This window comes from Budorcas taxicolor, chromosome 9 (assembly GCF_023091745.1).
Source record: "Budorcas taxicolor isolate Tak-1 chromosome 9, Takin1.1, whole genome shotgun sequence".
Classification (NCBI taxonomy): Eukaryota; Metazoa; Chordata; class Mammalia; order Artiodactyla; family Bovidae; genus Budorcas; species Budorcas taxicolor.
Genome location: NC_068918.1, coordinates 28,095,249 through 28,167,337, shown reverse-complemented (window position 1 = coordinate 28,167,337; position 72,089 = coordinate 28,095,249). Strand labels below are relative to the sequence as shown.

Sequence of the window (72,089 nt, the reverse complement as noted above, 5' to 3'; positions counted from 1 at the left end):
GAACTGTGGTGTTGGAGAAGACTCTTGAGAGTCCCTTGGACTGCAAGGAGGTCCAACCAGTCCATTCTGAAGGAGATCAGCCCTGGGATTTCTTTGGAAGGAACGATGCTAAAGCTGAAACTCCAGTACTTTCGCCACCTCACGCGAAAAGTTTACTCATTGGAAAAGACTCTGATGCTGGGAGGGATTGGGGGCAGGAGGAGAAGGGGATGACCGAGGATGAGATGGCAGGATGGCATCACTGACTCGATGGACGTGAGTTTGAGTGAACTCCGGGAGTTGGTAATGGACAGGGAGGCCCGGCATGCTGTGATTCAAGGGATCGCAAAGAGTCGGACACAACTGAGCGACTGAACTGAACTGATTCCTATTTCAACCTAATTGTCAACTCCATAATCCTATTTCATCTATACATTCATGTACTTTCTCTTCTCCAGATTATTTTGAAGAAAATTCCAAGCATCACATTATTTCATATGTAAATACTTTAAAAGACAAGACCTCTTAATAAGATAATTATAAACCTTTAAACAAATTTAATTCCTGAAGACCAAAGGGAAATTCTTGATGATTAAATTTAAACATTGGGAAAATCACAGTTTTACTGGATTTTTTTTTTGGTTAATTATCTACGTAAAGTTTTTTAAAAATTGTACAAGCATCATTTTGGACAAACCATGTAATGTCTGACTGGAAGTGTCTAAACAGGGGTAATAATCATAACTTCCTTCTATGAAAATAAAAACATAGAAGCATCAGAGAAATATTTAAGCATCAGATTAAAATTTCTTTAATCTTCTGATTTTATCTTAAGATGAAAATATATCTTGCATTCCATGTATGTATTCCTACTGCATTATGCAGAGGCTTGAGAAAAGACACGGTAAACAAAACAGCCACAACAAGTCTTCCTTGGCTCACTGCTGTTTCCCTAGTTCTTACATATGCCATACGTCTGGCATATAGTAGAGGCTCAGTAGATACCTACTGAAAGAATAAATTACTTTAGCAATGTAAGTTAAGGATTGCACGTCATAGTTGAAAATCTTTAATAAAAAGTCCAAACTACTAGAGCGTGGCAGTACTGCTAGGTCTAACTGGGTGTCTACTCCAGCAAACACCAGCCTAGACGCCTTCCTCTCCTATTTCCTCCTTTTTCTTTGTTCTCTCCTTTTTCCTTCCAGCAATTTCATATGATGTAGCTCCTTATTTACATTGTCTTAGTCTTTGAAATCTTTAATGTGTTGCCTGACTTGGTATTTCACATTCATTTTCTTTTCAAAAATTTTTTTGTTTATTTAATTTTGGCTGTGCCAGGTCTTCGTCGCTGATGAGAACTTTCCCTCATTGTGGAGAGTGAGGGCCACCCTCTAGCTGCAGTGTGCAGGCTTCTCACTTCGGTGGCTTCTCTTGTTGCAGAGCGCAGGCTCAATAGTCGCAGTGCATGGGCTTAGCTGCTCTGCGGCATGTGGGATCCTTCTGGACCAGGGATAGAATCTGTGCCTCCTGCATTAGCAGGCCGACTTCTCACCACTGAGCCACCAGGGAAGACCTTACATTCATTTTCTTACTTAAAAACAGTTGGCAATAAAAAAAGTTGAAAATAATAAGAAATTGTCACCAGTTTCTTCCTATCGAAAGTGGAGGCAACAGTTTGATATAATTTTCTCACAGAATAATGAATTGGGAATCCATGAACCTGAGCTGGCTGGTTACTTTCCCTTCCTAACTGCTTATCCTGTGGACCCTGGGCTTGTTTAGTTAGCCCCCACAACTGAGCAAACCAATTCTCTTTCTATATACATACATATCCTAAGAATATTCCATATGCCTTCTCCTTTTTTCTTTTTTAGTATTTGTTTCTTTGGCTGCCTCAGGTCTTAGCTGCTGCACTTGGGATGCTCGTCACGTGATTTCTTTCTTTGTGTTGCACAGACTCTCTAGTTGTGGCTCACAGGGCTTCAGTAGTTGCTCTGTGGCATGTGGCAGCTTAGTTTCCCAACCAGGGATCAAACCCACATCCCCTGCATTGCAAGGCAGATTCTTAACCACTGGACCACCAGGGAAGTCTCCTCTTCTTCTTTTCAACCTCTAGCTATCTGACGACCCTCTGTAGTATAGCTCAATATATCCTGTTAATACTGTTAAGTCTAAAAATAATGGAAATTTAGCCCAAGTCATTTAGTTGTCCCAATATCAGCATCTTCATAACTAATATTTTCTAGCAAATGGGATTTCTATTCATTCTTTAAATAATTCCCTTGCAGGCAGTGGTCTCACTTGTAAGATCTCCTCTTCTTTAATCTCTAGTCCTAACTGCTGCCAGTTGAGTTTTTCTAACATGTACTTGACCATGTCACCCTCTGGCTTAAAAAACCATCAGTGATTTTCCAGAACCCATTAAGCACAAGCAAGACCTCCCGACAGGGTACATACATTCACTCTGTTTTTGATTAAACTCCCCATGCCACTGTTCATCTACTCTGCTTCTTGTGCCCTCATATCCCAGCTCTTGCATTTCTTAAAGTGTGCCTTTCCAGAGCCAAGGAAGTGATTCTTCGGAAGAAATCACCAGCTGCTAAAAGACATGTTTGTGAGCCAAACTGCTGTCAGTAAGGTAAAGATCAAAATAAACATCTTTCTGAGAAGTCTTTTACATTATTTATGTAATCTTAATGAATCGAATAACTACGATAGTGTGGTCAGTCATCCAGAGCTAGATATTCTGGAGTGTGAAGTCAAGTGGGCCTTAAGAAGCATTGCTGTTAATAAAACTAGTGGATGTCATGGAATTCCAGTAGAGCTATTCAAAACCCTAAAGGATGATGATCTCAAAGTGTTGCACTCAATACGTCCACAAATCTGGAAGACCTAGCAGTGGCCACAGGACTAGTAAAGGTCAATCCTCATCCCAATCCCCAAGAAAGGTAGTACCAAAGAATGTGCTAACCATCAGACAACTGCACTCATCTCCCATGCTAGTAAGGTCACACTTATCATCTTGAATGCTAGGCTTCAGCATTATGTGAAGCAAGAACTTGCAGACATCAACTGGCTTTAGAAAAGGCAAAGGAACCAGAGATCAAATTGCCAACATTTGCTGGATCATAGAGAAAGCAAGGGAATTCCAAAATAAACACCTACCTCTGTTTCATTGACTAAGCTAAGGCCTTTGACTGTGTGGATCATGACAAACTTTGGAAAGCTCTTAAGGAGATGGGAATACCAGACCATCTTACCTGTCTCTTGAGAAACCTATATGTGGGTTAAGAAGCAACAGTTAAAACCCGGCATGGAACAATGATGGGTTCAGGACTGAGAAAGGAGTACAGCAGGGCTGTCTGCTGTCACTCTGTTTGTTTAACCTAGATGCTGAGCACATCATGAGAAATGCACAGCTGGACAAGTTACAGGCTGGAATCAAGACAGGCGGGAGAAACATCAATAATCTCACATATGAAGATGACACCACTCTAATGGCAGAAAGCGGAGAATGGCGAACTAAACAGCCTCTTGATGAGGGTGAAGGAGCAGAGTGAAAGAGCCAGCTTAAAACTAAATATTAAAAAACACTAAGATCATGACATCCGGCCCCATTACTGCATGCCAAATAGAAGGAGGAAAGGTGGAAGCAGTGACAGATTTCCTCTTCTTGGGCTCCAAAATCACTGTGGACAGTGACTGCAGCCACAAAATCAGAAGATGATTGCTTCTTGGCAGGAAAGTGATGACAAACCTAGAGAGTGTGTGTTGAAAAGCAGAGACATTACTTTGCTGACAAAGGTCTGTATAGTCAAGGCTATGGTCTTCCCAATGGTCACATACAGCTGTGAGAGCCGGACTATAAAGAAGGCAGAACACCAAAGAATTGATACCTTCAAGCTGTGGTGCTGGAGAAGACTCCTGAAAGTCCCTTGAATAGCAAGGAAATCAAACCAGTCAATCTTAAGAACTGATGCTGAAACTGAAACTACAGTATTTTGGTCACCTGAGGTGAACAGCCAACTCATTGGAGAAGTCCCTGATGCTGGGAAAGACTGAGGGCAGAAGGAGAAGAAGGCTGAGGATGAGATGGCTGGATGGCATCACCAATGCAATGAACATGCACTTGGGCGAAGTTAGGGAGATGGGTAGGGGTCAGGGAGGCCTGGTGTGCTGCAGTCAATTGGGTCTCAAAGATTCGGACACAACTGGGTAACTGAACAACAATAATAACAACAAAAAATTTAAACATGGCCATTTAGACATCAACAAAATGTTTTACGTACCACAACTTTCTGCTAACTTTACCTCTGAAGAAGTTACGTGCCATACTCTACACCCTGTGATCATTAATTTTACTGCAGCAATTCCTCTTTCTTTCCACCTCCTCCATTGTCATTGGTGGCATTACTTTACCTTGGGTTTCCCTTCAACCACAATGTTTCTTAGCCTCATCTCTAATCCTGGAGTCACTCTCTCACAGTAATTCTTTCCTTCACATACAATACTTTGATCTGCCCTCTTGCTACACACCTGACTCAAGTCATGGCCCTTTAGGCCCCACTGTAGATTATTCAACCTTTTCTACATTTCATTCTTCCAGATTCTCCCATAGGGATTAAGAATAATCTTTCTCATGTCTCTTTTTCATGACATTATCCCTCACTCAGAATTTATTTTTTATTTTTTTATTTTGTATTGGGGTATAGCCAATTAACAAAAAATGTTGTGATAGTTTTAGATGGACAGTGAAGGAACTAAAACATACATATACATGTATCTATTCTCCTCCAAACTCCCCTCCCATCCAGGCTGCCACATAACATCGAGCAGAGTTCCACGTGCTATACAGTAGGTCCTTGGTTATCCATTTTAAATATAGCACCTCACTGAGAAATATACCAACAGCTAACATTCAATCATTTCATGAATCCAAGTTGCTAACCTACTTCTTTAAATTGGAGCTTATAACCATTAGTTTAAGGTTCACGCCAAATGCCACTTCCATTGCAACCCTTTGCTTAACTCGACAGAGGTCTCAGTTCTAGCCAGTTGGTTCCACTCATCCCACCCCATCACTTGACACCCACTCCTGCAATACCAAGCTCTTTGCTCCCTTCCAAACTCCCCCTGGCCTCTCTTCTCCACCTGTCTGTCCTTTTCCTTCATCAAACATTTCTCATACACCATCTTTCTTACAAAGTTTCCCCAAGATACAACCATTTCAGCAATGTCCTCAGCACCTTGTGTCAATATGAACCATTTGTAGACATCAGAAATTGGCTCTGCTCAGTTTCAGAAAATCATGTATAACCACTGTGAGTTTAGTGGGGAAATAAGACAGAATTTCAGTTCCCAAACACCTTTGACAGAATCAAACATGCAGACCAGAATGGCATTCCAGAAGCTTGTTCTTGAGACTTAGGTTCCAGCATAATAATAATGCACAGCACTAAACAGAGGTCAAATTGTGTATATTAGATAATAAAAATGTTTATTTTTCTGTACTTTATCTCTCCCTGTAGAGGATAAGGAATCTATACACTTTCCTTAAGTCCGTGTTCAGCTCCCTTCTGCTTTTGTCTAGGATGAGGTCTGCTGTTGAAGAGTTTATTTTCATTAGGGAGTTGAGTAGGTATATATACTTGGAGAGAGGAAAAGAGGGATTGATGGTGGGGTTCAGATTTACCAATAAATGAGACCAGGTAGCAAAAAGGAAATTCTACCATAATGCTTCTCCCAGCTCCCAAGTCTCCAGGATTAAAACCGTGTGATTCACTGCTTTCTCCCAAGTATGTAACATCAAGAATACCACAAGGGTTAGGATGAAGCTGACCAGAACGCTGGCTCCCAAAAAGATCTTCACTTTTTGCATTTCAAGCCTTTGTTGTTAACTAAAGTTGGCTAGAAGTTTTGGAGTCATGGTTACCCCTCTGCACAGCTGTTCCTTATTTTTTTTTATTACCACCATAGATTCAATCACAAGAGAAAAAGGAAGTTTATTATTTCAAATAGTTTCTTTAAATCTGAAAAACCAGGAAATAAGCCTGCAGTCATAAAAACATATAAATTCAATCATAGCACCTCAGTCAGGAAAAACATCAGGCCTCATGAGCCAAGCAACCTTAGCCTCAATCCCTGCTCAAACACCCCCAACAAACACTCCATCCTAACTACAATTTAAAACCAAACCAAGCTCAGTCACTTATTTGTCTCTGAGCACAAGAGTGGTGTTGGGCTGTAGAGGGTTTCAACTGATAGCAAAAATCCCTTCTCATATCTGAATCCCAGCAAGATGGCTACAGAAAATCTCAGTCTTCAGACAAATATTCTACTTGAAATAAGAAAGCAGGACAATATTTTTGTTTCTAATAAAGTTGCCTGATTTTAATAATAAAGCTCTATACTTAGATTTTTCTCCAATAATATGAGAATGTCAGGGTAACTGACTTCCATTTCCCTGATATTAATGCTCCTAATTCTAATTTCCAGGTCAAAGCATCAAGAGTGAGAGGACATGGAGGAGAATGTCTTGTGGCTTCCTGTCTCCATTAGTCCTCACTGGGACACCATCATGTATCCAGGTGGAAACACATCATACTTATATATGATAGAAACAGTGAAGAGTGAAAATGGATCTCAAAATCTCCTTCCACCATACAAGTTCTAAGTATGTCACATGAAGTGACCTTTTCATACAACATTAGAACACAACACTGTTGGCTGAGCCCAGATGAAGAGTCAGTCTCCTGTTGGAAGCTCAGTCCTAATAATCTGCTACCAGAGACAACCAGAAGGCAGTTATCAGCCCTTATTACTAATGGTTGAATTTGGGTAACTTAAATGGACATTTTATGAGATTCCAATGCAGTCAAATACAGGCATTTTTATTGTTGCAGCTGTTATACTTAAATAATCACAACAGTGAACTCTTCATTTCTCAGCTTCTTGTAAGCCAATCACAGGGCAATAGCTACAACTTCTTTAGACTATCTGCTTTAAGCACGAGATCAAAAATAGAAAAAGTTGCAGGAGAAAAAGAGGAAAGTTTTACTATTATGTTGGGGAGGGAAAAGTAGTCACATTTGCTACATTAAAACTGCATCTTTCTTATGCAGCTGTCTTAGATATGAATATATATGTATATATATATATTTCCATTTTATAAATAGATCTTAAATTGTCTTAAATTTCAGTTGTAACTTCTACCGTTTTGAAAAAGCACTGCCTGGACCAACATCTATGCAACAAAGGCCTGCACCACAAATAGTTCACTGGATTCCCCATGAATCATTTCAGGGCATTCCATTTAAGACACATTCCTGGGACTTCCCTGGTGGTTCAGTCCTTAGGGCTCCACGCGTGCACTGCAGAGAAGGCAGGTTCAATCCCTGGTGGGGGAATTAAGATCCTTCGAGGTGGATGGTGCTGTAAAATAAAATAAAATACACATTTCTACCGGTGTGAGAATCCAGTTATGTCTAGTGACTCCTCACCGACATTTAGGATGAATCTTCACCAGGTGATTGTTTCCAGAGAAAAAGTTCAAGTGGGAAAAAAAAAAAAAGTAAAGGAAAACATTAAGACCAGAGGGCCCAGGTCAGGGCCCTCTCTGTGGCATGTGCAAGGAGCTTGCAGAGAAATGTCTTGTTGCATCTTAGACCCAGAAGCAGCCTGTAAATTTCCCTGGGATACAAAATCATCTGATTCGTGTGGCCAGCTGCCCTTTCCCTTTGCTTTCCCATTCTGGGTCCACTGTTGCACCAAGGTGTCCCCACCTTTCCCTCTACGTGGCTTGTGAGCTCACAAGGCTGGTGTGACTTGTCATAACCCAGAGTAGAAAGTGTCAGAAAAGATAGGAGTTATCAGGTGAGAGCAGCTGGATCCACTTAAAAAGTCCTTATGAGAGATTTTGTTTTTTTTTTAATCTGAGCATTTGCTTTCCCTACCCCCATTTTTAAGTTAATGAATTCTGCCTGTTTGGAGTTCTGGAAAATATGAACAGAATGAGTTAAGTCAAAAGAAAGGTACAACCTTTTGTAAAAGAGTGGGAAATACCACCCGAGAGTGAAGGAATCTCTATTTGTTGAAAGACTGTGAGCTACTGACCTTTCTGGATTCTTAATCTATGCCCTCTTTCCTTTATAATACCTAAACTCATTCATTTTTTTGGTACAGAATACTGTGAGATCGGAGAAGGCAATGGCAACCCACCCCAGTACTCTTGCCTGGAAAATCCCATGGACGGGGGAGCCTGGGTAGGCTGCGGTCCATGGGGTCGCACAGAGTCGGACACGACTGAAGCGACTTAGCAGCAGCAGCAACTATGTGATAGGCCATGCTGATATTCTTTCACACCCCAAAGTTCCTCAAGCTGTCTCTAGAAACACATGTTGAGCAAAACAGTACATGAGAAAGTTCTTCTTATCTATTGTTCACCCCAAAGTAACATCACGCAGGGAGTTAACAATCAGAGGCCGTAAAGGAAAAGCGCATCACTGAAGAAGTCACTCTGAAGAAGTGACTCCAAAGCGTCAGTACGATCTATTGAGGGAAAGGCATTTTCACGAAAAGGTAACTCATTGAATACATCTAGGAATTTGCAAACATATTCTGCTGCTGCTAAGTCACTTCAGTCGTGTGCGACTCTGTGTGACCCCATAGACGGCAGCCCACCAGGCTCCCCCATCCCGGGGATTCTCCAGGCAAGAACACTGGACTGGGTTGGTTGCCATTTCCTTCTCCAATGCATGAAAGTGAAAAGTGAAAGTGAAGTCGCTCAGTCGTGTCCGACTGTTCGCGACCCCATGGACTGCAGCCTACCAGGCTCCCCCCCGTCCATGGGATTTTCCAGGCAAGAGTACTGGAGTGGGGTGCCGGATCACAAAAGCTCTCCTAGGAACTCTCATTACCTTCCAGGGCCCCCACCCCTCCTCCCTGGGGCAACTTCCCAGGAAAGTAACTCTTGGTGTTGATCTCGTGTTCGTTTCTTAATGACCCTAAGGGACTTGGCGACTACTCTGCCAGCAGGCTGGTTGCTCTACAATGCGCGCGAGCAGGTCGCTCCCCCTGCCGCCAAATCTGGAGCTCTGACTTCATTGCGCAGGTATACACTATTGCTCTTCCCCCCGCAAACAAATAACCTCGCTCGGATCTTCTTATTTCCTTCACTGAAGCGGGTTGCCCGTGAGCTTAGTCGCTGATTCTTTTGGAGTTGGCTAGCTGGCTTTTCATCCTTTTCTCTTGTACGTTTGTTTTCTCAGAGCGAACACTTGTGGGGGCCCGCGACTCCACTGATTGAATGACAGGAAACTGGCCACGGCATTCTCTCTCCTGTTCCTGGAGAGTTAGGAAGTCTGGGAATGGGTTTGGCAAGACGGTCCCTCCTACCCTCAACCCTGTTGCTTCTAGTGCTGCCCACTTCTTTCCAGTCACAAGCACAAAAACCCGTATTTATTGCTCTCTGGGCAGCTTCAGAGTCTCCCCCGTCCCCCACGCCAGAGAGTGTCCCCAGGAGCCTTGTTTCTGAAAAAGGGAGCCAAAAGTTGTTGAAGAAGAGACCCAGGGATTCCCAGCCTAGGCTTCTCTTCCAGTTGCCCCTGCTAGCTGAGGGGCCCTGCCAGCCCTCCTCTGAGCTTCAGCTTCCTTCCTGCCAATGCCTTTGTTCATCTGAAGCACCGTTTCCACTGGGAAGCCTGAAATAATTTTTTTTTTTTTCCTAACTATCTCATCTTCTTGACCAGAAGTCTTCCCGTCTTCTTTTCTCTAACGATGTCATCTTCTTTCCGTAACTGGATGCTTGTTTGTTACTGCTTTTCTGGGAGTGTTGGGCTGTGCTGCAGAGACAAGCAGCAAAGCAGAAGGACTGACTAGAGTCGGTGTGGGACCCCCGCGCTAGCGCGCCTCCAGTCACACTTCCCCAAACATGCCCAAATGGTTTCCTTCCAGGCTTTTCACACTTATAGTGCCCATGGCAAGTCTTTAACTTTTAAGTGGATGATCTTTAAAGAAATAAAGAGTTTCACAAAATGGATTAAAGACCTAAATGTGAGACTGGACACTATAAATCTCCTAGAGGAAAACATAAGCAGAAACACTCTGACATAAATCATGGCAACATCTTTTTTGATCCATCTCCCAGGAAATTGGAAATAAAAACAAAAATAAACAAATAGGACCTACTCAAACTCAAAAGTGTTTGCTCAGCAACGGAAACAGTAAACAGAACGAAAGCACAACCCACAGATTGGGAGGAAATATTTGCAAATGATGTGACCGATAAGGGATTAGCTTCCAAAATATACAAACAGCTCATGATGCTTAACAGCATCTAAACAAATAACCCACTCAAAATATGGGCAGCAGACTTAAATAGACATTTCTCCAAAGAAGACACACAGATGGCCAATGGGCACGTAAAAAGATCTTCAACTTCACTAATTAATCAAGAAATGCAAATAAAAACTACAAAGAGATATCACCTCACACCAGCCAGAATAGCTATCATCAAAAAAATCCACAAATTCTGGAGAGGGTGTGGAGAGAAGGGAACCTTCCTACACTATTGGTGGGAATGTAAATTCTTACAGCCACTATGGATTACAGTATGGAGGTTCCTTAAAAAGCTAAAAGTAGAGATACCATATGACCCTGCAATCCCACTCCTGGATATATATCCAGAGAATACCTGAAAGGATAGATGCACCCCAATGTTTGAGCAGCACCGTTTACAATAGCCAAGACATGGAAGCAACTTAATGTCCATTGACAGAGGAATGGATAAAAAAGATGTGGTTCATAGGAATATTACTATATATGTAGTGATATTCAAAGGAATATTACTCAGCCCTTAAAAAGAATGAAATAATGCCATTAGAAGGAACATAGATGGACCTAAAGAATGCCATACTGAGAGAAGTAAGTCAGACAGAGAAGAATAAATAACCCATGACATCACTTATATGTAGAATATAAAAAGAAATGATACAAATAAACTTACAAAATGGAAAGAGACTCACAGACTTAGGAAATGAACTTATGGTTGCCAGAGGGAAGGGATAATGAGGGCATTTGGGATGATCATGTACACACTGCTATATTTAAAATGAATAATCAACAAGGACATTTTTTATGGCACATGGAACTGTGCTTAATGTTATGTAGCAGCCTGGATAGGAACAGAGTTTAGGGGGAGAATGGATACATGTATATATATGGCTGAGTCCCTTCACTGAAACTATCACAACATTGTTAATCAGCTATATCTCAATACGAAAGTTCAAAAACAAAACAAAAAAAAAGAAAAAACAGTTTCAAAGGGTGAACTAAGGGAAAGAACAGTACACTAAATACTTATCCTAAAATAGAAGGGAAAAAGCAGCTGGTCCAAAGTTATTTGATGGATATTCTGTATCCTACCTGCCTGTAACTTTATTCTTGCCCATACCAAGTCCTAATTCAGCCTTCAATTTTGTCTTAAGAAGGTCTTTAGGGTTACAAAATCATTTCTCTGTCCAACTCCTGTGACCCTCTCTTAAGCATCTGAGAATTTAAACATCCCTCCAGAGAGAGGATACCAGGAATTCCCAGCCTGCACTTTATATGACATCTAAGTAAAGACAGTAAAATGAATGGCAGTATGTACAATATCCCATGTGAACTATACTGGGCTTCCTCACAACATGGCAGCCTCAGGAAGGTAGGTTGCTTATATAGAAGTTGAAGGTAATAAGAGCATGTATTCCAATAGGCGAGTTAGAAATATCGTGACTGCCTTTTTTGAACTTGCCTTGGAAGTTACATAGCATCACAGTCAGAAAAGCCAGTCCAGGTTTGGAGGGAGGAAACATAACCCCCATCTCTTGTTGGGAAGACTGTAAAAGGATTTATGGACGTACTAAACAATATTGACTGACCCTCCCTTTTGTCTTGCAATTAAGTTTTCATCACCCTGATCTTCTCAGTTCTTCTGACTGGCCTATCTTCAGGTGATTTCCATATTGAAAATGTTGGCAGGTGAGGGAGCTGGTCTCCAAAGATGGCCCCTCAACAACCACTCCTCCCAGTACAGTGCTCCTGTGCAGTCCCCTCCCACACTGAGTCTGGACTGGCACTGTGGAGGAAGTGATCCCATGTGATGTCCAAGAAGCCTTGCTGCTTATACTAGGGTCTTTTGAAATGCCTATTCAGGGGAAAGTCAGCCACCATGTAAGAAGTCTAATCTGAGACCACCATGCTGTGAGGAATCCTACCTGGTTCACACGGAGGAACTGCATGAAGAGAACAAAATGCTTGGTGAGCCCCTAGAGATTTCCGCCCTCTCAGCCTGGATGGCAGACACATAAGTGAGGAAGCCATCTTAGATGTCCAGCCTGGGTGAGCATTCAAAGGACTCTAGCCCAGCCACTATCTGACTGCAAACACACTTGAGACATCAAGCAAGAATGATCCAGGTGGGTCTAGACAATCCCCAGAATCTTGAGGGATAATAACAAATTGTTACTTTAAACCAATAATTGTGTGATGGCTTGATAGCAATAGAACACCAGGTTCTATCCATGCCGCCTGTGAATGTCTCCCCAGTCTGGTCCTCTTAGGCAGAACTTTGGCTTCAAATATTTGCTAAGGCAAATCTTGCTGTCTGGTCAGAGCAAGGACTCATACCCCTAGAGAAGTTGTTCTTTGATGTTACATTAGACATGCTCATAAGGAACCATAAAATAAAGGTCAATACTTCCCTGGTGGCACAGACGGTAAAGAATCCGCCTATAATGCAGGAGACCTGGGCTTGATCCCAGGGTTGGGAAGATCCCCTGGAGAAGAGAATGGATACCCACTCCAGTATTTTTGCCTGGAGAATTCTATAGACAGAGTAGCTTGGCAGCCTACAGTCCATGGGATTGCAAAGAGTTGGACACGACTAATCGACTAACACTTCCACTTTCACAGAGAAAAAGTACCATGAGAACCTGGAGAAAAGAGAGGATTAATCCAGCCTGAAACTGGTGGGCCTGAAGAGGAGGTGATATTGAACTGGATCTTGAATGCCAAGAAGGAATGTGTGGCTTTGTTTTATGGAAATAGGGAATTACTCTGGGTTTCTGAGCAGAAAGGTGTGTGATAAAAAAACTTTTTTCAGGAAAACTAGTCTGAGAGCAGTGTGTATATACAGTCAATTGCATTTGGAAGACACTGGGCAGGAGTGGTCTGCGACAGTGAGGAGGCCCGTAAAAAGTCTGACGACCATCTGGGGAGAACGAGCTCTTGCACTTGGTGTGGCAGTAAGAAGAGGGAAAAACTAGTTTTAGGAGACATTCCAGAGGTTCATATGACCCTGAAACACTGTATACTTCACACACTATATACTTCGTATTGTATGTGAAATAGTAAAATTATGATGCCAATTCTCCCATCCGTGAAAAAAATGAAAACAAATAATTCTAAAACTTTTACTTTTGAATAAATGTTGTATTTAAAAGAAATTACCTTTAAAAAAACAGTTTATGTTCTGGAAAAAAAAGAGAAAGTAATTTATATCTGTAACTTTATGTGCCATCAGAGATTATTACCCTTTTGAACATTGCTAGAAAACATTTCTAATATATTCATATTGATTTACAATTTTTGTCACTTATCCATCCCTTTGGAACGTTAATAATGAAAGAAGCTGCAAAAAAAAAAAAAAACCGGCAGCGCCATTACTAATTTTAAAACCCACATTGGCAGCTGCTGGCACAATGTGGTTGCTCCAAATATTTTTTAAAGTATGAGCTCCCTCTAGTGGCCAAAACAGTCCTTATCACCTGATCAAATCTGTGCCGCCCAGTAACTTCTAGAACTGAATTTGTACTTTAAAATATTTCTTTGCCATGTTCTGAATAGGCTCAATAATATTCACAGTAAACTTTAAAATCTTATTATTTTTATGATTTAAACATATTATTGTTATGATATGTTTAAATATGATATGATATGTTATGTTTAAACATATTATTGTTATGATTTGTAATTATCAGTTTTCAATAACGTGTTTATTGAGTTTCCGATCTCACCAAAATGCAATTATCTCATTTTAATTTTTATTTTTACTTTATTTTGCTTTACAATACTGTATTGGTTTTGCCATACATTGCAATTATCTCTTAATTAATGTACAAGCTAATTTCCTATATATATTCCCAGGAAGTGAGGTCATCATTTGTTACTCTATAAAATGTCCTCATTGATGAACCTATATCCTCTTAAAACTGGTTCAGTTTGAAACTATTCCAGAAATATATATTTCCCAACCAAATCCCATCATTCCTTGCAGTGAGGGACCACTCTGAGTGGATTCCATTGAAGCACTTCTCCCACTGAGGGACAGAGTCAGACAAAAGCAGGATTTGGAGGAGTTGGGGGAGTGAGACAAAAGACTAATGCTGTCTACTGCGCCTACTGTGTGTCAGGTGTTAGGTTTTATGCTTTCCATCCACTGTCTCACTTGAAGCCCTAGAGGGATGATATTCGGTTCCTGTACTATTTAATACAAATTTTCCAGACTCTTACAAGTCATAATAAGGCTTAGAAGAAAAGTAGCCATCATCTCTGCATCTCTGGGTTAGGGTACACAGAGCTAAGTGGGGAGACCAATAAGGAGACAGATGAGTGTCCTCACTGGGCAGGTGGAAACCCAGGCACTGGGAAACCCCCAGGAGGGGCTCTTCAGCCCACCTGCAGAGGAGGAGGGTGGCAAGCAGCAGGGAGAGTTGCCTTGTAGAGCAGGGGATATAAGTGGAGTCTTTAAGGACGCTGAGAACTTGGCCTGGCAGAGGGACAGTTCGTGCAAAGGCCTGGATGGAGTCAGAAGAGAGCGTTAATGCGTGTTGGCTGACACTTAGGAAAGGGGTGGATGGTTAACATTCCATTGTCAAGAGACCAAGTCAACACTCAGAGAAGTTAACAAAGAATCCTGCCAAGATAAAAGTGAGGCCTGGGTGATTGCATAGCTGCCAGCTGTTCACCTCCACCTTATGTGATGGGGGAATGTGACAGCCCCGATCAAGGTGATGCCAGGAGAAGCTGATGCCAACATAAGTAATTATGAGGCCAGCTCTGCAAACACCTCCCTCTTGGAAGCTAACAACTGTTGGAGTTGTGTGTCTGAAGTAACAGTGTGAACACCCGAAGTGATGTGGTAGCCAGTTATGATGAACGCAATATGGCTCGCTTTGGGAGTGAGCCTTGGGAATGGGTGGAAAGGGCGGCTTTCTCTTTCGAAGGCTGTCTGTCCAGTCTTAGATCCTGACCTTAAAATGCAACCCAGCTGCCCCATCGCAGCACTATGACCGTGGACCTGCATTTTCTAGCCCGCTGGGACCTGAAGCAAACAGGAAACACAAATGTTGTGTGTAGTCAACGATACTCTTGAAAATACCTTAAATTATCCAAAAAGTGATCTGCAGAAACATGGTTTTGTATATACAACCCAGTACAGTGAATTTCACAAACCCTGCAGTGGGAGACCCTTGGAACTAAACTAGGAGAAGCCTCTATCACATGTCTGGGTGTTCAAACCAATCTTCCTTTAAAGACATCTGAACAGACCCCTTCCTCTTGATTTTCATAATGCTTATTCCTCTCACATTGTCTTTAAAGCTACTTTGTTTTCTTCCACTTGTATTGAGGTATAACTTACACATAATAAAATTCACCCATTTTATATGTATAGCTGATGAATGTTGAAATTGTACAGTCATAAGTCACCACCATAAGATATTAATATAAAAACATGTCTGCTATCCTGGAAATTTTCTTTGTGTCCTTCCTTTGAAGTCAACCCCCTCCTCCAAACTCTGGCCAAAGGCAACCTCTGGTCTTTTTATTGCTATAGTTTTGCCATTTCTAGAATTTCATATAAGTAGAATCATAGAATATGTAGTTGTTTCATATACCGTCTTTCAATTAGAATAAAGGTGTCAAGGTTTATCCATGTTGTCTGTGTGTATCAGCAGTTTGTTCCTTTTTGTACTTTGTGTTGATTGCTGCCCAGATTCACAGGACAAATTACAATAAAATTTCAAAGACTTCTCTGCAGTCAGTGAAAACACAAGGTATCATTGATCTCAATGGCCTTAACGAGGAGGCCTGAGATGAATTTAATTACTGGGCCGTGCAACGCCTACCCCAAATGCTGTTAGATTCACAGCTTGTAGGAGTCAATGTGGATATAGATAACTGTTGGACATGACATCAGTAAGACATGTCGAAGCTATTCATCACTCTGAAGTTTTGTTAAATCTGTAAAGAAGCGACACCTCTCTCACGACTGGTCAGGAATCTTGCTGTGCTCCCAAGAAGGCAGCTTCTGCTGACCTGAAAGAGCACGTGAGAGAGGGGCAGTGCATCTTTTTTTCCTCTTCCCCTTAGCAACCTGGCTGCCAGGATCCCCGCCTGGGTCCTCTGTGGCTGACAGTGGCACTGTTCTCCAGGAGGCTGCAGCTCAGGCAGATGAGGCCACAGCCAAGACCGGGGCTTCCTTGGAATGAAGTGGATGGAGGTGAGCTAAGGAGGAAACAGAGCTTGAGGAGTGGGCCTAGGAGGAAGGGGGGGTTTATTTGCGTGGAAAGTATGGATGGTAAATCATTATTAATGATTCTGAGAAACAGCCAGGGAGAAACTGCTGCAAGCAGAGCACCCAGGACAACTCAGGACCTGCGCTGTGGAGGGTGCCCTCTGCGTGAACAGTGCATTCGTCAGTAGGAAACTTTGTGCAAAGGTCCCAAAGCAATTCCTGAAAAGCACTATTTTATCTTGTGTTTAGAAAGATCTAGACAAGGATATTTGGCAATGACTATAGTAGGTATAATGCAGCCCATTGCGAGGCCTGGGTCTTAGCTCCCTGCAATAGTGTTTCCCAAGAAGACTTGAGCAATTTTCCCTCTGCTTCAGTGTTTATAGTTATTATAAAAGTATGGATAATAATAACTTGCACAGTATAGAACCGTGAAAGATGATCATAAGTTGTATACTGCTGTAATTAAAAGCCCAAGGTTGGTAAAAATCTCAGTTCTGTAGCTTCTTACCTTTAAGGTGATGATTAAGTCACTTAATCACTTTGTGCCTCAATCTCCTGATCTGAAAAATGGAAATAATAATGATAATAATAATATTTATCTCTATAATGCTGTGGAGAAGAAACAATGTAAGTATATGATATGCTTAGGTTGATGCTTGGCAATAGGAACCTTTCAATAAACTATAGTTGTAATTATCATTAATGTTGCTATTATTGTTGTTGTTATAATGACTCTAGCTTTATCTTCCACTTCTCATATTTCCTCTGTTAACAAATCCTTTAGTATAAAATCTAATCTCCTCCTTGACCCAGACCTTTTCATCTTGATTGAATATATGTATACCTGTTGGTCCCCAGTCTCATCATTATGCAATCCCAGAGCTTTGACCAAGTGTACCCAAAGCAAGTAAGTTTACAGTAAATACATTTGTCATTTACATTATCAGATGGCATATTTTTTCCCTAGAATCCTAATATTAAAAACATACAGCTTTGCTAAAAGCATTAAATGAAATAGAGCTCAATATAGCTACACTAATCTGTGCTTTCTAAATTTACTGACAGAAGTGAAGAAAGTAGGCTGGCACGGCTTTTGCACAATTTCTGTATCACAGTAACCTAAATTCAAACAGTGTGTTTAGATAAAAATATTGTTCCCTCCAAGGAAGCTCCTGACTTTGCAGAGAAAAACACTTCTGTGTGGAACATACCTTACACAATGAGCAACTTCTTCCTGGAGGAGAAACGCTGCAAGCACATCACCACCACATTCTCCAGAAGTAAAGATTCTCTGGTGCCCAGCCACCACCAAGGAGGGGGGCCCCAAACCGGGAAACAAATGGCACCAACAGTTTAGCACCACCAGGCACCTTCGAGGGGTCAGAAGTGGAAGGGTTCTTGTCAGATCAGTGCTGACCTCCTGTTGTGGCCAGGCTGACAGATGAACTGGGAGGAGGCAGGAAAGAAACCAGAACCACAACTAACAGGTGGCCAGCCAAACCTCCAGGGACAAAGTAACTACCCTAGAACTTGGAAGAAAATAATCACCTGGGAGGTTCTCCCTTAGAGAGATAGAGGGTTGTTAAATTTGCCCAGATGTTAGGGAAACTATAATTTTATTTTTCTCTTATTCAGAAAGAACAACCAAGAGGAAAAGCTGGGACTTCCCTGGTGGTCAAGTGGCTAAGCCTGCACTCCCAGTGCAGGGGGCCCAGGTTGGATTCCCGGTCAGGGAACTAGATCCCACATGCCGCAGCTGAGAGTTCGAATGCCGCAATAAAGATCAAAGTTCTTGAGTGCAGCAACTAAGACCTGGAACAGCCAAATAACTCAAAAAACACTTTTTTAAAGAAAGAAAAGCAGTGTTCTTAAGAAGAAGTATATTTTATCAATTAAAACATTAGAAAACATACTTCTTTCCCAAATTTACTTTGAACTTACTTCCTAGCTTACTTCCTCATTCCATATGCAACCTTGCGGACTTAAGGTGGCTATTCCTCAGGGTCAACTGTATGTCTCCCTGTCTGTTCCCCCTGCTAGGTAGGAAGATATTTGAAGCCACATTTGTGTCTTTCATTTCTGGAGTACATAGACCAGCATCACACACTGTAGATAACTGAGCAGATTCTGACTGGATTCATGCTTCATAAAATGAAACAATCAGTTCTGCTTAAAAGAAACCATCATTTTTTTTTAAGTTAATTTTTATTGGAGTATAGTTGGAGAGGAAATGGCAACCCACTTTAGTATTCTTGCCTGGGAAATCCTATGGACAGAGAAGGCTGGCAGGCTACAGTCCATTGGATCACAAAGAGTTGAACATGACTGAGTGAGTGAATAGCAGCAGCAGGGTATGGCTGCTTTACAAAGTTGTGTTACTTTCTGCTGCACAGCAAAGTGAACCAGTTATGCGTCTGCGTATATCTATTCTTTTTTTGTTACCGTAATTCTCATTTCAATCCACTTACCTTTCAGTTCAGTTCAGTTCAGTCGCTCAGTCGAGTCCGACTTTTTGCGACCCCATGAACCGCAGCACGCCAGGCCTCCCTGTCCATCACCAACTCCCGGAGTTCACTCAGACTCACGTCCATCGAGTCAGTGATGCCATCCAGCCATCTCATCCTCGGTCGTCCCCTATTCCTCCTGCCCCCAATCCCTCCCAGCATCAGAGTCTTTTCCAATGAGTCAACTCTCCGCATGAGGTCGCCGAAGTACTGGAGCTTCAGCTTTAGCATCATTCCTTCCAAAGAAATCCCAGGGCTGATCTCCTTCAGAATGGACTGGTTGGATCTCCTTACAGTCCAAGGGACCCTAAAGAGTCTTCTCCAACACCACAGTTCAAAAGCATCAATTCTTCGGCGCTCAGCCTTCTTCACAGTCCAACTCTCACATCCATACATGACTACAGGAAAAACCAGAGCCTTTACACCAAGGTAAAACTGGCAGAAATTAAATCTTACAATAATCTAGAGTTAGCAATAATAGTCTCTACATGTATCTTGTGTTTTCAATCCCAGATCCCAGAGGATTTTAGAAAGAAATGTTACATTTTTTTCTGTTTAGTGGAAAAATAAAAATCATGAAAAATGAGTACAGTTTATGTGGTGGTTTAGTCACTAAGTTGTGCCCGACTCTTGCGACCCCATAGACTGTAGCCTGCCAGGCTCCTCTGTCCATGGGATTCTCCAGGCAGGAATACTGGAGAGGGCTGTTGTTTCTTTCTCCAAGTACAATTTATATAATAGTCAACAAGAAGTTAGTAAATAAATTATGGAAATTGATAAAATGGCATACTACATAGTCATTAAAATTATGAGAGAGCTCTATATTATTAACAATGCTATCCTTGGAAAAAATTTTTATTAAAAAAAAGCAGTTCAAAGTATGTATGATAGAATACCTGTTTTGGTAAAAATATGTATGACTGTTAGTGGAAAAATATGTATGAATATATGTTTATAACTAGGAAAATAATTTCCTCTCAGGTTGGCAGATATGTATATATATTTGGCTGATCTGCATAGCATGTAGGATCTCAGTTCCCCAACCAGGGTCCAACCTATGCCTCCTCCACTGGGAGCATAGAGTCTTGACCACTGGACCTCCACGGAAGTCCCATTGAAGTCCCTAGATATTTGTTTTTATATTTTATATATTACTATATTTTCTGTTTTTAGAATGATGAAAAAGTATTACTTTATAGTCAAAAACACTAGTTTAAAAGAATATGTAGTGTCGCTCTTAAAGAAAATATTTTTAAATTACTCAAAATCTCATCACCTATAACTATGTAAATACCTTTTTATATCATTTGTATTGGTTAGTTAATGTTTTGTTGCAAACTACTTCAAAACTTAGTGCCTTAAAATGCTAATTTATTATTATAGCACCTGAGTCTTTTGGGCTGCTTTATCTAGACTAAGTTTGCCAACATTATGGGCTGAATCGTGTTCTCCAAAACTTCATAGTTTGAAATCCTAATCCCTAGTACCTCAGAATGTGACTGTATTTGGAGACAGTGCCTTTAAAGAATTAATCAAGTTACAATTAGGTCATTATGGCAGGCCCTATTCCAATTCCGTTGGTGTCCTAACAAGAAGAGATTTGGACATAGACATACATAGAGAGAGAACACCATGTCAGCTTGAAGACTCATCTAAAAGGCCAGAAGAGAGAAATCCACCCTACCAGCCCCTAATTGCAGACTTCCAGCCCCTAGAACTCTGGGAAAATAACTTTACGTTGTTTACACAGCCTGGTCTGTGGTACTTTGTTGTGACAGTCCTAAAAAGTAACATAGCAGATATGAGCCGGGCTCTGGGTACAAGTGAACTGGGAGCTCTGCTCTGGGCTGTGTTTGACAAGTTGCCTGGGGCAACTTACCCTCCACGTCTAAATTCCTATTTCTGGGACCTGTTGCTAGCCCTGGGCATGTCGCACCCAGGGATGGGAGGAACACAAGAGAGAAAGTGGAAAAATCTTTTGAGGCCTAGTCTTGGAGCTAGCAAACTACTGACTGCTTCGTTCTATTAACCAAAGCAATTCAAATGACTAAGCCCAGGGTAGAGAATGAACTCAATCTGATTAAGTCTATTAGAGGCATGCCTGCTGTGGGAGAGAATGGAAAAGAGATCTAGCAAAGTGTGGACATGGAGGAGAGAAAGTGGGGGAGGAGCAACTGGGGCCAATAATGTTACTATCTTAGATGTCCACACAAGCTTATGCTGCGGGTCTTTCATCATACATGCTTAGTCGTTCAGTCATGTCCGACTCTCTGCTACCCCATGGACTGTAGCCCTCCAGGCTCCTCTGTCCATGAGGATTCTCCAGGGAAGAATACTAGAGTGGGTTGCCATGCCCTCTTCCAGGGGATCTTGCCAATGCGGGGATCGAACCCAGGTCTCCTGCATTGCAGGCTGGTTCTTTACCGTCTGAGCCACTATGGAAGCCCTGACACCATATGCTTACTATATGCTATTTCTAATTTTACTTACATTTAATCTTCTTCTACCTTTTTAATAGGATTGATAATTTAAAATTTCATTGGATGCAAAATATATCACATTAAATTTTTTTAATTAAAAAATTAAGAATTAGTCAATAAAATTAACACATAAATGAACCAATATAAAAGTCTAATCCAAATGGAAAGCTAACAGCACATATAATTTTTCATACATTGGGAGTACTCAATATACATTTATTGAATAGAGTCTATATAAATTTATTTTAAATGTGCAAACTGTTGCTAAAACCACACATTCAAAATGTGAGAACTGTCATTTGTTGAAACAAACAAAAATAACAAAACAAAAAAAATACATGCAAAAATACTGAGACAGTATTGACTGTAAAAGGTTACAATTTGGTATCCACCATCATCTTTCTAGTTAGAAACATGTGGGAGTATTTTATGGATTTAAAACTTTTTGATTCACTTGGATGGAAGGTTGGCTAAAAGTTAGCCATTTAAGAAAACTATGATTCTGTTTTTGCACTTCAAAAACACTTCTATGTTTGTGTAAAAGGAATGCAAGAAAACATCAAGAATTTTGTTTTCTGAAGAGTGATAAACCTCATTTTCCTAAGAGGATCAAAAGATGAAAAATCCTTATTGACGTTTCCTTCCTAAGAGAAAGTAAATCTTGGCTCCAAGTTCATTTTCCAAATCAGGAAGAAGTTTTTTCTTAGGATAGCATTGAACTTGAGACGTAGGAAAAAAAGTATTTTCCAATGGTTAATTATTCTTATAATTTGGTTCTAAAAACATTACCATTATACATATTTCTAAAAAGATTTTAGTGTCTTATGTAATCAGTAATGCAGTCACTTAAAAAGCATGTGGAAATTGCAGAGCTAACTAGCGGACATACATTTATTACATTTGGTACATGCCCATACTCCAGGGATAGCTAAATGTGTGTATAGTACTCCTTCGTCTCCTCTTAGAAACCCTTCCAGAGCTCTGTTATGAATTATATTGTGTAAATATGTCCACATTCAGTTTCGGGAGAGTTATTCCCAAGCCGGTTTCAAACTGAACACATGTTGCATCTGTTTTCTGTTTGTGAATACTCAATGCTTGGCACTTTAATTGGGATATTTTTCTTTGGAATGAAATAATTTCAAATATTTGCCTAATCAAAACATCAGTTTCCTTTTGCAGTTTCCATCCTGGATTGCTGGTAGGTTTCCCAGACCAGGTCTCCTGTGCAATGGAGAGGGACCCAGCTCCTCTTGGTGGGGAGGGGAACAGAGGAGAGAGCAGGCCGATACCCAGACCACTGGCTTGTCCCTTCAGCACGTCCTGTGCCTCTCCAGATCCCACCTGACCTGAGGGCTTGTTTTCAAGTATTCTGGAAGGTTTTAACTGTCTCATTTTCTTCTAATAATTTATCATCTTTTTTTCCTCTGAAAACTTTAATGGGTGCAGAAAAATTTTCCCTTCAGCTAAAGTTCTATGAAGCCAATGGAACCTCAGCTCTCACCTCTGCCAGATTCAATCAAAAGTTTTTTGGGACCTTGATTTTGGGGGTATATGTGTTTAAGAGAAATTAACCTGGTGGGAGGGTAGAGTGTGGGATAGTGTGGGTTGAAGCAGAAAGAAGATGGAGGGAAGTAAGGCAAACCAGGAGGCTGTTGCTGTTGTTCATAGGGAAAATGAGGAAGTTACAACAGTAGAATGGAAAGAAAATAGCCTGTGCTCCTGGGGAAACCACAGCCTTCAGAGTTAAAAAGGACTGGCTTTGAATCAGAGCTCAATCATGTATGAGCTCTGTGACCCCAAGCAAGATACCCAACCTCGCTAAATCTTAGTTCCTCTGCTTAGAAAATGAATGTGAACTAACATACATAATTCTTGTGAGGACTAAATCATAGTTTTTAAAATGCCTAGTATATAATGTTAATGTATGATTTTTAAATAGACGCAAGTGAAAGCTATTATGAAGGAAAAACAAAGGCCAATGGATTGAATATAGGAAATGGAAAGAGGAATATATTCAAAGATCAGAAAGTGTTCAGCCAATTGACACATTTCTCTAATTTACTGACCACAGGACATCTTTTTCCCCCCACAAGATAACTAATTAGCCAATGAATTGATTAATTATGGAATAATGACAGTAAATAACTCAAATTAAGTACTAATAGTGACAGAGACAAGACTCCAATTTTGATCTTTTGCTCCCCTTCTTCCTTTTCTTTACCTTCTCTTTCTGAAAAAAAAAAAAAAATTGATTTGAAAAATTTATTAGGCAGGGCAGAGTCACGAAAATTACCCACACCTCCAGGAGCCTTGAAGTGGATTGTCAGAATCTGAGCAGACTGAAGTGTGTCCACACAGCGCTGAGCAACTCTTGTGCTCCTCGGGGGACTGACTGAGGTCACTCAGGGCACTTACAGGGCCCGAGCTGGGCCACTCTTCCCACTTCTCACATGTACGAGCTCTTCCCTGCTGCAGGACACTAGGCATGCTGCCTCCTCTGTCTGGAGTCTGTAATGCCTAACTCCTCACTAGGACCCTTTCTATTTATTCTTGACTTATTTTTAAAGTCAATTTAATTTTCATTCTATACTGAAGTATAGTTGATTTACAAAGCTGTTTCTTCCTTCCTTTTTTTGGGGGGGGGGGGGCGGCGGTGGGGGCTGCTCTGGGTCTCCTTTGCAGCATGCAGGCTTCCCTAGTTCAAGGGCTTAACTGCCCTGCAGCATGTGGCATCTTAGCTCCCGGACTAGGGATTGAGCCTGCTTCCCCTGCCTTCGGAGGCAGATTCTTGACCACCAGCTAAGTCCCTCCTAATCATTCTTTAGCTCCCAACTGAAAAGTTACTTTCTTAGACAGACGTTCCTGACAGCCTCTGTCCCTCACTTCCCAATCTATTTCCTCATATTCTTTTTATGCCACACCTTTTTCTGTTGTATATAGCACTGACCACAATCATAACCACACTTGTTGGCTTATCTAATGCTGCTTCTTTCATGAGACTGGAAGGTAGATTAGATTAGATTTAGGGCCAGTACTGTGAATGCTACAAGAAATATTCAGAAGAGAGCCTCACAGAAACATGTACATTTTTTTTTTTTGAGGCAAAATTCACATAACATACGATTGAGCGATTTAAAGCAAAAAATTTAGCGGCATTTAGTGCATTTGCAATGTTGTACCACCATCACTTCTATCTAGTTCTAGAACATTTTCATCACATCCAAAGGAAATCTCATACCCATTAAGCACTTACTTCCAAATTCCCCCTCTACCCTGCTGCTGCTGCTAAGTCACTTCAGTCGTGTCCGACTCTGCGACCCCATAGACGGCAGCCCACTAGGCTCCTCTGTCCCTGGGATTCTCCAGGCAAGAATACTGGAGTGGGTTGCCATTTCCTTCTTCAATGCATGAAAGTGAAAAGTGAAAGTGAAGTCGCTCAGTTGTGCCCGACTTTTAGCAGCCCCATGGACTGGAGCCTACCAGGCTCCTCCGTCCATGGGATTTTCCAGGCAAGAGTACTGGAGTGGGGTGCCATTGCCTACTCCACCCCTCTACCCTAGTAACCACTAATTTGCACTATCTAACAATTTACCTATTCTTGATATTTCATATAAATGGAATCATATGATCTGTGATCCTGTGTATCAGGCTTTCACTCAGTGTAATGTTTTCAGGGTTCATCCACATTGTACTAGTACTGCATTCCTATAATATTTCACTATATATATATATATTTATATACACACACACACAATACAGACTAATATAACACACACACACACACACACACACACACACACACACACACATATATATTTGTCCGTAGTTTTTTCTTGTATCTTCATCCGGCTTTGGTATCAGGGAAAGATTGGGTTCAAAGGATGAGATAGTGTGCTCCTTCCTCTTCTACTTTTTGGAAGAGTTTGAGAAGTATTGGCATTAATTCTTCTTTAAATGTTTGGTGGGATTTGCCAGTGAAGTCATCTGGTTCTGGACTTTTCTTTGTAGGGAGGTTGGGGTGTTGTTGTTATTGAACTGATTCAATCCCCTTTTATTTGCTATATCTATTGAGATTTTCTAAGTCAGATTTGATAATTTGTGTATTTCTAGGAATTTCTCCATACCTTCTAGTTTACTAAATTGTTGGCATATGATTCTTCATAGTATTCTCTTATAATCCTCTTTATTTCTGTAAGTTTGCTAGCAATGTCTGCACTTACATTGCTGATTTTAGTTATTTATGCATTCTCTTTCTCTTAGCTGAGTTAAAATTGTCAGTTTTGTTGGCCTTTTCAAATTTGTTGTGTATATATGAGTCTACAGATAAGAATCTAACAAGCTCAATGCTCTCCAAGAATTATAAGCATGAGGAGATCTATCAGTTCAGTTCAGTTCAGTCGCTCAGTCGTGTCTGACTCTTCATGACCCCATGAATCGCAGCACACCAGGCCTCCCTGTCCATCACCAACTCGCAGAGTTCACTCAGACTCACGTCCATCGAGTCAGTGATGCCATCCAGCCATCTCATCCTCTGTCATCCCCTTCTCTTCCTGCCCCCAATCCCTCCCAGCATCAGTCTTTTCCAATGAGTCAACTCTTCGCATGAGGTGGCCAAAGTACTGGAGTTTCAGCTTTAGCATCATTCCTTCCAAAGAAATCCCAGGACTGATCTCCTTCAGAATGGACTGGTTGGATCTTCTTGCAGTCCAATGGGTCTCACAGTTCAGCATTCAGGCTTTTATTTTCTCAGGGTGTCACCTCAGGTCTTCCATTTCTGAGCCCAGAGCCAATCTGGTCCAGCTTTTGTAGAGGGCAAACCTCTTCTGTTGGGGTGGAGGACAGGGGTGCCTGCTGGGCTTCTCAGGCTAGGGAGATCAAGCTGATCCTCTTGAAGACATCACAATCTTCCCATTTTCATTCTCATTCAGCACTGCAGCTTTCAGTGAGGCTTCCCATTCTAAGCCATTCTGAAGTTTACTGCTTCCTGACTTTTATTCTTGTAGGAGTTGGTTCCAGTCACCACTTTCCGTAACTTTTCAAAATGATCATTTTTCTTTTTTTGCTGTGGTATCCACTTCCATTCTCCTTTTGGAGTTAGTTCTTGCTCCTTTTTATATATTATTGGGCTTTCCAGGTGGTGCTAGTGATAAAGAATCTACCTGCCAATGCAGGAGATACAGAGATGCAGGTTCAATTTCTAAGTCAAGAAGATCCCTTGGAGGAGGAAATGGCACCTCACTCCAGTATTCTTACTTGCTGAATCCCAAGGACAGAGGAGCCAGGCAGGCTACAGTCCATGGGGTTGCAGAGTGGGACATGATTGAGAATCTGAGAAACAAAAAAATATATTAGTGGTTTTAAGAAGGACCAGAGACAATTTCCTATTTAACCTTTATATCTATCTGAAATTAATATTATTTCCATTTTATAAATGAGAAAACTGAGGCTCAGAGCTTGGGAAACTTGTCCAAGGCCACAAAAATAGTAAGTAGCCATCTTTATACTACCTTATACAGCTTTGCTGCTGCTGCTGCTGCTGCTAAGTCGCTTCAGTCGTGTCCGACTCTGTGCAACCCCATAGACGGCAGCCCACCAGGCTCCTCCGTCCCTGGGATTCTCCAGGCAAGAACACTGGAGTGGGTTGCCATTTCCTTCTCCAATCCATGAAAGTGAAAAGTGAAAGTGAAGTCGCTCAGTCGTGTCTGACTCTTCACGACCCCATGGACTGCAGCCTACCAGGCTCCTCCATCCATGGGATTTTCCAGGCAAGAGTACTGGAGTGGGGTGCCATCACCTTCTCCGTTATACAGCTTTACTAAGCATTAAGTAGTTACAGCTACTCCAATGTCACCTGGCTTCAGCAAGGGTTCTAAAACAAGTTTTGTTACTACTCCATTACAAAGAATAGCTCGTGTCAGGGTCCTTCGGGAAGATCAGGCCAGTTATGAGTTTATTTCCTCTCAGTTTCAAACAGATCCTTTATTGCCTGCACCACAATACTAGAGTTGATTTTTATACTTCTACTTTGCCAGCTGTCACAGTACCAAGCTGTCAATAAAATGCGCTGGAGGAGGAGGAGCCTCTCTGGTTCCAGTGTGCTCCTGTCTGTGGGTTCTTGCAGCGTGAATGGCTCCTCTGGCACCTGGCTCCTGCATCACCAATCAGTTCTCTGGCACTTGGACCCATCACACAATGGGCAGCAGCATCTCCCTACCACCTTAGAAGGAGCCTTTCTAGCAACTGTTGGAGGGTGGATTCCCAGCAAGTTCCACCCATGCAATCCCCAGTGACTTCTCCGCCAGCCAGAGAGCCACAGATGTGTCCTCTCCAGAATCTGGGTCTCAGTCTTGGGTCCGGGGGTGGGCTCATCTTGGGATACTCTCAGGGCCAATGGCCTCTCCTTTTATCTGTTCTTTTATACCTTTTTTTTTTTCCCTTTAACAGTCTCCTTAGTTTTCACTGAAGAATCCTTCATTAGTCCGATCTTGTTATAATTAATGATTAATAAGACTTTTCATGTTCAAATTACATTGTGCTTTTCTCTCATGATTAGGCTCTGGCACAGGCAATCTTTGGTCTCTGTAACTTTTTTGAGAGGTGCATAAATTGTACGTGACATAAAAAAAAAGTTAGTTTGTCTGTGCTGGGTCTTGATTGCCGCGCAGGCTTTGCTCTAGTTGAGGCAGGCGGGGGCTGCTCTCTAGCTATGGAGCATGGGCTTCTCACTGAGGTGGCTTTGTTACGGAGCACAGGTTCTAGGGTGCACAGGTTTCAGTAACTGGCACATGGGTTCAGCAGCTGCACCTCCTGGGCTCTAGATCATAGGCTCAATAGTTGTGGCTCACAGGCCTGTGCTCCGCAGCACATGGGATCTTCCCAGGCCAGGGATCAAACCCACGTCTCCTGCATTGGTAGGCGGATTCTCTACCACTGAGCCACCAGGGAAGCCCCTGTTTTTGTGACTTTTATATTTTTCCAATAGCAATTTTTGGTATAATGAACTGATATAAAATTTTAAAAATTAACCTTTATGGGTAAATGTTTAGGTATGAGGGAAAGACTGCTGTTAAAAAAGAATTGATAGTAATATATTATATTCAATAACCAGTAAATACATTGCATACCTATTATTTAAAAAAACAGAAAGACATACTGTTAATTTTGGACTTGAAAGATCTTTCAGCCAGAGATGGCAAAAGCATTTCATATTTAATGCCATCTCTAATAGGAAAAGGAGTATGTCAAGGCTGTATGTTGTCACCCTGCTTATTTAACTTATATGCAGAGTACATCACGAGAAATGCTGGACTGGAAGAAACACAAGCTGGAATCAAGATTGCCGGGAGAAATATCAATAACCTCAGATATGCAGATGACACCACCCTTATGGCAGAAAGTGAAGAGGAACTCAAAAGCCTCTTGATGAAAGTGAGAGTGAAAAAGTTGGCTTAAAGCTCAACATTCAGAAAACGAAGATCATGGCATCTGGTCTCATCACTTTATGGGAAATAGATGGGGAAACAGTGGAAACAGTGTCAGACTTTATTTTGGGGGGCTCCAAAATCACTGCAGATGGTGATTGCAGCCATGAAATTAAAAGACGCTTACTCCTTGGAAGAAAAGTTATGAGCAACCTAGATAGCATACTGAAAAGCAGAGACATTACTTTGCCGACTAAGGTCCGTCTAGTCAAGGCTATGGTTTTTCCAGTAGTCATGTATGGATGTGAAAGTTGGACTGTGAAGAAGGCTGAGCGTTGAAGAATTGATGCTTTTGAAGTGTGGTGTTGGAGAAGACTCTTGAGAGTCCCTTGGACTGCAAGGAGATCCAACCAGTCCATTCTGAAGGAGATCAGCCCTGGGATTTCTTTGGAAGGAATGATGCTAAAGCTGAAACTCCAGTACTTTGGCCACCTCACGCGGAGAGTTGACTCATTGGAAAAGACTCTGATGCTGGGAGGGATTGGGGGCAGGAGGAGAAGAGGACAACAGAGGATGAGATGGCTGGATGGCATCACCGACTCAATGGACGCCGAGTCTGAGTGAACTCCGGGAGTTGGTGATGGACAGGAAGGCCTGGCGTGCTGTGATTCTTGGGGTCGCAAAGAGTCGGACACGACTGAGCGACTGAACTGAACTGATTAACTGTAATGGCTATCTGGGTTGAGAAGGATTTTAAGGCCAGAAAACAAGGATCAATTTGTAATATCGACCCCAAGTAAAAGAAGAGACATGATGGAAAAGCAAGGTATTTGTCAACTGTTACCTGACCAGTTTCACAGATTAGTAAACCGAGGCATAGCAATTTACATGACAAGGCCAAAACAATAAATATTAAAGTAAATAATATTTCAATAAATAATGTAAAGCTGGGGCCTACTCCACATTTGTGATTTGTAATGCACTGCTCTTTACCTGCTGCTGCTCTAAGTGGTGATGGCGCTTTGAACAGGCCAAGTAAGGAGCACAAAAAAAGGCTAGAGATGAGGCTGTTCACCATGAAATAACTTTCAGGATCTGTGGTGCATATCTGGAAGTTCAGATTTATTGCCCATCATATTTAAAAATAGATCTGAGATAAAATGAACTTACAATGTTAACTCTAGAAAGACAATGGCACTGAGTCATTAAGAAACCCCAATGCTTTACTATTTACTTCAAGGTATCTCAGATGTTGAGATTTCCAAAACGAACTCACCATCTAAAAGGAATAGAACAGAAATTGCACCTAAGCCTAGTACATGTAAACATTATACAACTAAATATGCCTAGAAATAATATACTTTTTAAAATTCACCAAAGAGATTTGCAATTGATTAATGGGGAAGAGGATAGCTAGTAATAGTTTGAACTTCAGATTGTAGAGAAAAATTTTTTCCTGGAAGATACTGTATGTCCACATCAGGTGGATCCTACGGAAATTAGAATTCAGCCCGTTTCAGACCACTTCTGAAAGGCTGATGAGATGTAGGTCTTCCTTTATTGTACCTGGAAGGCTGTTATCTACCAAAGGAGCACACTAGGGTACCCTTAACATCTCAGTCCCACCTCGAATTCAATCAAAGGTGACCCACGTTTGAACTTTCCCGCTAGACTACAGAATAAGGAGATTTTTGAAGTGTTTCTCACCTAGGGACACAGCAAAAATACAATTAAAAAAGGCAAAAGGAGAAACACTTGTCTCTTAAGTCAAACATTCAGTTTACTAGTTGCCAGAATGCAGTGACCTTTTGTTGGTGTTTACTGAAAAACTTTTCCTGCCTAACAGGCAATTACTGTATAGGAAGGTCACCCTCGATATGTTGATTTCTGAAGAAACAAAAAAGATAACTAAGTTAAAGAATACAGAAGAAAAGCCAGAAGCTTCTGATTTACCAATAGAACCAAAATTCATAACTTGAGATTAGTCTTAGATTTCAGTCATTACTTTGTTGAACTTACTCTCAAACACATACCATCATTTACAAGATGGGCCTGGAAAAAAAATTCACCAATCCAGAATTTTACTATTCATGTTATTGTACAAATAAATGTATATGTACATATTTTATCAACATTTGGAGTAGACATTAAGAGCAAATAACAACTTAGTCAAGTTCAGTTCTCCTTTATAATTTATTCCACCAGGATTTACTAATATCCTAATCATAACACTTCAAAGTTTCATAATTTCAAAGATCAAAGAGGTTAGGTGCTTAGTTTAGTAACAAATCTTGTGGAACTACTTCATATGCAGTCCAGTATCCCTGCATATGAACTCCACTGTACTGAACTACATTTTTTAGAATCAAATTTCATCCCTCTTTTTCTATTGTGTATTTTAAATGATTCCATTCCCAACCAAAACAGAAAACTACTCTGGCTCTAATATTCCTTTCCATTCTACTTTTGACTAGAAAAGTCACAAATAACATTTACTATCAGATACACTCTACTGTTTTATGGATGTAAAGCTCACGAATTAGTATTACAATTGTTCTACCTAAAGAAAAATCCCAATCAGTAAACTACGCTGTAGCTTAATTCAAATGGTATGGAGCCCAACACTGCATTCAAAAGAACTTCTTAATGATGTTACTCAGCTTGTTCAATGGACCATCAAGCAACTACAGGAGAAAATGCACAAAAAAATAGAAAAAAAAAAATTTAAACAATGGAATATCTGCCATCTTGTGGCAAATTGGAGGAAATGCAGCAACTGTTGAGTAGCTTCTTTATATTGTAACCCTTCTGAGGATTATTTCTTCACATTAACATTGCTACTCGTGTAAACAGACAATAACAATTTAATAGCTTCATTTTTTTCCATAATCCATTCACAATAATTTTGCTTGACAGATTACTGTCCAGTGAATTAATTGCAGAGACACTAAGATCCCCCTAAATTAACCAAATGTTAATAGATTCCTTGCTGAAACTAGTTTTCAAAAGATTGTTTCCCTATCCACCATGGCCTAGTATTTTGATACTAGTAGACATCAAACTCAAACACAAGGCTCAGAAGCAATTCATTTGATGTCTAAATAACACTTGAAGATTTAAGACTCCCCTCACAATTCTGGTCCCATCTATCTCTGTTTACCTGACATAACAGTAGTAAACAGCATTAACTGCATCAACTCAATCTCCAACAACCTTAATGAGGTGAGGACTACTAGTATTTTCCTCAAGTTAAGAAGCAATTAAGACACGGAGAAGTTAGTAACTCGCACAAGATTGTGAAGAAAGAAGGATCTTAAACTATCAAAAATTATTGTGATAGCATACAAATTGAAGTTTTCTCATAAAACCTTGAAAATCCATGTCATTTATATCACAAAACAATAAGAAATGTTATAAATCCCGGTATCAGAGAAGCTTCAGTAGTAATTTTTACTGAAGCCATATCAGAAGATGAAAGTCAATTACTCCACTCTTAAGAACCTCAAAGCATCTCCTATTGACAGAATGCTAGTAGCATTGGTTATTATACTATCTTATAGTACTAGTGGAATTTGGAAGCTTTCATCCATGCCATAAGGAAATGAGAAAAATTGAGGAAACAGCAGTATCTTCTTCAAGTAAAGAGCTTCTCCACTCCCCAAGTTGAGGTCTGTTTTAAAGTGCCATTTTTAAAACTGAAATGATAGTGACTACTCCTATCAGGACCATATGATTCTCCCAGAAGACTCTGTTAGGACTTGTAGCCACAAGGTAAATCTTCCTTCTCCAGGGAAGAAATGAAACTAAGATAGTCACTATTGTCCCAGAAACACTGAACTGCACGAATCGGCAAGTCATCACAAAAGACAACTTGAAAAAAAGGAAATGAAAGCTGTAAGGATGTGTAAAATTTCCATCCCTTTGACCAGAAATTATATTTTTAATTAAAAGTTACACATTAAAAAAACTGAATAAAAATTACCTCAATAGATGCAGAAAATGCTTTTTATAAAATTCAACATCCAGCTAATCTGACTCTTCTCATAGAAAGCATACAACTTCTTTTTATTCAATTGCCCATTATCCCAATACCACTCAAGGAATAATCTCTTCCTTCATCAATCTGAATTATTATTCAATATTGTTCCAAATGTATTAGGGTATTTATCTTGACATCTTATGATCTTTTTCACTATATGCCAGAACCATAGCTTCTTTATATTTTTTATTTATAAGAATTTTTGTTACTGCTCTTGTAAATAGGACCTTACTTTTTCTGGCAAATCTGGCTGTTTTTTTATATTACCAGTTGCTGTTTTCTGTGTATTAATGTACCAAGTCACCTTGCTGAACTATCATGTTTCATATTATTCTCTTGAGGCTTTAGTTTTATATAGACACTTCTATTTGTAAATAGTAAAACAAAACCTAAGTGTAACCAAGGAGGTTCACTACACTATTGAAACAAATTTTTGGTATGTCCTTTTAATGGAACCTTAATACAGAGGAATTAAAATGAGTTGTACTTGTTCAACAGGGTTAATCAAAATGTAAAGAAGCAAGTTACACAAGTGTACATGTGCAATACCACTGTGTGTTTCACAAACACTAAATGTATGTAACTATTTCATGAAAGAAGGCCTGAATTCCATAATTCCTAACACCACAAGGATTTGAATGCTGACAGATATGCAGCAAGAGTGAAAACAGGCATAAGGGATGGTTACTTCTGAACAGTTGTAAGGGAATCAAATGACAAAGTGGATAAAGAAGGCTTCAACTTCTGTGTAAATTTATTTAAAGAAAAAAAGAGTTGGAACCAACATGGCAAAAGTGAAATATCTGTTAAATACAGGTGAGAACGGCTACTCATTACTAAAGTGCAGGTGCTTTTGTAAATGCTGAAGTATTCAACAGGAGCTTTTAGGGAAATATTTTTGACTGATCTACTGTCCAAATTTTTACCTCAAAATAGTCAATTTGGCCCAGCAAAAAGATTTCATTGATTTTGGCAAGTTTCTAAAATGTTTTGCTTTCTCCTTTGCATATCTTAGTAGCAGAAATTACCCCGTTGTCTGCTTCCTACCATTAAAGTGTAAGCTGTGGGAGCAGGCATTTTCCCATTATGTTCAGTTGTATGCTCAAAACCTTAAAGTGGGTAGACATTCAATAAATTAATGATAAATGACTTTTAAGTGTTTATTTCTTTCGTTTGGAAGCCTGGGTGTAATAGTGGAACCTGGGTACCATGAATATGCAGTACAAGAACCAGGTTTTGTCTAAGCAGCAGGTTTTATTTTAGCCTTGACATAAACACAGGAAAGTTCTATTCAAACACACCATACAATTCTTTGTCTACTTGGTATATAGTAGGGGTTGGCAAAAGAGTCCCACAGAGCTCAGTATGGAAGCTATAGTTTCCTTTTCTGACTACAGATTTCTTCTTTCAACTCAGAATCGATTACCAGTTTTTGTGAATCTTTGGTTCAGCTCAAAGCTAATTTCTATATCTCAACTGCATAGCTTGTATCATTAATCTAAGATAAATTATGATTATGAGATATTAACCTTCACCAATATTGGCTGGTTAACCTACAGAGGACAAGATGGTAGAACTCCTATTAGAGTAAGAAATAATAATTACTGTAACACAGTATTTTCCTAAACAAACAGTTTATGGATATCTTTGAAGTTGTAATCAGTATCTTTCACCTTTAGGGTATTCTATTTTTCTACAGAAACGGTCATGTTACTAGCCTATGAAATTAGATTCCATGTTGTAATAAACAGACAAAAGACAATCAAAGTACAATTTTTTAATAAAGATAATTACAAAAGATGGAAAAATCAGCTCAGAAAGGCCAATTACTTCTTTAATAGATCAGTTTTTTGACATAATAACACATCAATTTTAAATACTATCACGTAAAGCATGGTGGAGAAAACAAATTTTGCTTCATAATTAGAAAACTCACAATAAAACTTGCCAAGAAAAACAAAAACAAAGCCATTTTGAAAATAAATACAGTCCATGCCAAAGTAGTATAAAATGAAGCCAGAAGTCTTCAAAAAGAAAAAAACATTTTTCTTCCCAATATTTTCTCACATTTTTATGGTTTCTGAAAGTGGTGAGACTCAAATTCAAGGATTGCTGAGCTGTTCTGATTTGGCTCTGTTAAAAAAGGCAATATGAAATATTAAAAATTGCACAATCTCAGTTTAAATGCAATGACCGATAGGTCAGTCCTATGGTTCCCACCAAGAAACATGTAAGCTGGTAGTGCCTTGAGTTTTTGGAGCACTGACTGCCTTGATTTTTGAGTGGTTTTACAACCTATTCCAAGTCATTCTATGAAGGCTAACACAAAATTATGTGTGGCCAAGCATCTACATGCTTTCTGACAATACAAAGGTCAATTATGGTCTTTTAAAAAGTATGTTATACTAGCCCAGCGAGTCTTAAATTTACCTGTCTTATAACACCAAAAAAATCATGTATATAGAAATAAGAGCACCATGAAAGATGATGAGTGTCTATATAAAAGTTAACAGCAAAACAAGGCTTAGATAAATTATGTTCAAGAATATGCACTGATCTATTTTAATACATTCAGTTAACACTGATTATTATTAGCTTTTGTAATTTTTTAAGGCATGCTACATAAATGAAAAACGAGCAAGTAAATGAAATATAAGCTAATGGTTAAGATACATATATACTATCTTACCTACCATACTAAAATTCAGAGCATCTAATAACAATCTACTGATGATACTCCAGGTTCATTTTAGTACTTCTCAAAGAATATATGTATACCCACCCCAACCCCAGTAAACATACTCATTATTTTTATAGCATATAGAAATTACTAGAAAAAGAATACAGCTTACCCTTTGGTATCTGTTTTTTCACCACTATTATCCTTGGATTTATCTTCCTCCTTAACATCTAAAAACAAAAATTGGGAAGAGATTAACACCTATTTTGAAATATAAAATGTACATATTTTATTTTAAAATATATCTTACTTAAAATATAAAAAACTGCCATATACAATATTATTGTTCATGAAGACGTACGAAATGACAGAGGTTCAGTATCACTGCAACATCACAGTCCTGCCCTTAGAGGAGTTTTGCCCTATGGGATCACAGCATTCTAGGCAGGGTGTGCACTATGAGAAGTCCAGCCAACAGACACGTGCATAACACCATGGCAGATCAGGAAAGGCTATGGCAAGTGGCCTCTGAGAGGCATTCTGAAGAACAAGTCGCTTTTGAGTGGGAAAAGGGAAGAAGTACCTTGAACAGAGGGAAAGCTCAAAAGGACTTTGAGGCAAAAAGGAATTAGGTTGGAAGGAAAAACTGCAAGACCAATTTGGCTGGAGTTTTGCGACAAGGGGACAGAATGAGATGAGGTCAGAGACAAACCAGAAGCTAAATTCTATTGCTTATATAACCAAGTCTTTTTTTTTTTTTTTTAATAATGGTTAGGCTAGTACCCTTCTTTTCTAGTACCCTCTTTTCTTTTTTAAACTTTTTATTTTGTACCGGGGTATAGCTGATTAACAACGTTGTGAGTTTCAGGTGAACTGTGAAGGGACTCAGCCATACATATACATAGCCATTAGTTTCTGAACCTTCACTATATAAGTATCAGAACTTTACCATTTTAATAAAAATTAACAAAATATTAAGAGTAACACTATCCATTCAAGATCATTGAAACAAATTAGCCAAAATGTGCTAAATTTTTTCTTTAGATAAACCAATGAACCAAAGTTGTGAGGCACTGATTATAATACAAACATAAAGCAATATGTTTATTATGACATTTGTTTTGGCTTCTGGCTTAATTTTAGATATGTAAACAAAAGTGCCAAGTGGGGTTTGGGGAGGGATGAAGAGCAAAGAAATATTCCTAACTTTAGGTTCTGAACTATAGACTTTTAAAATTGTTTTCTATGGTAGTATTTCTTTCATCTGTATGTTGCAAGATTTTAACAAATGTAAGACACTATAAGAAGAATTTCATTATTAAACTAGGAAATTTAAGTATCAATTATTATCAGCAACAGAAGTATTTAGGAACTAAATACTGTGAGATTAATCCACCACCAGGCCATTAAAGCCAGATCAAAAGGCACTCTCATTTTCAGCTAGAACAGCAATGAGAGATAAGCACTCTAGTACACCCACTTTCCCATTTGGAAGAAAAAGCATAGAAAGATAAACATTTAAAAAGCAAGAATAAATGCCAGAAAGGAAGACAAACAAACAAACAAACAAAAAATACAGAAAAGACAAATTGACAGAGAAAAGAAAAATACTAGAAAAATCCTACAGCTAAAGTTAAGTCCTTCTTACCTCAATTATAGCTAGAATTTCTGGATGTCAATCAGTACACAAGAGCAGACTGGAGCCATCCTTGTAATACATTGTGAAGTTAAAATTATAAAATGATAGACAGAGAACAGCAGCCTATAGTGGAGTCAATCCACAAACAAAACAGAACTAGATGTGCAGACATGCTACAGATTCTGAACACTCTCTAGCAAAAAAAGAACACGAGAGCCAGCTTACTCACATAACTTCAATAGGATAGAAAAAGGATGTTAGCCCAGTACCTCTGAATCTGTTTTCCACATGCTACAGGGTAAAAATTAACAGATCAACTAAAACCTGTGCTCCTCACTGTTACCTGCATATAGGTAGCAGGTATCCAGCAGGAAATGCACCAAGTACAAGAATCCAGGTATTTAAGATACTGCATTCTCTAGCCACGAGCAGGGAGATAAGTAAAGTTCCTAATGAGGTGTTATAATGTGATGTGTTAAATAAAATGAATGAGGTATGTGTAAGGGCCCTGGCAACTCAGATAAAAGATAACACATTCTGAAAGCAAATTCAATGCCCTAAATCATCTATTTTCTCAACAGACAAATTGACAGATTTGTCTCAACAGACAAGACACATTTTTAAAGTTAAGACATCAGAAAAGTATTACCTCCTGGTAAGCCAGCTCTCAAATCCCTTCCCATCTTTCCACAGCTTTTATGTTTCTTTCAAATAATAACAAAGTCTGTTCTCTGAGCCTTTTCAAAAGGGGGAAACTGGTCTAAGGTTATATAATGTGAGTCTTCTTTTATGCTTTATTCTCATCAAATAAACTTACAGGTAGTTACAAATTAGCTTAGAATTTCGGCTCTGCTCATGGGCTACATGTGGGTCTATAACCACTCTGTTCTCTCTCTTACTCAGTCTAGATCACAGTGCAATGTTCAATATTTTAAGCCTCTGTTGCCAAAAACAGATAGTTTCCTGTATTGTAAAAGCAAATGTGACTAATAACATTTAGAGAGCTTTAATTAAAAGTTTACTTACGTGGGGGGAAAAAAAGTCACCTATTTATTTAGCACACTCACCTATTTCTGATACTTGTGTAAGTATTTCAGGATCTTATAAAAATTGCCTGGTTGCTCACTTTCAAAAACTTACAATTAAAACATCTATAAAAAAATAAATCTGACCTGTTTTTTTGTCCTCCGTTTCCTTCTTGTCTTCTTCGATTCTAGCTTTTTTTGCTCCTTTCTTATGATCAGTCACATTTCTACGACCACCTTCTCCTTCGTCCTCAGAATCTGAGAACTCTTCATCACAAGCTATTCGTTTGTCTGATGCTCGAACTGACACATTAAAAGATTTTTAATAAAATTTAGACAAAGGCTTTACAACAGGTTTTACAACTGTTAAGTGTACTGCTCTATAGAAGAACTAGCCAGTCATATTTAAAAGTAAGGATAACAGATTTTAAGATTGTAACAATGCGTGGCTTGCTAAACATTGAAACTTTAGCTTTAATCTAGGAAGAAATAATTCAAAAGAATATGAAGAATATTAGAGGTTCTCATTGAAAAAAAAAAAAAACTTGGGAAGAAAAAAATATTGCTTTCCTGATAGGAAGTAGGAGTGATATCTTTAAAAAGTAACATTTCAGAGCTGAGAGGGGAAGAAGAGAAAATAAGAAATATCATTTATGTCAATTATGTTAGAATGTCTATACCATAATAACATACTATTAGGCTAAAAGCCTACAAATCATATTAAGTGGAATTAGATTGTAGAATCAAACAGAAGGTGCTTAATGTTATTCAACTTACTCTACACCTAAGTGGTTAATTTGTAGAAACTGAAATTGCTGACACTCAACTCAGGCTATGAGACAAAGGAAGTTAAATCTACAAAGGATTAAAAAAATGGTGAAAATAAAGACAGTAGTAATAGTGTGCTCATGAAAACAGGTGTAGTTCTTGGGCAACCAAAACCTTCAGTCTGCAGCATGCTTTTAATGAACCTGAAAAATGTAACAGAACACACATCAAAGGGCTATCTTACTAGAAATTCTCTTGTCTGGATCTTCTCCATCTTCATCCCCACTATCTTCATGAACTGCATCTTCTGGAATAGCCTGCATCTGGACGCCAGGTGCATGAGGCAACATGCGTAAATTTTCAAATAAACGCTGTCTAAATTACAACATGCATGGTTATTAGAAAAAAATATTTTCTTTCAAGTTCCTTTCCAATGTAAGAGGAAACATTAAGCAAAATAAATTGCATCTTTTACCTAGTTTAACCTAAGAATTAAAATTGTAACATTTACGGTACTGATACTTTATCTATTAGTAACCTGTTTAATCCTCAAAATTTACAAGGTAGATACTAAATTTCATCCCCCATTTCAAGGATGAGGAAATATAAGCACAAAGGCAAATTAACCTGCCAAACTTCATGGAGTTAGTGTGTGGTAAGAGAGGGCACAAACCCAGACCTGTGTACTAACAATGTCTCTCCAGACTCTCTATTTCTTAGAGAAAGGTTTATCAAATGTTTCAATGCAAATAAATTTCACTTTTGTGTAAAGCAAGAAAATATACAACTTATAGTGCCCTTTTCAACAAAAAAGTCCATTTTAACTAACAGAAAATGGAAGTATTTTTGAGCTATGAATCTATTATACATTTTCCATTATTTTATAAAATTAAAGAAACCAACAGTCTTAAGGTTTCAAATACTTTTGACAAAAGGGAATACCTTATGTATAAAGTTAAACTGACCTACTGCACATGACCTTCTAAAAGCTTCGAAAGTTACATTAATAATGTTAATCAAATCAATTTGATGATGCCTTACTTTATCTTTTCCATATATTCTGGAGTGTTCTGGTTTGTCATGTTTGAAGGACTAATATGCAGTTTGAAGTCCGGTCCAAAATACTCAAAATAATCATTATATGGCAATTCTATTAAAAATAATGAAATAAAGTTACATATTAAAAGCTCAATCCATACACAAAATCCAGACTCAAGTTGTAAAATATTTCCAGAGAAAATATTTAAAAGTGAATACAAAATGAATTTAGTGACTGCTCTCCTATTTACACAGTTTTGGAATCAACTCTAATGACCTAACTGTCTTTTTCTACCAACAGACAGCTCATCCAATAAAGACATCATATAAGAACACTTACCGTTGGGAATCTCACAATCAAGGGCAACTGCAGTCTCATATGTCCAACACCGAGCAACGTTGCGGATTGTGTATCCACCTCCCCCAAGCATCAGTAATGGTAAATTGAAAGTTTTTACAACTTCTACACATTTAGCATGACCTAAGACAAAGAAGATTTGGGTAACAATATATTTACACACTGTAACAGCTGGGAAAGAAAAATTTAAAAAGATAACAAACAAAATTTTACTCAACCAAAATAGCTTTTCTAATATTTAAAAAACAAATAATACATAAAAATTTTAAGAAAATTTCTAGTCTAAACTTTCATTGAACACCTTTTACACAATATACAAAATTCATTAAGTAGACATAACTGGCTATGTTAACAAGCGTCCTTGATGGAAAAGTCAAATCTACAACTGTATTAACATATAAATATAACACATTTTTATCAATGGGATATGAAGATCCTATGCTCTAATAAGGTTACGTGGGGGGAAAAATAAGTGAGGTTACAATGAAACATTAAGTACAACCTTATCTAAACTGATGTTTTGTCACCACTTTCCTCCATAGACATGAACAAAAAAATTACGTAAGACTATACAGGGTTCAGTTCAGTTCAGTTCAGTTGCTCAGTCATGTCCGACTCTTTGAGACCCCATGAACTGCAGCACGCCAGGCCTCCCGGTCCATCACCATTTCCCGGAGTTCACTCAGACTCACGATCATCGAATCCGTGATGCCATCCAGCCATCTCATCCTCTGTTGTCCCCTTCTCCTCCTGCCCCCAATCCCTCCCAGCATCAGTCTTTTCCAATGAGTCAACTCTCCGCATGAGGTGGCCAAAGTTACTGGAGTTTCAGCTTCAGCATCATTCCCTCCAAAGAAATCCCAGGGCTGATCTCCTTCAGAATGGACTGGTTGGATCTCCTTGCAGTCCAAGGGACTCTCAAGAGTCTTCTCCAACACCACACTTCAAAAGCATCAATTCTTCAACGCTCAGCCTTCTTCACAGTCCAACACTCACATCCATACATGACCACAGGAAAAACCATAGCCTTGACCAGACGGACCTTAGTCGGCAAAGTAATGTCTCTGCTTTTGAATATACTATCTAGGTTGGTCATAACTTTTCTTCCAAGGAGTAAGCGTCTTTTAACTTCATGGCTGCAGTCACCATCTGCAGTGATTTTGGAGCCCCCAAAAATAAAGTCTGACACTGTTTCCACTGTTTCCCCATCTATTTCCCATGAAGTGATGGGACCAGATGCCATGATCTTCATTTTCTGAATGCTGAGCTTTAAGCCAACTTTTTCACTCTTCTCTTTCACTTTCATCAAGAGGCTTTTTAGTTCCTCTTCACTTTCTGCCATAAGGGTGGTATCATCTGCATATCTGAGGTTATTCATATTTCTCTGGGCAATCTTGATTTCAGCTTGTGTTTCTTCCGGTCCAGCGTTTCTCATGATGTACTCTGCATAGAAGTTAAATAAGCAGGGTGACAATATACAGCCTTGACGTACTCCTTTTCCTATTTGGAACCAGTCTGTTGTTCCATGTCCAGTTCTAACTGTTGCTTCCTGACCTGCATACAGATTTCTCAAGAGGCAGGTCAGGTGGTCTGGTATTCCCATCTCTTTCAGAATTTTCCACAGCTTGTTGTGATCCACACAGTCAAAGGCTTTGGCATAGTCAATAAAGCAGAAGTAGATGTTTTTCTGGAACTCTCTTGCTTTTTCCATGATCCAGCAGATGTTGGCAATTTGATCTCTGGTTCCTCTGCCTTTTCTAAAACCAGCTTGAACATCACGGAGTTCACGGTTTACGTATTGCTGAAGCCTGGCTTGGAGAATTTTGAGCATTACTTTACTAGCATGTGAGATGAGTGCAATTGTGCAGTAGTTTGAGCATTCTCTGGCATTGCCTTTCTTTGGGATTGGAATGAAAACTGACCTTTTCCATAGGTTATTTTAGATAGTGGCATTATGGACACTTTTCTTAACTTATTTAAATTATTACTATTAAAAACAACTTTAACAAATTTCTTTGTATAGAAATTTAAATATAAAGTAAACCTAACATAAAAACAAATATTTCCTTTGGATGTCATAATTCAATAATCAGTTACGAGTCACTAGTAACTTCTTATATTATCATCATTCAGGAATATAAGTCAACCTTTAATGCAAGAACAAAATCCTTCAATTACAGAAGAAACTGATACATGTTGAATATTTGGAAAAATCAAAATAAGTACAAAGGAAAAAACTACCTAAATTTCTATCATCTGAAGATGCCGCTGTTGTATTCAGTTGCTAAGTCATGTCCTACTCTTTGCAATTTCATGGACTGTAGCTCACCAGGCTCCCCTGTCCATGGTATTTCCAAGGCAAGAATATTGGAGTGGGTTGCCCTTTCCTACTCCAGGGAATCTTCCCAGTTTAAGGAGCGAACCCATGAGTCTCCTGCATTGACAGGCAGGTTCTTTACCACAGAGCTACCAGTGAAGCCTCATCATCCAAAGATAGTTTTTTTTAATATTCCCTTCCAATTCTTTCTAATTTTTAAAAGCTTAATGTTTTCTTCATGTAACTATAACTGTGGGCATTTTCATTAAGTATTCTTCAATGGTCATTATATGATTCACAATCCAATTTTTATTACAGCAATTACAAAAATGCATGCTTCTTATAATAGGGGAAAGCCATTTGGGTATTTTTAAAGATGAAACAAAAAAAAATTAACTTAAAGACTTCTAAGAAAGCTGGCTAAAAAAGGACATTTCCTTTTCTTTCATCTCAAAATCTGACAAAAATGATTATAAAGGGAGTTTTTTTAAAGGCTAAAACATAAAAATGAAGAATGGAGAACACACAATGGTAACGCTATAAATGAATAACAATATAAATGAAGATAGGAGACAGACAAGAGGTAAACTGACTTCAGCAGACCTGAGAAATCTGAATGGAAGCTGGCACTGGAAAAAGCTTGGAATCAAGTTTAAGTTTTGGGATTGCAAATACCTTTACATGCTTTATACAACTTATATTCTATCAGTCAGCTGAAATATAATGTAGATTTACAGTAAGAGTAAATGCTGTAGCTTATAGTTATGAAAGCTATTACTTTTACATACAAAGGCAGTAAGAACTTTTAAAAAGTTAAGACAAGAAAATTGACAAATTAATGCACATTTTGAGTACATTAGATAGATTTTAAGAAGAACATACCGATTTTTGAGGAAACAGATAATTTCAAATCGTTCAACCTAATATAAGCAGAATAGATTGATTATGTAACAATTCTAATGCTGCCTGGCATAGGAACTATCCTAGTATTAAATAAAATAGTCTTTAAAATCTAAATTTTGTTACTAATTTCCGTTTTAAAGTCAATAGTAAGCAGTACTGGAAAAAGTTCTACCTGAGCTTCTTCACCTTTTATGAGAAAATTCAAGCAGAAGATGAACTTGTTACCTAAAAGTTCACAAGGAAAACAACTCCAAAATCCTGTACAATATCCATGATTAATCACTACTAACCTACATACCATAAATTTTAAGAACTTATAAATTTTCAGATTTATTCTTACACCCTAGCAGCTCATGGTGATCTTTACTTTGGTCTGGACCTCTATCACGTTGATTGTAACACTTAAAAGCAAAGAAGAACTCAACATTCTAACAGATCTACAGAGGAAATTCACCCAAACACGAACAAGTCAGAAGGCTGTTCTTCAAGAAGGTAAAACTGATAGAAAACCTGATCCACCTTCATTTATTAATGAGTAAGGAGAAAACTAAGGAAATGACAAAATTGCACAGAAAAACAAGTTATGCAAAAGGAAAACTGAGCAAGCTGAACCCTGCTTTAATGTTTTTGATGATGCCATAAACAATGACTACCGCAGCTAAAATTCTGGTCTAGATTTAAACTGCAAAAATGGGATACTGGAAGGGTAAATGCGTGTGTTAGGGACAAAGTGGTGACTCCCTTTTCTTTCACAATGGAAAGTGAATATACAAAGTTAAAATTAAGTTAAAAATAATAATACATCTTGCAGCATTCCCGGGGTGTCCAGTGGTTAAAACTCTTGGGCTTGCACTGCTGAGGGCCTAAGTTCAATCCCTGGTTGGGGAACTAAGATCCCACAAGCTGCACGGCATGGCCAAAAAAAATTTAAAAAGCTTGCATACTGTCTTAAGAAAGGTAAGCACCAAAAGAATCAACCAAAAATGTTGAAAATTATGCTAAGTATTATATGTGGAATCTAAAAAACAAATAAACAAATATAACTAAACAGAAATAGTTACAGAAAACAAGTAAGAGTTTCAAGAGGGCAAAGAAACAGATGAAGGAGATTAAAAGGTACAATATAAATGAGAAACAGGTATGAAATATATAGTGTTGGGAATACAGTCAATAGCAAAATAATATCTTTGCATGACGACTGATGACAACTAGACTTATTGTGGTTATCATTTGGAAATGTACAGATTATCAAATTACAATGCTGTGGACCAGAAAATAACTACTATAATGGTGCAGGTCAACTATACTTCAAAAACAATCAACAAACAAACTGACAGAAAAATAGATCAGATCTGTGATTACCAGAGGTGGGGAGGGGATTAGATGAAGATAATAAAAAGATACAAACTTCTAATTAAAAGATCTAGTATTAGGGATAAAAGGTACAACATGATGCAGATAATTAACACTGCTGTATGTTATAAATGAAAGCTATTAAAGACAGTAATCCTAAGAGTTCTCATCACAAAGAAAAATATATACATTTTCAATCTATTTCTTTAATGTTTTTACTATAGGAGATGATGAGTGTTCACTAAACCTTCTGTGTTAATTAATCATTTCAGGATGCTGAAATCATGCTGTTGAAGTCAAATTATAATGTGCACCTCAAGCTTACACACGGCTGCATGTCAACTACATCTTAATAAAACCAGAATAAATAAATAAACAAATACAAGTTTAAAGAAAAGAAGAAAATTACTGCCTTGGTTGGGACAGCAACAAGTCTTACAAAACTGCTCATGTAAAAATGTATATAAAAATTTGACAAAATAAAAATAAAGTAAAAAAAAAAGACCTAATTTACTGAAACTAGATTAACTGTAATTATATAAATCAATTCGAAATACATATATACATATGCCAAAAACCCATAAAAAATATAAGACATATGTGGTTCCGTGTTAAGTAGCAGGTAAAAAACGAGTTTTTACAGGAAGTTCTTAGGAAGAAGAAAATTTTTTTTCTGGAGTATCACTCTTCAAATTGCTTACCTTTAACTGTCAAATTGAAGCAACCGAGTCTATCACCAGATAGTGAGTCTGCACCACATTGTAGCACCACAGCACTAGGCTGATACATCTCCATCACCTTTGAAATAATCTATGGATAAGGTAACAAATGTTAATATCTCTAAAAAACATTTTAGAATTCCTCTTCATTTTAAAAAACAGTAATACTTACAGGCTTAAATATCTGGCCATATGATTCATCATCTATACCATCTCTCATTGGAAAATTGACAGCATAGTATTTGCCTTTTCCTGCGCCAATATCCTAAAATACATAGTGTAGGTAGATCTTAGAGAATACATCATAATGAAAAGTTTGACATATTTAATTAAAATATTTTTAAAAGATTAAAAGAGTAGGTAACAAACCCAATTCTGAATTCATCTTATAGGCTGAGAGAGGAAATAATACAGAATAAGTATGTATTTCAAAATTTATGGATATTTATAAAGCTGAAAAGAACCAATTCTAGTTAATCTGTAATGATTATTTTGGGGAGGAAAGAAATTTAACACAGTTAAGGGCAGTCTGAAATTAAATATTACATTAACTCAAGAAATTTGTCATAAGCAAAATACACAAGACAAATTTACCAGTCAAACTGTAGGAAACACAAACTCTGAGCCAAAGAGCCCTGCAGGACAGTCCTGCATTGTCTCTAATGCCAAACCCTTCTTGTGGCTCACAATCTGGTATGAGTTGATGAATACTTATAAGACTTTCTTGAAGTTTTAACAGCTACAGACTAAAACACTGAAATCTGTGTTATTTAACTGGGTTTGAAATAAATTTTATTTCTACTTGTTAAAAAAGTATCACTCAAGGCATTAATACCTCCCACAAGAGGCAAAAGAGAGAAACTGAGTTCCAGCTACACACACACAAAACATATATACTTATTTTATTAATTATAATTTATGCATGTGTAAATCTATGCTTATGTATATGTGTATAGATGTACACACACACACTATAAACAGGTGATCTTTGAACAACACTGGGGTATAAACAACAGCATAGTTGAAAACCTGAGTTTAACATTACAATCTGTCCTCCATACTCACAATTCTGCATCTGTGGATTCAATTAACTGCAAGTTGTATAGCACTGAAGTAACTGCTTAGTGAAAAAAGTCCCTCAGAGGTTCAAAACCTGTGTTGTTCAAGAGTCAACTATATATTTTTAGAAGAGATGGTAGAGACATTTTTCATGTGTTTTAAATTACAATTGACCTGTTTTACAAAACAAGGGTTTGAATGGTGGGTCCACTTTTATGCAGATTTTTTTTCCAATAAATGTATTAGAAAATTTTTCTGGAGATTTGAAACAATATGAAAAAACTTGTACATGAACTGCAGTATAGAAATATTTTGAAAATCAAGAAAAAGGTATGGCATGAATGCATAAAATATATGTAGATATACATATACAAAATATGTTAATTGGCCATTTATGTTATCATGAAGGCTATTAGTATTCATGCTTTTGGGGAGTCAGTCATATGCAGATTTTCAATTACAGGAGAGTCAGCATCCCGCATCCCCTTGTTTTTCAAAGGTCAATTGAATACTGTCTCAATATTTATGAATTTTTAGGATTACTAATACAAATACATGTTATTCCCTTTTTTCTCATGGAACAATCTCAGCTTGAATCCATTTTTTAAAGAGCATAGTTTACCCTTCAATATTAGAGTTACTATGATCCAACTTTCGATGAAAAAGCATGTAATTACACACCCAGTCCCACAATTTCTCTTAAAGAATCTAAATTTTTATATAACTAAATATAAACTAAACACATATGGACAAACTAAAATGCTGTAAATCCTGAGACTTCTGTAGTAAAAAAACATAGTTGGAATATACACTGACATTAAGATTTCAGAATACAGAAAGTTGGTCAGCACTTCTCACTCGAGTTAAAAGTGAATTAAAAGCACTTCTCACTCACAGTTCAGAACTGCGCCCTTACTGGACCAAGTTTTATACCCTCCGTAAGTGCTAGTTTATCACACCTTTGTTTTTTTTCTTCCATGTAGACTACTGATCTAATAATAATGCAAGCATAGTTTTAACAACAATCTAAACTCACAGTAGACTTCTTTCTGATTTAGAATGAATTCTCAGGTAGAAAAGGTAACGTTTACTAAATTATATAATACTTGAGCGTCATGAAAGTCCAAATACAACAACACATACAATGTAGGAAACTGATTTTAGTTTCCTAAACTTGGGGATATCTTTTAATATCTAAAGGGAAAAGAAATGTGACATTTCATAGGAGTATAAAATCTTGAGAGGAAAAGAGATGTTGCAAGTCATTTTCAATCTTTAAAACACACATATTCCAGTATCTTCCAACTTCAAACAATTCTAAGTACACTGTCAGAAATTAAAGAGAGGCTTCCACTGCCATTTCTGAGATGAGTTAAAATTATACTGCAAGACACTATTTCTTTAAGCTTAAAGCTGGGAAAGTTTTTGCTTAATTTCAATCATAGTGCAATGGTTACAGACAAACAAATTCTGCTGGTTTAGAGCAGTGGTTCTTGAATTTTAGTGTGCAGAGTAGAATCATTCAGAGCTTCTAGAGTCTGAGAATATGTGCTTTTAAGGTCTCAGGTATAACTGACTCTGCCAGTTTAGGGTCACTGGGAATCACCGGTCTGTAAGATAAGACCAAGTGGGGAAAGGCACTGGATGAGCTAGCATGGCAAGAAAGAACTGAAAACATAAACTATTTTAAAAGCCACATAACTGAAACTGAAATAAGTGAAACAAATGACCTCCTACACACTTATGGGTAAAGAAAAGTTTCACCATCTGCACTTATTAAAAGAATACAACCTTGTGATCAAACAATTAAATCATATATTTGAAGACTACTTTAAGCCCACTTCAAACTTTTGGTTGTGAAACTCTAACATAATGACATACCACAGACTTAAAACTTACCTTAACATAATAGTTTAGGACTAATGTTGAATGGCATGCTAAAAGAAATCTCCCATATAATACAGCTAAATTAAAAGCAGCTGTATAAATTTTTGAATAAACTTCAATGTGCATGTAGTTTGGTTCAAAACACAAAACCTCTAGTGAAGCAAAAAGGAAAAAAATAAGGTGGGGGGAACTTCAAAACACTAAATGAAAGACGATAACAGAAATATAATAGAAATAAATGTGTTTAATATATAAATAGGCAGGCAGGATAAGCTATAATATTCTTTTTCTCCCTAAACTGCGAGGGAGATGGGGGATAGGAATGAGGGAGCAGAGAGGAAAGCCTAAAGAAAAAAAGACATTAAAGTCTGAGTAATTGATGATGAATCACAAAAAGAGGGCAATACAAAAACCTTAAAAAGACTCAAGTCAATTATTTTATCCCACCAATCTTTATATTCAATAGCAATATAGGCTACAATCAAGTAGGTTTTGAAGATTCAAACTTAACATTAAAAAAACTGCTTCATGCTTTGTGGATGTTCACAAGTATTTATTCAACCAAATAAAAAGCTCAGCAAAAGAAAGCCCTTAAAGTTATTGAATTTTTGCTTATAGTCAGCAAAAAAGCGAATTACAACGTTACAGCACATAAAAATGACCTAATCCTTCATATAAGCTTCAAATTAATGATCCAGAAAAATATTAGTTCAGGTGTAAGATTACTAACCTCCTCTAAGGTTCATCTCATAACATTTATTCAGACAGAATTCAACCTTACCCTTAAGTCTCCTGTTCCAGGAAAGTATTCCCCATACTTATGGAATGATACAGTCATTACACGATCTGTTGTATAAAAAGCCTCCTCAACACCATCACCATGATGGATATCAATATCAATATATAAGACTCTCTGATGATACCTGAAAACAAAGTTTTCAAAAAGGTTTTAAGACAGGAAGAACTACCATGGATTCAGGAAATCTGTTTTTCAGCTCCCGCATTCCAAAAGGTTTAATCTCCTTTCTTTTCTTTACTTCTAGCCTAAGAGACCATTCAAAGAGACCATCCTTATTCAAGTTAGAGATTGAACCTCAGATCTTAGAAATCTTCTCTTTACACCCTTTACATCTAGGTAAGAAAATGTATTTACTTTCCGAAATCTCTCTTTTTCTGCTTTGAAAACATAGTGTATGTTTCTATATATTTATAAATGAAGATTACACCTTAGTTAAAATTGCTACTGTAAAGCATCTCTCATCTCTCTAGTAAATCTTTAGTATTATAAAATAGGGTGTGACACAGTTCAAACGTGGACAATGGCTTCTGTACAGTCTTTGGAACATTTTTTTTTTTACATTTTTAAATGACTGAAAATATGATCAAAACATTAATTTCATGCTATGTGAACAATTAAACGACATTTAAATTTCAGTGTCTGTAAGTAAAGTGTTAATGAAATATGGCCATGCTTGTTTGCTCACTATTGTCTATGGCTTCTTTTCCATTTCAACTGGATGGCTGTGACAGAAACCGCAGTGCTGCCTGGAGAATGGCCAAGCACAGCAGAATCCAAACACATTTTAAGAGTCACCCACACCATCATCCCGGACACCTTATATTAGTGATAACTCACGTCAAAACAAGAAATGAAGAAAGTGGATGTCGTATATCATCCTTTCAAGGCACAAGCAAGTGATGATTTTTATGGAATTAGATGGCATAGTACTATTATTCATTTCACAATACTACCACAGCCATGTTAAAGGAATGTAATACATACAGGCTGACAAAACAAGACTAAGCCCTCACAAGAACATCCTCAACTCACAGGAAAGCAACACTCAGAAACTTAGAAAATAATGTCTCATCACAGACTTTCTTTAAAATAATAAAATAAAAATAGCGTGAACAGGATTCCCTCATAGCCCAATTTGTAAAGAATCTGCCTGCAATGTGGGAGACCTGGGTTCGATCCCTGGGTTGGGAAGATCCCCTGGAGATGGGTATAGCTACCCACTCTGGTATTCTGGCCTAGAGAATTCCATGGACTGTATAGTCCACGGGGTTGCAAAGAGTAGGACACGACTGAGTCACTTTCACATAGCGTGAACAAAGTGTCTGAATGGCTCAAAAGCTGTTTGCTGTTAGTTAAATCAAGTTTGTACCAGTTGAAGAAATGTGTCCAGAGAAACTAAACTAAGCTTGTTGACTACTAGCATGTGGGCAAGAACTACTGCTCTGAGATGATGACACAGGAACCAACACCAACAGTGAGTTAAAACAAGGCAAATGATTTCAAGTGGTTTTTCCTTGGCTCTCTATTAGTCAAGTAACACAGCTCAGTTGTTTATTGAGTCAATACCAAACTTTAAGTGACTGAAAAATCAGCCTTTATAAATAGTATGCATGGAATAACATCAGGCAAGAACATTTTCAATTTGAGAAAAATACCAATTTGTTACAATCTGAAGTAGAATCAGCTAAGATGTGTTATCTAATGAGAGTTAAAAAAAAAAGTCTAACTTTGTAATTCTCCAAAATTACAAATACCTCTATAGATCTTTCTCTCCAACTGACAGTCAAGAAAAACTTTAAAACTGATTCCTTTAGCAATTTAGAGATAATTATATCCATTAGTAGAGAACAAAACCTCACTCTATGAGGGAGCTAGGCAGTGAACTGTCACATTCAATAGGTAAACAAATTTCAACACAGGTTTCAAAATTTTTTTCTTGAAAGTTAAAACTTACAAAATGTTAAAACACAAACTTCTAGGGTCACGTCATTTTTTTTCAACAGTTAGAACTACATCTTCAATCTAAACTGTCAAGCTACTTCTAATACTTTTAGGAAGGTACTGAATAAACTCTCAGACATCAATATGCACTTCTCATTCTTAATAATCCAAGAACTAGCCAAATTTCCTACATTTTTACAATGGTTTGGAATGAATCTGTACATGATTTTTTCACTATTTTCAACCCATTGTTTATGTTTTAAAAAAGGCACAGGTTTTTATTATGAATTAAAGCACTTTTTACAGGAAAAATGTCAAACACAATGAACTTACTTTAGTAATTCAAGGATGGCAAGCACAATATCATTAACATAACAGAATCCTGATGCTTCTGATTTCTTAGCATGATGTAATCCTCCAGCCCAGTTAACAGCCATATCAGTTTGTTGTCGGTTTAACTTCACAGCACCAGCTAACAATTAAAGATAGGAGAAATTTTTAAATGTTCAAAATTAAAAGTTACTATAACTAGACAAAAGCCCTAGAGGAAAGAGGATGTCATGCATAAGCAAATGAGTATAAAATCATAAGAGGATCACTGCCATGGGCACTAACAGCTTCTCTTTAGGTAACTATTTTCCTGTAGCTGTGATCTGGTTAAATAAGAGCACATAGCTGGAAAGCGGTAGTGACAATGGTAGCTAGAAGAAAGGGACGAAAAAGAAGTCTCTAAGTGAAAATGCAACTGAAGTAAAAAGCTGCAAATAAAAAGTTTGCGACATTATGATCACAAAACTGGGGGGGGGGGGTGCGCGCCATTGAAAACAACTGTAACTGTAGACAAACAAATATCTCAAAAAACACACACAAGTTTAAATCAACTTTTAAATTTGACGAAATCAAGACACTTACCAACTGAGCCACCAGTTGAAAGCTGACAAAACTCAAAAAGTCCATCAAACACTGGACAGTCCTCTCCGACATTAACTGTGGAAGACGGATTTCATTAATTTCAATCCATTCTGTGAATCAATGAAAGCCTTTTCTTACAAAAACTATATCCTAAAAATACCATTTGTTTGATGCAATCATAAAACATACATATCATAGTAGTAAAGTTTGCAATTTTATCCAAGGCAGTTAAAATATTATGTCTGAAATACCACCACCAATTCTTAACATGATTATCTGTGGAAAATATCTGCTTTTTAAACAAATCAATAGCTATCAAAATAGAAAAGGTATTTGGGGTTATTTAATTAAAATAAGAGGTTAAATTTCCTAGGCATTTCTCCTTAAATATAGAACAGTAAATTAATCAAAATCCTAAAAAATTTAAATTTAAGCTCAATTGCTTTATGATTTACATTCTTTAAAACTCCTTTAAGTATACAGAACATCCATAACTTTGAAATGTACTGATCACCAAAAAAATGTAACAGCTGGTTGCCCACATCCATGGTTAGTGTTAATCTTAAAAGATGGTAAGAATTCCTTAAGCTCATGACAGCCAAGATACAGATGAAAGAGACACTTAAGGCACAAGGAGACAACACGCGCATACAGATACACAGCACATCACAACATATTTAGCTTCTTGGTACTGAGAGGATGAAATGGACATAGAAGTACAACCCATTCTCAGTTCTCCTCACCCCTCAATTTATATCCTCTTCAAGAAAAAGGGTCATTACTTTGTATAGGTTTGCACATCCTTAATTTATTTTAACGTATGCATTTTGGCTTTCTGCTATTCAGATATGATCATTATCTTAATACAATTCAGTATTATGTAAATTTAAAACCAATCCTGTTAGTTCATTTTACCTTAGGGCTAACTATGACTTAATCTAAGCCTAAATCCCCATTGAAAAAACAGGGGCAAATAATATCTATTAATATTTGTAATACAACATCTTATTGAATCAAATGAGACAAACAAAATGTACATCAAATTCTATGAATTTATAAGATGTCTAGCAACTACACTTAATTTAGTATTACTGAACAAATAATACTGTTTTCTTTTAACAAAATCATTAATGAAGTCCATCAATAAAAACATCGGAATGAACGCCAGTATCAAGCTTTAAGAATTAAAGATTTTAAAATTAAAAAATAAAATAAAATAAAATAAAATTAAATTAAAAAAAAACAAAAACAAAAACAAAAAACATTGTTCTAGTCATTTTAGAAAGACATCTTGCACTCTATCTTCTTGCATTCAATCTCTAATAATAAAATATCTACAAAAGATAACACTGTGTAGAAGAGAGTCAAAAGCTTCATTGATACAACAAAGGGAAATAAAGATATACGTACAATTGTCCCTTGGTATCAACAAGGTATTGTTTTTAGGACCCGGATGATAGCAAATTCTGGGGATGCTCAAATCCCTCATACAGTATTTTCATACAACCAATGGAACATCCTCCCATATATTTAAATCATCTCTGATTACTCACAATATTTAATACAATAATAGCTGTATTAAGTTGAAATAAGTTGTATTAAGTTGAAAGTAGATAGTTGTAATGGAGAAGGCAATAACAACCCACTCCAGTACTCTTGCCTGGAAAATCCCATGGACGGAGAAGCCTGGTGGGCTGTAGTCCATGGGGTCACTAGGAGTCGGACACAACTGAGCAACTTCACTTTCATGCATTGGAGAAGGAAATGGCAACCCACTCCAGTGTTCTTGCCTGGAGAATCCCAGGGACGGGGGAGCCTGGTGGGCTGCTGTCTATGGGGTTGCACAGAGTCGGACACGACTGAAGTAACTTAAGTAACACCAGCAGATAGTTGTAAATGCAATGTAAACAGCTGCCCACAAGAAGTAAATTCAAGTTTTGCTTTTTTGGAACTTTCTGGAATAGTCTGGATTAAAGCACACAAATAGAAGACAAGAAACATACACACCAAACTACTGCCAAAGTACAGTCATATTTTTAAAAGCAGGGGAATGAGGTTTCCCTACCAACATCCACTATCTCAAAGTTAACATGGAACCAAACCAAAGAGCAAAGAACATCCAAATGGCTCTTTGGCAGTTCGGCAGACCAATAAGCTTCAGGTAGGCAGGCTGTTTTTTTTTTTTTTTTTTAAAGCAGCTTTAGTATTGTCACAGGGACTTTTAAAAATAAATAAATAATAAAAATAATTAGATCAGGAAAATATCTAGATTTAGGTAACTCTAATTGCAAGTTCTGAAAGTACTTATTTATACTTATCACTACTAATATATACTTTTAACAAAGAAACGTACATCTCTGCATCTGCTTACTATACTCAGACATGTTATCTGGTCTTATTGAACGTAGAAATTTGATGTACTCATCACTGTGGTATTTTGTCATTTCTTCAGCAGTGGCTTTATGGGGCCTCTGTGAAGAAAAATAAATGTCAGAATTGTGGAATTACAACTGGTTAGATCAAGGTTACCAAACACAAAGTATACAATGTCCCCTACCACTACTCTCAAAAGAACTAGGTCTGCCAGAATAAAAGAGATACATTTCAAAGCAAATCCAAATTTATACATATGTGTTTTAGAAAGCAGTAATCAATTTCAAAAACAATATTCCTTTTAAAAGGATTACACAGGTCTAACACCAACTGTGAATTAATCACTCCTTTTTTTTAGTGGAAATGGCTCAATCCTTCTAAAGACTCTACTTTCTAACATCCTTCTAAAGACTCTACTTTCTAACATTTTCTACCATAAACCTTCTGCTCCATTGCCAGTAATTTCATCACTGACCATTAATTTTCAGGAAGGCTGAGACTCATCCAGGTAAAATGAGACTCATTTTCTATTAGTTCATGACCTCTCTTCCTTTTCCTTTGACTATCCTAATCATCCTTGTTCCCAGGAAGTTCACTTCATTTATGACACCCTTCTTCCACAAGGCTTCCTGAATGCAAGTCCTATTCAACTCTTCTCTAAATGTTTATAATCTCAAAGAAAGAAGCTTACATATATTGCCCAACATTGCTCACTGCTCCAAGCTGTCCTATTCTCCCCAGCAGACAGGAACTGTCACATCTTATATCTGTCTGTCTACATTCTTATCTTTTCTGCACAACAGACACTTTGCATGCTTACTAATACAGTGTTTCATATGCCAACAAATATTTGTACAATTAATTTTCTTCCTAATTCTGTGGTAATAGTCCCAGATCAACTCTTCAGCAGCATAGACAGGTCAATAATTATTTTAACAAAAATATTTAGTATGCTAAATTGAGTTGGTCTCTAGTTATGGGAAAACCTGGGGGAGGGAGACTGTTTTTTTAAAATGGTTGAAGGAAAAAGGGAAAAAGGAGGCCACAGCTCCCACATTCTCAAGTTCTCTCTGAAAACTGAAACAAAGAAAGAGGACTTTCTGTTTCCTTCCAGTCCTTTTCATCTGCTAAAAGCCCTCCAACTTTGAAAACAAAGTTTCAAAGCAATGGTAAAAAACAAAGAAAACTGAATATTTAGCAAAAGGTATACTCACATATATTTCCATTTTTCTATATAAGCCATAATTTAGCAGCAAGTTATGGGTCATGCGGATCCTATGAGGTTTCATGGGATGACCCTGTCCGTAATAATAATTTCCAATATCACCTAAAAAAGGAAAGACAAAATGAACAATACAGACAAGAGAATCTTAATGAACTACTTATTGTTCACTATTAGAAGATGTCACCCAAATAAAATAAGCTTTTTAAAAAATATTAAATAATGATATTACATTTTGAAACTCTCAAACTATTAGAAAACCAAGATACTATGCATGCTTTTACACAGTCAGGACTCCATCAATACATTATGTTTGTTCAAATATTAAGGCCAGCAAGCTTTTCTGATTTTTAGTTTACTAGAAGTTTGGGATTAGCATAAATAAAATATTCTTTACTCAAATTACAAAAAGGAGTTACTATTCCTTAAAGTGACACCTGCTTTTAGTATTCAATGGCAAATTCAGATGCGTAAGGTACGTAAGGAGTTTCATGAGTATGACTTATTGCTTCTTAGATGATTCACTGGCATCCTCAAACCCTGTATAGTTGGTATTACGGAGGCTGAAATGTTTTATACATCCATATTGGTCAATAAGGAATTTTGGTAACTGAAACTGGGATCCTAAATAAAGTTTTCTTATGACATACTTACTACATTTTTCAGGCTAATGAGAATATTTTGCCTCTTTCTTCATGATTAAAAAATTATAATTCCTATCTTTTATGATATATCATATTCCAGGTCTTAACAATTTACATATAAGGTTTACTTTAACACCAAAATCCCAGATTTTTGCCTACCAAATTCCAATAAAATACTTTTAGGTACGTAAAGAGCCAGTGTTTCTATAATAAAAAGTGTTAAGGATGCCACTTAAATATACACCATTTTTCTAATGCAATGGGCAATTTTTACAACAATGTTTATTAGAAATTACTTTCAGTACTAATTCTAGTTTTTAAATAACCAAGTCTAAAATTTGAGCCAATCTGATTGCAATGGTTTGAACTCATCTTAAATAAATAAAACTAATAAATAATAAAAACTAGAGATAAAGAATGATGTTTACTCCCTTTCTAGTTCAAAAATATCTTTCAAAATCCTGCCTAAATACACACTTTTTTTGGTTTGTTTAATGACACTGAATTAAAAACTTCTGCTTCTCTCTTCCATATATTTTAATAGTAGTTCAGGATGAACATTCACTTTTACAACATTGTAACATACTAGTTTCTAATACTAGTACTAACTGATTTTGTTGGTGCTGCACCTTTAATTTACTTAACTCTTCATCTTCAAAACAAGCTTTCCTCTGAAAACAATTCATACATATACACAGTCAACCTTTCTTAATCTGTGCCAACAATAAATCTAAGACAAGACAATACAGACAAGTACCAAAGCAGAGCTATGGGGATACGGTTCTGCATTTATCACAGTTCAGAGGCTATGAGAGTACAGGAAACTAACAGTTAATTTCCTAGCTGTAAAGCTCTGCTTTACATCATGACAATACACATAAAGTTCCTTGAAAGCATCCTGGTCTCAGTGAATTCTTAAATATGGAAAGCCCACTAGATTTACAAAGTATCACAGGCCTAAGTTAACACAAGGAAGGTATTTCTAAGCTATCATCCCTACTAAAGGAGATAACAAGAATAAGAATAAAGACTCTCTAGCTTCCCAGGTGTTACAGCGGTAAAGAATCCACCTGTCAATGCAGGAGACGCAAGGGATGCAGGTTCGATCCCTGGGTCAGGAAGATCCCCTGGAGTGGGAAATGGCAACCCACTCCAGTATTCTTGCCTGGAAAATCCCATGGACATAGCCTGGTGGGCTACAGTCCACAGGATCGCAAAGAGTTGGACACCATCGAGCAACTGAGCACACACAGTCTTCACATAACTTCCATCTCCTCTGTGTAAAAATTATCAAGATGAAATGTCTCTAATATCCATATCTTAAGATCAAATACTCTAGTTATGTACATACTGAGAATTCAATAAAAAGCTATCGCTAATCTAATAATTAAAAGATGCTTGCTCCTTGGAAGAAAAGTTATGACCAATCTAGACAGCATATTAAAAAGCAGAGACATTACTTTGCCAACAAAGGTATGTTGAGTCAAAGTTATGGTTTTTCTAATAGTCCTGTATGGATGTGAGAGCTGGACTATAAAGAGCACCAAAACTGATGCTTTTGAACTGTGGTGTTGGAAAAAACTCTTGAGAGCCCCTTGGACTGCAAAGAGATCCAACCAATCCATCCTATAGGAAATCAGTCCTGAATAGTCATTGGAAGGACTGATGTTGAAGATGAAACTCCAATACTTGGGCCACCTGATGCAAAGAACTGACTCATCTGAAAAGACCCTGATGCTGGGAAAAACTGAAGGCAGGAGAAGGGGACCACAGAGGATGAGATGGTTAGATGGCATCACCAACTCAATGGACATGAGTTTGAGTAAACTCCAGGAGTTGGTGATGAACAGGGAAGCCTGACATGCTGCAATCCATGGGGTTGCAAAGAGTTGGACACGACAGAGCGACTGGACTGAACTGAATGAATAATAAGACAACAATAATCTACAAAAGGAAAGTATAGCTGTAATTTCTCAGCACGAGGGCTTGAAAAAAAAGATGTTAGCAGTGATTAGCATTTATTCAGAGCACCTGAGAAGGCACCATTCTAAGCACTTCACATGTATCATCTGTTCATCTTTTCAGCAACCCTATGTTGTAGGTATTATTAATATGATTACTGTTCCTATTTTATTAAAGTGAAGATGGAGAGATGTAAATGAGTCATGTGATATTGTGAAAGCCACACAGCTAGCAAGTAGAAGAGCTAGGTTCAAACTCAGGCAGAGCAACTCCGCCCATCTTCTTAAGTACAGCTACTGCGAAAGTAACGGCACTTACGCTCACTAGAGAGAAATGGTAGGGGGAAGCCTGACAAGAAAAGGATACAAAATGGAATACAAACATTTAAAGAAAATGAACCTTAAAAAACTACCTATCTACCAACAGGGTCCTCAAATTTTATATGAATATACACAGCTTTCAACAAGTTTCTTGGCTATACTTTGGGGGCCCAGTTCTACCAAGAATATGCATACTACGTAAATGACACACGTCCACAAAGGCAGCCAAGCTACAGACAACTGCTATTTGGTTTATGAAGAATTCTTCCAAAACGTAAGGGAGTACTAGAAGAACTGCTTGACCCTCTATCACAAAATTCTCTACATGACTGCTTTGCAGACATCCACTTTTCCATACAGATAAAATAGCTTTCCTTAGTTGCAAAAACCTATGGATTTCATTCACCTCATGTAAATGGTCAGTAATGTAATTTGGGGGCTCCCCAGGTGGTGCAGTACCAGTGCAGGAGACATGGGTCCAACCCCTGAGTCGGGGCGATCTCCTAGCTAGGAAATGGCAACCGACTCCAATATTTTTGTCTGAAAAATTCCATGGAAAGAGGAGCCTGGCAGGTTACAGACCATGCAGTCGCAAAGAGTCAGACACAACTGAGCAAGGACACAATGTAATTTGGGCATTTAAAATGTTACCCTGATTTTCATCATAATACTAAACAATGCTTTACCAGTGAAATAAGTATTCAGAAAAATTAGCTTTGAAGTGGTTCCTTGAATACAACAAACTTTGTCAATGTGAAGTAATTAACAAAAAGATTTAGGCATTACCTGCAAAATTTTCAAAACTGCTCATTCTTCAAGAAGCTCCCAGAATAGAAGTGGCTACTAAGGTCTACAATCTCTTTTCTTTAAAGTTCTGGAGACTAGATATATTTGATTTTATAAATGTAATATGATGTATCTGCCACATATTATGTGGCAACCTTAAGTCTGGGCCGCATTCTGTAAGCAAACATTAATATTTCTGCAGCAAAAATGTCTAAATATTCAAAATAAGTGGATGATAAAAAAGATGGTAAATATTAATTCAAGTTAAGCTTTGATTCCAAATGAGTTGTAAAATTTTGTTTTCACTTTTCAGATAATTTTGGATTTCAGGACTATGAAATTAACCTTTATGCCTAAAGAAAAGTTGATGAAAAAATGATTCAAGAAAAAACAGAGAGCTACTGTATTATTTTTGTCTTCCATAGACTAGATAGACCACTAGTGACTTTAACACACTGGCTGCTTCTTGAAATACTGTCTTGGTTTCCATGATACCACTTTCCTGGATTTCATACCACCCCACAGCCATTCTTCCACCAACCTTTATTTATCAAGTCTTTCCAGTTCATTCATTCATCTCACACATCAAGAGCCTACTGTGTGCCAGGCGGGTGCTTGAGTAAGTAAGTGAATCAACAGTGCTGCTCTAAATCCTCTTCTGTCAGGAATAAGGCACCTAACTGCTCAAAATTCAGAAACTTAGGAGGCATCTTTAATTTAGTGATCACAAAGTCCCAACTCCATTTCCAACCCAATCAACAAATTCTATCAGTTTTACTCCTAAAATCTCTCTTTAAATATGTCCATGTCTATCAGTTGCATTCATTACTTTGTATGTGGACCAATATATACTCAATTCTTACTTTCAGTCTTACATTCTATCACTTTCTCATCCTTTCTCTACTTTCCAGACACTTAAAAAAACTTCAGTGGCTTTCTGCTTCCTGAATAAAGTCCAAATCTCTAACCACACAGTCTTGGGTGGTCTGGCCCTCTACTGCCTGGCCTGAACCTATAGTTTCCCATGTCTTCCCCTTAGCTTCCTCTCTGTTAAGCACACCAGGTCTCTTCTAACTATGCAGCCTTTGAAGTCTGCAGTGTCTTATGAAAGAAAACTCTTTTAAGGAGGCTGCCCCATTCTATGCCTTCAGGGGCTTGCCTTGTCTAAATTTACCCTACCAAGGTCCCCTCACTTACTATCCAACATAGTCCTACCTTTCCTTCTTAAAAACATTTGTAATTAAAAATATTTTTTATATTGGAGTATAGTTGATTTACAATGTCATGTTAGTTTCAAGTGTACGGAAAAGTGATTCAAGCATACTCACACATCTATCTATTCTTTTTCACACTCTTTTCCCATATAGGTGACTACAGGACATTAAGTAGACTTCCCTGTGCCATACAGTATTATACCGATTATCTATTTTATATACAATAGTTTGTAGATGTTAATCACAAACTCCCAATTTATCCCCCCTTCCCACCCTTCCCCTCTGGTAGCCATAAATTTGTTTCCTAAGTCTGAATCTGTTTTGTACATAAATTCATCTATATTATCTTTTTAGGTTCCACACACAAATGGTATCATGATATTTGTCTTTCTCTGACTTACCTTTCACTTGGCAAGACATCTCTAAGTCCATCCATGTTGCTGCAAATGGCATTATTTCATTCTTTTTACGACTGAGTAACATTCCATCATTAGTGTGTGTGTGTGTGTGTTGCATTTTCTTTAGCCACTCTTTTGTTAGTGGACAGTTAGGCTCCTTCCATGTCGTGATGACTGTAAACAGTACTGCAATAAACACCGGGGGACGTGTATCTTTTCAAGTCAGGTTTCTCCAGATATATGCCTCTCTGCTCAATCATGTCTGACTTTTTGTGACCCTATCGACTGTAGCCTGCCCGGCTCCTCTGTCCATGGGATTCTCCTGCAAGAATACTGGAGTGGGGTGCCAATTACTCCTCTAGGGAATCTTCTTCAGATATATGCCTAGGAGTGGGATTGCTGAATCATAAGGTACCTCCATTTTTAGATTTTTAAGGAAAGCCTCGATACTGTTCTCCATAGTGGCTGTATCAATTTACATTTCAATCAACAGTGTAGAAGGGTTCCCTTTTTTGCACACTCTCTCCAGTATTTATTTCTAACATAGTCTTTTATTTTCTTCTTAGGATTTCAATCTTTTGTCTACACAACACAGATTAAGGACTTTAACTCCACTTAATATTTCTGAACTCAAAATTGACACCACCCCAACACTTGAACTTTAAATCTGATCTCATCCACCTTTCAATGCTATTATCATATCCAAAGAGATAACCTTTCTCCCCAATCGCAATAGTTTCCTTTAAGGATGTGTCAACACAAGCATTTAAAGTTTTTGTTAATTACTAATACTTTTTTTTTTGGTATCAGAGAAACCCTTTCTTTTCTTTCTTTATGGTAGCAGTGGCAATAGTTCAAAACTTGTGTCACCAAAGGAAAAAAGAAAAATCTTTTAGGTACCAGGTGTTGCTCTCTCCTTGGACATTAAAACTAGACTATGTAGAAAGGATAGATGGTGAGCTGAGTCAGATACACAAATCTATTTTCATGGAGAAAATAAATAAAATGCCACTCATCCTGCCTGTCTGTAACTTGAGTGGAATCCAGCTGTAAAAGTATAAGGTATTTATCATTTATTCATCAATAATGCAAGAAACCCTATATCTTTATTAAGGCTGGTAGAAGTATCAGTTCAGTTCAGTTCAGTTGCTCAGTCGTGTCTGACTCTTTGTGATCCCTGTCCATTACCAACTCCCAGAGTTCACTCAGACTCACATCCATCAAGTCAGTGATGCCATCTAGCCATCTCATCCTCTGTCATCCCCTTCTCCTCCTGCCCCCAATCCTTCCCAGCATCAGGGTCTTTTCCAATGAGTCAACTCTTCTCATGAGGTGGCCAAAGTATTGGAGTTTCAGCTTTAGCATCATTCCTTCCAAAGAACACCCAGGACTGATCTCCTTTAGGATGGACTAGTTGGATCTCCTTGCAGTCCAAGGGACTCTCAAGAGTCTTCTCCAACACCACAGTTCAAAAGCATCAATTCTTCGGCGCTCAGCTTTCTTCACAGTCTAACTCTCACATCCATACATGATGGAAAAACCATAGCCTTGACTAGACAGACCTTTGTTCGCAAGGTAAGGACCTTTGTTCTCTGCTTTTGAATATGCTGTCTAGGTTGGTCATAACTTTCCTTCCAAGGAGTAAGCGTCTTTTAATTTCATGGCTGCAATCACCATCTGCAGTGATTTTGGCGCCCCCAAAAATAAAGTCTGACACTGTTTCCACTGTTTCCCCATCTAATTCCCATGAAGTAATGGGACCAGATGCCATGATCTTCGTTTTCTGAATTTTGAGCTTTAAGCCAACTTTTTCACTCTCCTCTTTCACTTTCATTAAGAGGCTTTTTAGTTCCTGTTCACTTTCTGCCATAAGGAGCCACCCCACGCCAGAGGCCAGGGGTAGAGGCCAGGAGGAGCAACCCCACGCCCGAGTTCAGGGGTGGTGGCTGAGAGGAGCAACCCCATGTCCAAGGAGCGGTGGCTGTGTGGGAGCAGGAGGGCTGAGAAGAGCTACTCCACGTTCAAGGTCAGGAGAGGTGGCCGTGAGGAGATACCCCTCATCCAAGGTAAGGAGCAGTGGCTGCGCTTTGCTGGAGCAGCCGTGAAAAGATACCCCACGTCCAAGGTAAGAGAAACTCAAGTAAGACGGTAGGTGTTGCAAGAGGGCATCAGAGGGCAGACACACTGAAACCATAATCACAGAAAACTAGCCAAACTAATCACACTAGGACCACAGCCTTGTCTAACTCAATGAAACTAAGCCATGCCATGTGGGGCCACCCAAGACGGGCGGGTCATGGTGGAGAGGTCTGACAGAATGCGGTCCACTGGAGAAGGGAATGGCAAACCACTTTCTTTGGAAGGACTGACACTAAAGCTGAAACTCCAGTACTTTGGCCACCTCACGCGAAGAGTTGACTCATTGGAAAAGACTCTGATGCTGGGAAGGATTGGGGGCAGGAGGAGAAGGGGACGACCGAGGATGAGATGGCTGGATGGCATCACTGACTTGATGGATGTGAGTCTGAGTGAACTCTGGGAGTTGGTGATGGACAGGGAGGCCTGGCGTGCTGCAATTCATGGGGTCACAAAGAGTCGGACACAACTGAGCAACTGAACTGAACTCAGTATTCTTGCCTTGAGAACCCCATGAACAGTATGAAATGGTAGAAGTATAGACATCAGCAAAACAGATTTTATCCTCATGAAGTTTATACTACAGTAGGAAGACAAAAATTAGGTGTAATTGATAGCAGAAAAACAGTAACAGGGATTAAGGTAAAAGGGAAAAGCTTCTCTGTTAAGGTGAAATCTGAAGGAAGAAAATGGTAAAAAAAAAAAAAACCTTGGGAAAGAGAATTCAAGTATATGAAAATCTCAGTCTTATGTTTTGCCATGTTTAAATAAATGATGTGGAATAAAACCACTGGTATTTATGAACTACTGCTATAATTCAGTATCCAGATTGCCTCCAAAGAAAAGATTACCTATTTCATGGATAATAATGTTTATACTATATCTAAGAACCCATGCAGATATATTAAAGACTACCTAGCAAAAGGCTTGGGCTTCCCTGGTGGTTCAGCAGTAAAGAATCTGCCTGTAATGCAGGAGACCCAGGTTTGATCCCTGGGTCAGGAAGATCCCTTGGAGGAGGGCATGGCAACCCACTCCAATACTCCTGCCTAGAGAATCCCATGGACAGAGGAGTCTGACAGGCTGCAGTCCATAGGGTTGCACAGTGTCGGACACAGCTGAGCAACTAAGCAGCAGCAGCAAAAGGCTCTGGCATCACTGTTATAAATAAAATCTAAGGAAATCTGCCAATAGTTGACTGCCAAGCAGAATTCTTATAATGTGCTACAGTAGACTCGGTGTATACTGGGAGACTTGATATTGGTAACTTTTATAGTCTATCTTTGTGCAGTGCTGAGTGATTTTCTCTGAACCACTTTTCTCCAAATCTTATGATGAACCCTATCAGAGAACCCTATCAGAAAAATACAACACCGAGCAATGCATATAATCATATAAATTGTGATATACAACCTTATTATTAATATATTGTATATACAATAAAATAGATACTAAAGGTAACTGGCCTCAAGCTAATTTAAAGCAAACTACAGTTAACATTTCTTGATAAAGTATTACTGATGTATGTATCAGTACATACAGATACATGTACATGTATCAGAGCCTAGCACAGCTTCGTTTGCTAATTATATTTAAGTACAGAAATCACATCATTTTATTTTTTTCTCTTTTGCCATGTGGCATGTGGGATCTTAGTTCCCTGACCAGGGACTGAAACCACGCCCCTTGCAGGGGAAGCTCCATGACCACTTGACTACCAGGGAATTCCTAGAAATCACATTATTTTAAAGCCAGAAGGGATATATAACTATATCGTTTAATAGATTATCAACAATCTTGCAGTATATACTAGATGATCAAGATTTAGGAAACGAGTCATGAGCCAGAAGCTGCAAAAGTAAAAATTTCTCTTGTGCGTGCAGTTGCTTCCGTCATGTCCGACTGTTGGCAACCCTATGGACCGTAGCTTGCCAGCCTCCCCTGTCCATGCGGCTCTCCAGGCAAGAATACTAGAGTGGGTTGCTTTTCCATTCTCCAGGGGATCTTCCCCGCCCAGGGATCAAACCTGCATCTCCTGCATTGCCTGTAGCTTTTTAACCCATGAGCCAGTGGGGAAGCCCCAAAACTTCTCTTACTTTTCCTCAAAGGTCTAAGGATATTTCATCCATCAATGCCTTGAAACTCTCATTCCAGTGGCCTAAATGGTATGATACTGAGTCTGTAATGTGAACAGAGAAAAGAACATACGTCTTTAGAAGTCCCTTCCATTTGCTAGACACTCTCTGTCACCAAGAGTAGGCCTACTGGTCCCAGTAAGCCTAAAGGTAGGAGGATCCCTATGGCTGCAGAATTCGCTATACCTCACTGCTTCCCTCTTGATCTTTCTTCCTTCTACTTCCTTTACAACAAATTAAAAACAGCTATTCTAGTTTTATAGATTATTGACACTGACACTATTATTTTCGACACTGATGTTGTTGCTTAGCTGCCATGTGGTGTTTGAGAGACCCTGTGGACTATAGCCTGCCAGGCTCCTCTGTCCACAGGACTTCCCCTGGCAAGGAATACTGGATGTTTGTCTATCTTAGAGTCAGTTCTCTGATGTACAAGCTCTTTCCTCACAATTGAAAAAAAAAACTACTATCACTATCCTTATAAGCTGACAAAATAGGGTTTTCCTGGTGATGAAAATCTAAGCTTTTGGAATTAACTATCCACAGCTTAACATACTATCACCTACAAAGAATTAGCATAATGATACCTATTCATTTTAATAACCTGTGCAAAATATTTTATTAGCCCACCCTCACAAAAAGAACCCAAAGCATATTCCCAATGTAAGCAATTACATATTCCATTCTAAAAATTGGTCAAGGAAGAGCCATAGACAAAAGACAGATAACCTAACCAGAGACATCTAAACATTCAATTATACACCTGCTGTTGGCCATCAGATGAAGCAGCGGAATGGTCCACTATAAAGTATTGACTAAATCACAAAGATTACTCTTTCTATCAAGTCTGCATCCTGCCCTTGGGATCAATACTTGCTCCCATCCCCTCAATGAAGGCTCACTGTAAATGGGCCCAGGAAAAGAATAGCTGTTGATAAAACTGCTACTTAAGTGTACCTTCTGGTTCTGCAGTTCAAGCCTGGTGACAAGAAGTTTCAAGCAGCTCACTTCATCAGAGTCTATCACTGTCAACAGCAACTAACAGCTGCAGGCAGAGCCTTAGTACCAGTTACCCTAACCTTTTAAAACCCTTCTTCTCTACCCCAAGCCCTGCTAACACATCTCTAAACTTTAGAAACAATATAATTTTAAAAATTAACTTACACACATGGTTATTTACTTTTTCAGTTTGGTCATGGAACCCAAGTCAAGGCCAGTGACCCAAAATATGCATGAACTCTTAAAAATTAACTCTAAAGGGAACTTCAGTAATTTACATTAAAATTAAAATCTACTCCCATCTCCACCCCTTCATGATGGCATAATTTCAAATCAATTTGTATCACATATACATGCAGTCTTCTCAAAAAATATTTTAAAAACATGGCTGTTAATATTTAACACTTAGATTTCTTCTGTAAGATTTTAGATTTTTCCACAAATTACACAGGTGGTTATTTTATATAAACAGGGATGAAAATGATTCATGCTTGCTAACTGAAGAGACATGATATGGCCATTTTAAAATTAAAGTCTAGATTTATTCTGACCTAGTCCTCTAAGATCTTTCCATCAGTCTATGATTTTACGATTTATGATACATTGAATGTAGGAAACAGCTTCCAAAATTTTTATTGCTTCACACAAATCAGATGGACTTTCAGGTCCCTGAACCTAGCTTCTTTGTTAAATTTTAGAATTTCTTCTCTGGAGAGTAACCTAACTAGGAACCATTTACCAAGTTAATGTCTTCGTGCAAACTATAAAAAAGGTAACCACTTCTTTTAGTTTAATTTAGACTAGCACAGGAAACGGGATTCAAAAAGACTTACCGCTCAAATTGCAAATGAAGTCAGGACCTCTAAAACGAAATAATTTGATTTTTATAATTTACTGTTCCATGAGCTCAAGCTTATCTGATTATTTAGTACTTTCTGCCGTACTCCTCAAAGTTTTCCAACACCAGGACTCCCACCACCTAGAAACAGCTTTCGCAAGCCAGATGCCAAACCTATCGGTCCTACACCTCCAAAGCAGGGTGTATTTCCTGATCGAACAAAGAGCAACAAAGAAGTGGGTGGTAACCGCCTCTCAGAGAGGCAAGCCAGGACCCATTGAGGCTGATGTACAACACAAGCAGCAACAGCGACAACACGTTGCCCCACCACCGTCGCATTTCCCGTGAAGACTGACTACCTCAAACTCGAAAACCCTTATTATTTATTGAGGAAGTGAAGCTCTTTCATTTAAGTGCTGAGAAAGTGGCGCTCAGAGAACCCGGCAAACAAAGGAAAGGGATGGAGCCCACGCAAAACAGGGGTGCGAACGAGCCTCCAGGTGGACGTGGGCCGCCGCCCTCAGGGGCTACTCTCCAGCACCCAACCCGGTCGAGGGGTCCAGGGCGAGGCCGGCGGCAGAGAAAAGGAGGAGACGCTCGGGCCAGCCGGGGACACAGAGGAGGGAAGAGGCGGGGAGGGGAGGGATGGGGGCTGGAGGGGCGGAGCTCTCGGGGCCGTGGGGCTTTGTGTGCAGTCTGGGCCGGGGTAGCTGTTTGGGCCCGCGAGGAGAAATCGGGTGCAGGCGGCCGGAGCAGGGGACCCCCAAAACCTCCCTCCCACGAGCGGCGGGCGGGACAGGCGCGAGCAAGGGCCGTCCCCTTCGCACCAGCACCAAGCCAGGGCAGGCCGGCGGCGGACCGCACTGCCGGAACGAGAGGGGCCGGAGGGAAAGTGGGGCGTCCGTTTAGCTCCCCGAGGAGGCTGCCGGACGGCGTCGGGTCGGGAACGGGTTAAGATGCTGCCAAAAGTCGGTCCCTCCTCCTGACCCCTCAGCACCCGGCGCGACAACTCGCGACGGCGGCCGCAGAGCCGATGCGGCTCCGGGCCCGGCGCCACAGCCCTGGGCCGCCCACCCTCCCGCCTGCCCGGCGTCTCACCATCATAGTAGTAGCAGACTTTCTTCTTGCCGCCTCCTTGACTGTACGCCATGGGCTCCCCGGCCACCGCCGCCTCCGGCTCCTCCTCTTGCGGCTGCTGCTACTGCTGCCTCCGCGGCTCCGGCGGGGAGAGAAGAAGGCTGGGGCGAAGGTGGAGGGTGGCAGTCCCGCGGGGAAGGGCAGGCCGGAGGGAGGAGAGGAGGGGGGTGCCGGGAGGGCTGGGTACCGCCCGGCCGAAGGGCCGAGAGCGCGGACCAGGGGGTGGCAGCGGCGCCAACTCGCGACACTGGGGAGGGGGAGGGGGGCGCCAAACTACCTCCGGGGGCCGAGGGGAGGTGGGGCGGGTCCACTGCGACTCCACGGGGGAGGAGGGGGCAAGAGGCTTCTTCAATTTGGGAAAAGAGGCTTTCTTATGATGCGCAACTTGCCCAGGACGGCTACCCTATACAGTCGTAAAAGGATTTTTTTTTTAAAGAGCGGCTTTCGCTTTTACATTAGGTAGGTAAAGGGAGCATGGAGCCGGGTGAACGCTTTCCCCCTTCGGATCTTTGCGCAGTGGTTGCGCCTATCCTGAGCCTGCGCAGTCGGCGCCTCCCCAACCGTAGCCCGGGCCGCCTGGACCCCCTCCGCGAAGTCCCACGCTGCTCCCCTCCCCCTCTGTCGCGAAGCTCCCGCCGGGGCGGACCACGTGCTCTGAGCCGGGCGCAGAGAGACCACTATCCCACCCCTTCGACCTTCTTGAACCCGCCGAGCTGCAACCCACGATCCCTGTACTGGGTCGTCGTGCATTTCATTTATTTTTTTCATTTTCTACTGATAATCGCTCAGAGGAGGTTTTGACCTCGGAAGAGGTCCCCCCTATTAAGGGGACCTATTGCAGACATTAAAGAGCAGAGAGTACTGCCTGACTTTAAATAGGCAGTTATGGCATGCATGTATGTGTTAGGGTTCTAAGTAATTTATGATGTATTTCATTTATATGTGTTAACTCGATTGAGACTCCCAACAACTGGGAGTAAGCTGGGACGTTAAGTATTGTTTCTAGTTCTTCTTTATAAATGGACTTTATAAAGCACTTGGTCCTCTCCAAGGCTGATGGTCTGGGGTTTGATTTCAGCCTTTCTCTAAAGTCCACACATCCTAGCTACTCCATTATGACTGCTTCTGCTGGCCGGGCACTGGAAGATGGCAGCATAAAGTTCAGAGAAAGGACTTTCAGAACTTTGGGACGTTACAAATACCTTTGCCCCTGTGTTCAATAAGTCATCAAACATGGAGCCTTTTCAGCCACCCACCTTGTAGGTGATTGGGGTGGGGGTGGGGGATGCTCTTTATACCATTTATTGTTTATAAGTGCAGACTCAGTCACTCAGCCCTGTCTGACTCTGCGATCCCGTGGACTGTGCGGCCCCCCCCCCCGCCCCAGGAGCAGGTTGCCATTTCCTCTTCAAGGGGAATCTTCCTGATCCAGGGTTGGAACTCCGGTCTCCTACATTGGCAGGTGAATTCCTTACCATTGAGCCATCTGGGAAGCCCATTTACCATTTATACATTTCCCCAAATACACATTCTCTCCCATCCCTATCAAAAAACAAACAAAAAGTCCTTATTGAAGCAGGAATCATTGGGAGCCAGTAACAAAATTATCCTTTTTATTTTGCTAGTAAATATTTGACTTCAAAATCTCCAGGTAGTTCATACTTAGAGCAGCAATTTTCCTGGACCTCACCCCCACGAGATCTAGAAAAAATAAATCCAAGGTAGCCTTCATCTCCCTCTACCTAAGTCCATGCTTTTAGCAAGCACCCAGGTAAGGGACACAGTTGGTACAAGAATCAGAGTGAGAAACTTTGACTTTAGAGGTTAAAAATTACATGATACTATTTTACAACGTTTATGCTATCAAGCCCCAAATCAACTTGGTATATTCTGAGAACAAAATAAGTTAATTTAGTAGAAACTAACATTCTCAGAGCCAGGAGAGTGGAAACTGAAAGGAGACTCTGTTTGCTTCTGGAAGACTTCCTTGACTTTACTTCTTCCCAAACCTCCAGTCTGTTTTTTCTGCCCCTTACTTGGTAGTTGTGACTTGTACACTTTTAGCTCAACGCTCACCATACTGCAGTTGTCTGCAACTTCTCTGAACTTCTCATTAGAACAGTGTCATGAGAAGACAATGTTTGTCTTGCAGGTAAGTATATCTGTATGCGTAAATCATTCGATTGTCTGAATTGCTTCATCTGTAAAATGGGGCAGTATTACTTGGAGAGTAATTCTTCATATGAATATAGAGTGCCTCAAATAAGAAAATTAATATAGAATAGATTTTTTAAAAAATATTTATTTGGCTGCCTTGGGTCTTAGTTGTGACACACAGGGCTCAGTAGTAGTGGTGCTTGGGCTTAGTTGCTCCGTGGCATGTGGGATCTTAGTTTCCCGACCAGAGACTGAACCTGTGTCCCCTACACTGCAAGACAGATTCTTAATCACTGGACCACTAGGTAAGTCCCCAGAATAGTTTTTAAACAATGAGGAACTATGTGAATACAAGCGAGTATTATGATTATTGTTATAATACTAGTAATAATTACTATTATTGGCATCCATGGAACCTACCTTTGAACACGTGAAAAGAGCCTGGACATATATTTACATATTTTGATTGGTCTAGGAACTTGTTATTTTAACTTTTTTAATAATTTTATTATTTTTAATTTTTAATTGAAGTATAGTTGATTTACAATGTGTTAGTTTCTGATGTACAGCAAAGTGTATATACATATATATATACTTTTAAAGCTTATATATGCATACTTTTTTATTTTCCTTTTCATTTAGGCTGTTTCAGTTCAGTTCAGTTCAGTCGCTCAGTCATATCCGATGCTTTGTAACCCCATGAACTGTAGCACACCAGGCCTCCCTGTCCATCACCATCTCCCGGAGTTCACTTAAACTCATGTCCATTGAGTCAGTGATGCCATCCAGCCATCTCATCCTCTGTCGTCCCCTTCTCCTCCTGCCCGCAATCCGTCCCAGCATCAGGGTCTTTTCCAGTGAGTCAACTCTTCTCATGAGGTGGCCAAAGTACTGGAGTTTCAGCCTCAGCATCAGTCCTTCCAATGAAAACCCAGGACTGAACTCCTTTAGGATGGACTGGTTGGACCCCTTTGCAGTCCAAGGGACTCTCAAGAGTCTTCTCCAACATCACAGTTCAAAAGCGTCAATTCTTTGGCGCTCAGCCTTCTTCACAGTCCAACACTCACATCCATACATGACCTCTGGAAAAACCATAGCCTTGACTAGATGGACCTTTGTTGGCAAAGTAATGTCTCTGCTTTTGAATATGCTGTCTAGGTTGATCATAACTTTCCTTCCAAGGATTAAGCCACTTTTAATTTCATGGCTGCAGTCACCATCTGCAGTGATTTTGGAGCCCAAAAAATAAAGTCTGACGCTGTTTCCACAGTTTCTCCATCTATTTCCCATAAAGTGATGGGACCAGATGCCGTGATTGTTTTCTGAATATTGAGCTTTAAGCCAACTTTTTCACTCTCCTCTTTCACTTTCATCAAGAGACTTTTT

General features: G+C 38.9%; 1 protein-coding gene across 1 annotated transcript; it reads right to left on the bottom strand.

Annotated features, from left to right (window-relative positions):
* Window positions 1-34,915: 34,915 nt before the first annotated feature.
* HDAC2 (histone deacetylase 2) lies at window positions 34,916-68,774 on the bottom strand. The gene is made up of 14 exons (XM_052645688.1): window positions 68,508-68,774; window positions 55,970-56,082; window positions 54,736-54,853; window positions 52,383-52,457; window positions 51,804-51,942; window positions 49,512-49,653; window positions 45,957-46,049; window positions 45,767-45,875; window positions 40,475-40,615; window positions 40,138-40,246; window positions 39,341-39,471; window positions 38,476-38,631; window positions 35,837-35,894; window positions 34,916-35,117 (listed from the first exon to the last, which is right to left on the bottom strand). Exons 1-14 carry the CDS (start codon window positions 68,557-68,559, stop codon window positions 35,087-35,089), a joined length of 1,467 nt encoding a protein of 488 aa, XP_052501648.1. The 5' UTR covers window positions 68,560-68,774; the 3' UTR covers window positions 34,916-35,086.
* Between the last annotated feature and the right edge of the window lie 3,315 nt (window positions 68,775-72,089).

What these genes read in the sequence shown, in the direction of transcription:
- HDAC2 (XM_052645688.1), bottom strand. Translation starts at nt 68,559, where the DNA reads ATGGCGTACAGTCAAGGAGGCGGCAAGAAGAAAGTCTGCTACTACTAT. An exon ending in AGTCTGCTACTACTATGATG is followed by an intron (nt 56,083 to 68,507) that starts GTGAGACGCCGG and finishes TTCCTTTTTTAG; the next exon opens with GTGATATTGGAAATTATTAT. An exon ending in GCCATCCTTGAATTACTAAA is followed by an intron (nt 49,654 to 51,803) that starts GTAAGTTCATTG and finishes CTTTGTTTTCAG; the next exon opens with GTATCATCAGAGAGTCTTAT.